This window comes from Cannabis sativa, chromosome 8, assembly GCF_029168945.1.
Source record: "Cannabis sativa cultivar Pink pepper isolate KNU-18-1 chromosome 8, ASM2916894v1, whole genome shotgun sequence".
In the NCBI taxonomy this organism is placed as follows: Eukaryota; Viridiplantae; Streptophyta; class Magnoliopsida; order Rosales; family Cannabaceae; genus Cannabis; species Cannabis sativa.
This window is the reverse complement of record NC_083608.1, coordinates 50,049,184-50,114,696: the sequence shown is the minus strand read 5'-3', so window position 1 is coordinate 50,114,696 and position 65,513 is coordinate 50,049,184. Positions and strand designations below refer to the sequence as shown.

The following is a 65,513-nucleotide window of genomic DNA, read 5'->3' as shown; positions in this document are numbered from 1 at the left end:
TCACAAATTATCAATACAATAAATAATTTTTTTGCATCAAGTATAAATTATCTATTTTATATTTTTGCAATTTTTTTTCTAATTTATATATTTTTTTATGAAAATAAATAATAATTTTACTATAAATTAATAATTTTAATAATATATTATATATAAACAAATTAATTCGTGTCAATTCCATGTTACACGTGTTACCTTTAACTCACCCCAAATAATAATAGTATCATTCAGGTTCGGCCCAATTCCAATCCACATTTCATAACTTTAACCATAATAATTCGTATCGAGTTCATTCTGTGTTGCGGTGTCATGAATTGCCACACTTACTTAAATCTCCCTAACAAGTCTGGCTATTCATTTACTTTCTTTTTTACAATTTTGTGGTTGACTGTGAAGATGGAGTGATTTGATGCAATTTAATTTTATTATAACAATATGTTCTAGATTATTTTTCCAAATAATTATTAAAGTGCTCTTGAAGGAAACCAAAAAACATTGGCATAATTTTGTGAGTATCTGTGTTGCGATATTTTTGCACACGCAAGTGTACGTATCGTTTAAAGTAGTAGACTCACTAGGAGTGAGGTCGATCCCACAGGGAGTGTAGTTAAGTACGTTAAAATTAAACTTTTACTTCTATTTGGTTAAATAAAAAATAAAGAAAGAATTAAGAATAAGAAACTAGTAAGAAACAATTACAAGAAAATTTAAAGTTAATAAAAACTAGGGTGTCGATTTCAATTGTTTCTATTGAATATGGTCTAATATGATTATTTCCCTAATATTAATTCCAATGCAATAGCAGGTTTACTAAGGTAATTTATAGTCTTCTCAGATATATAAACCTCAATTACATGCAAACTTTCTACTCTCGTGATAAATTTAACATGCAAATGTGCATTAAACACAGAAACCCTATAAGCTATCTAAACCATATAGGTACTCTCGTCCTATATCGAAATTCAGTTCTATTCTACTATAGCATATTTGACACTCACTTCTCAGATCTCGCATCAAAATCATAGACAGTTAATTGGTGATCAGGCAATTAAAAGTAATTAAGCACAAATAAAATAGAATACATAGAAATTAGGGGGAAAATTAATCATATTAAAACCATAAACAATGTTAAACAATATCCATCTAACCCTAATTAAAGTGTTTAGCTACACATGTTCATGAGAGCACAATCACACATATTAACTTTAAGAAAAGAGATAAAAATAGAGAAGAGAAGAATGCTGAAAACCCTCTGAAGAATGCCTCCAATATTGCAGTTGATCTCTCCACTTTCCATCTGTATTCTCTCTGTTTTTCTCTCTAAAATTGCTTGATGAAATCAACTCCCTTCTTCCCTTTATATAGGCATTGAAGGCCTAAAAATATGGAAAAAACGCAATATTTAAATTTCCACTCGAATTTAAATTTTTGGGAAACCTCAAACGAGATATTTTTTTTCTGCTGCGTCCACTGATAGTATTTGGACCATAACTCTCTCAATATTGCTCGGAATTGAACGATTCAAGATGTTCCGGAAAGATAAAAGAGAGATCTAGAACTTTCATGTTTTGACTTTTTCCAAAATCCAATCAGAAAACCGTCGAATTTAGGCTTGAAGTTTCGGCTTCCACAATTTTCTCTATTTTAAATATCATGATATTTTTTATCTTTTTCCCATCTTTTTCTCTGATATTTTTCTAATCTTCTTCTATTTTAAATCTGTAAAAATAAAAGATAACAAGCGTAAAAATGCTCCAAACACGATTAAAACTTAATTAAAAATATACTAAACTTAATCTAAAATTAATACTAAAAATAACCTAACAAATTCCCCCAAACTAAGCTTTTACTCGTCCTCGAGTAAAACACTAAATAAACATTAAACAAGTCAATCTCCAAAACATGAGTAATTTTCAAGTAGGTTCAATAATATGATTATGAAAAAATTCACTTATACATACAATCCAGAATTTCAGTTCAATTACACCCTTGACATATTTCAATTTATTTTCATTTAGCTCATCAAACCATAGAATGCAATTAACTAACAATTAAACCACTTTATGTATGCCAATTACAATCATCAATCCACTATCCATAAATTCCATATGCTTGCAATACTTACTATTCTCCACTAATATAGATTAATGCACAACCAAGAATCAGAAGGTTTTTCTAGGCTTGTAATGTTAGGCTTAGGGTAAAGGTAGTTGAAATGGTCATTTAGGCTTTACTATACCATAAGCTTCTCCAATCATGTCACCCACAATATTTTTCACACAATCCCAATACCCTTTTTTCTAATTACATGAGAGATATATTCTTCAACAAGGGTGCAACAACTTTATATTTATCTTTTTTTTTTCTAGATTTGACACTAGTTGTCAGATTTTTCTTTCTTTTCTCCTTTTTTTCAAGTTGTTGTCAATCAATTTTTTTTTTTTTTTTATATTCTCTCAATTTTCACACACATACAACAAACTTCCCATCCAAATTCCCCCAAACTAAAGATCTACTTATGGTATGATTAGGGTCAAATTGTGGATATTCATGGGTTTATCTTTTTATGCTCAATATGTGTAAAACAAAGAATAGGTTAAGGCTCAAAAAAAAGGTAACTAGGATAAAAATTACAAGGATGGCTTGAAAGGTACAATCGATCCAAAAAATTGCCTAAATCACTTTTCTAATCATGCATAATTTATTATTTCGCCTCAAATAGCAAGCAAGCAAGTTCTAGAATTTTCCAAACAACTTTCCACATTCCACAATCAACATGCATAAAACAATTCAATTACTAGCAAATTACCTAATATGATTCCATGCTCAAAATTGAAATTAGTCAAGAATGTAATATCACCAAGCACACGGATTTTTCGAAAATAAGTGAACTTTTCAAATCATGCTATCTACCTACTTTTAAATTGGCTCACATTAAGAAAATTGACTCAAAACAATAAAAACTAAAAACTAAAAATTAAAAGACATAAAACTTAAAAAAAAACTCAAAATAAAAATTAAGTCACTGCTCCCCCAAACTAAAGTGACACATTGTCCCCAATGTGACATTAAAGAAAAAGGAAAGGAAACTTACCTGGGTGCCACATCAATAAGCGGTTGACGCCCATAATAAGCGTCATGCAAGACAACTTGAAAATTGTTGTTGTACTTGCCTTCAAGCTTGGCAAGTGATGAGTTTGAATCAAAGTCAGTACCAACAACACAAGACTTTGGATGATGAGCTTGGGGAGAAGCCTTTCGTAGCTCGCAGAGGATGTAATATGGTGTTGATGAAATATATAGATTTATTGGTGGTTTATTAGTCAATATTATTGATGAAGTCGAATCAGTGATGCCATGTTCTTCCTCATCCCCCAATGTCACAGTATCTACTCTTTCATCTAACAAACCTTCTTCTTGTTGCTCACTCTCCACGTGGCTATTCATACCCTCACTTGTGATTTCATATTCAATGAGTTCCTCTTCACAAGGATCTTGATCTTCAATTGTAGGCTCATTATCTTCCTTGTACTCAACTAATGACCCTTCTTCATTGTAGCAATAACTCTCATAACTTTCATCATTGGAATTATTACATTCTGAATCATGAGCCATTGAATTATCACATAAGGATCTCACCATGTCAGTTAAGCGATTAATCTCTCCTGGAAGTGATTGCATAAGTGCTAGTAGTTGTTCATCTTTTTCAGATTGTTGAGATGAATTTGGGCAATAAGGTGGGTATTGGTGACTCCAACCCTGAAGTGATGGATCCCAATGCCAGTCGTAATCAAAATCTGCCATATTATTCAATAGATCGATTACGTCATAGCCTCTCATTAATAGAGGCGCTCCAGTGACCTCTGCTCCATAATTAACCCAGCTTTTTGTTTCATCATTAAGTCCATTATAAAATAGCCACGTAAAACACCCACTTGAGAAAGTGGGATAACATCTCTCTCCATACTCTTTAAATCTCCTCCAAGCAGAATAGAATGGCTCATTGTGTTGTTGGGCAAAATCCTCAAGGTATAGCATCTGGATTTACCTTGCAGGTCAAGCTCATCAATAAAACATTAGTAAAATAAAATAAAACTAAATTAGTACTAAAAAGATAAAAATTTGAAACAACAAAATTAATACTAAAACTAAAAAGAAAAACCAAATTAGAAAAAAATTTAATTTTTAATAATATTAACTATCACTCCCCGGCAACGGCGCCAAAAACTTGTTGCGATATTTTTGCACACGCAAGTGTACGTATCGTTTAAAGTAGTAGACTCACTAGGAGTGAGGTCGATCCCACAGGGAGTGTAGTTAAGTACGTTAAAATTAAACTTTTACTTCTATTTGGTTAAATAAAAAATAAAGAAAGAATTAAGAATAAGAAACTAGTAAGAAACAATTACAAGAAAATTTAAAGTTAATAAAAACTAGGGTGTCGATTTCAATTGTTTCTATTGAATATGGTCTAATATGATTATTTCCCTAATATTAATTCCAATGCAATAGCAGGTTTACTAAGGTAATTTATAGTCTTCTCAGATATATAAACCTCAATTACATGCAAACTTTCTACTCTCGTGATAAATTTAACATGCAAATGTGCATTAAACACAGAAACCCTATAAGCTATCTAAACCATATAGGTACTCTCGTCCTATATCGAAATTCAGTTCTATTCTACTATAGCATATTTGACACTCACTTCTCAGATCTCGCATCAAAATCATAGACAGTTAATTGGTGATCAGGCAATTAAAAGTAATTAAGCACAAATAAAATAGAATACATAGAAATTAGGGGGAAAATTAATCATATTAAAACCATAAACAATGTTAAACAATATCCATCTAACCCTAATTAAAGTGTTTAGCTACACATGTTCATGAGAGCACAATCACACATATTAACTTTAAGAAAAGAGATAAAAATAGAGAAGAGAAGAATGCTGAAAACCCTCTGAAGAATGCCTCCAATATTGCAGTTGATCTCTCCACTTTCCATCTGTATTCTCTCTGTTTTTCTCTCTAAAATTGCTTGATGAAATCAACTCCCTTCTTCCCTTTATATAGGCATTGAAGGCCTAAAAATATGGAAAAAACGCAATATTTAAATTTCCACTCGAATTTAAATTTTTGGGAAACCTCAAACGAGATATTTTTTTTCTGCTGCGTCCACTGATAGTATTTGGACCATAACTCTCTCAATATTGCTCGGAATTGAACGATTCAAGATGTTCCGGAAAGATAAAAGAGAGATCTAGAACTTTCATGTTTTGACTTTTTCCAAAATCCAATCAGAAAACCGTCGAATTTAGGCTTGAAGTTTCGGCTTCCACAATTTTCTCTATTTTAAATATCATGATATTTTTTATCTTTTTCCCATCTTTTTCTTTGATATTTTTCTAATCTTCTTCTATTTTAAATCTGTAAAAATAAAAGATAACAAGCGTAAAAATGCTCCAAACACGATTAAAACTTAATTAAAAATATACTAAACTTAATCTAAAATTAATACTAAAAATAACCTAACAATCTGTATGGATAATGGATCAAGATATATTATATTATACAATATAGTTTATATATATTATATGATTAATAATTTAATATCATGACAGCTCAATCAAATAATAATTTTTCAAACACAAAAAAAAAGACATCTTTAATTGATTGAGGCTTTTTTCTTTCCAACCCATAAATAATCCAATCTTAAAAGACACCACATTTTTCCAGCCACTCCTACCTAAATCAACTATCATTTTTAATTATTATTTGTTTAATTTAATAATAATAATAATTATAATATATATCCACATAATTATCGTGCAAGTTAATGATTAATATGAATTATAAGATATATATAATCCAGCATGCATTACATTTCTTCACGTTAAGGAAAAAATGAAAAGAAAAAAACTTGTTAATTAATGGCTGCAATTAAAGTTTTCCTTATTAATATAAATATATATTTTCTTCTCTTCTTATTGATTAATGTTTTTATTTAAAGAATGTTGTTTGGTAAAATCATGAATTTATACATTGGATTGATTATAATGTATTATAATATTATCTTTTTTTTTTTTATGGAATATACCCTAAAATTATTTCTAACACACAACTTGTGTATATGTTATGTTATCCATTCTTACAATAATTTTGACAATAATATGTTTTAATTCCATATAACAACAATTTCTTCATTTTTTTTTCTTATTTTCATAATGATTTTTACAAATTTTAAACTGGACAAAAGTTTCTTCATAATTATTTGGTTAATTGGATGAGAAGCTTCTAATTTTTGAGCTTCACTTTAAATATCGTTAATTATTTACAAAGTATTAATTTTAGATAATATTAGACACTAATAACTAATATTGTGTCACTTTAAATTAATATCCTTAATCATTTGTTATATGAGGATAAAAGAATTAAAATTAATATTATATTGTCAAAATTTAAACTATATTTATTTTAAATTTTTGTAAAAAAAAGGCATTGTTTCAAATTTTACTCTAAACCTCTCAATACTAATAGATATATGACATAAGTGATATCTTTTATCATTTTATTTTTTTAATGCATGACTAGCTAATTTGGGCACTATGTGTTAATTAAGAAAAATATTTAGAGACACTATAACTTAGCAATCGTTTTATTACTATTAATTAATGTAATTTAACATTAGATTCTATTTATTTTACTTTTGAGCTAAGCACCATACCAATACTCCTTACTTGCTTATAAATTATAAAGAATAAAACGAAAATTAATAATAAATTTTAAAAATTAATTTAAAGGTTTTTTTTTTCTTTTAAAATTTAAGTTGCTTTTTTTATTTTATTTTTTTTCTTTATTCTATATAACCCCCCTAGAATTTAGTCATTCACGTTATAAAAGCTGTACTGTAGTTATATAAAAGCTTTTGAGGAAAATAAGGAAAAGTTATGACTTTGCAGGTAAAGTTAGTGTTGAATTTAACCCAATCTCATAGTACACACAACTAATGTTATTTTTTTTTTTATTTACAAAAAAAATTATTACTTTAATACTAAAATAATTTAATGTTGTTAAACTTGAGATCTAATACACATTTAGAGAAGAATAATATACCCTCAGCATCTTATTACAATATTTTAGTAAAATTCTATCTTTGAAAATATATGCTAGAATTTTTTTTTCCAATTCCTTTTTAAGGTTGTGTTGGTTATAATTACAATATTATTTTTATAAATTTTTTAAATAATTTACAGCGTCAAAAATAGATTTGGAGTTTTTTAAATACACTTGGTAAATTGTAATAACAAGAAGTCTGTATTCGTTAATATAAACTATTAGAATTTTTTTTGAAATTTACATATAGATGATATTGAACGAATACTACTGTGAAAAAAAATATTTCAACATATGATTTCAGACGTAGAGGTTGACTAAGAGATTATAATAGTGGGTTGTAATTAACTGTGAAAGTCAGTAGTCCCGTGATCTGTAAGGGGAAATACTGGGTAAGTTGTACAATCCCACACCGCCTGGGAAAGGTCAAGTGGGATGATTTTGAGACTGTGTAGGCATGAGACTACACAGTTAAAAGGGTTAAAATAGATTGATTGGTACTACCTATATCAACAAGATGCATTTTACTTTTCGGTAGCCCACCACGAAAAAACTCCACAGTTAAGCGTACTTGACCTGTCCTAGAAAGTTTTTTCAGGAAGCATGCGAGTGAGGGCAAAACACTCGTGTATAAAAGCCATGAGTTTGTGGGTGTTAGGGCCTAATTGAGGTTTGAAGCGTGAATGCTATATTTACACTCCTCTTTAGGGAAATAAAATATACTAATGTAGGGTTTTTCTATAATGCAACCCTAAAAAATGTGTGTACGATGCATCCTATAACCCAATAATAACATTTTAGTAATTAGATAAATAATATTTTGGTGTGAGTAAATTTATAAGAAAAAAAAATTAGTCTAATTTTTTTAATAGTGTTATACAGTATAATTATTTAAGGACTTTGACAAAATAAAAAAATAAAAAAAAAAATCCAGCAGTCTATTAAGACATGGCTATTTTGCTTAATCTGTTAGTTTTATTTTTGTATTTTTTATTTTGACAAAAATATTTTATCTTCTCATTTAATCTAGCTGTTTATATACATACAATTTATATATATTTCAATTGATTTAAATATTAAAAGAATATGATTTCAGAAAAAAAAAATATATTAAAAGAATAATATAACAAATTTTTCTATCTGTAAAGTTTGATAATATAATATTATAAAATCAGATTATTTATTTATTTCTTTTTTTAGCCGATTTATTTTAATTGTTATTAAAGTTTTATTGTGTGATCAAGTTTAAATTGGAAAAAATCCAATTAATCCTCATTAAAATCAAAGAAAGGATTTTTCTATTTATAGTCTATGTTCACATAGTTTTTCAATGGGAAATTTGAATTTATATGCTTAAATAATTAAAAAATTTTATTATTATACCAAAAATTTACACTATAAAAAAACTATACTTTTTTTTTTTCAAAACCCCAAAAATACCCCCCTCACAAACATCATCTCTCTCTCTATCTCTCTCAGCCAACTCTCTCTCTCTCTCTCAACTCACAGTCGACGCCACCCGAACCCAAACCCCATCCCCATCGGACCCAAACGCCACCCACTCTCGGACCCAAACGCCACCCACGAAACCTTCGGCTGTGGGACTTTTCTTTTTCTTTTTTTTTTTTCTTCGCATTTCGTAGAGAGGAAGAAAGAGGTCCGATGGTCGGACCTCGGGGTCCGATGGGTTCGATTGGTCGACCCCAAGGTCCGACCAGCCGTGAATTTTTTTTTTTTTTTTTCTTTGCGATTAGAGAGAGAGAGGAAGAGAAAGGTCCGATGGTCGGACCTTGGGTCCGATGGGTCCGACCCCATCGGACCCCAAGGTCCGACCATAGGCTCAAACTTTTTTTTTTTTTTTTTTTTTTCGCGATCCGAGAGAGAGAGGAAGAGAAAGGTCCTGATGGTCGGACCTTGGGTCCGATGGGTCCGATTGGTCGGACCCCATCGGACCCCAAGGTCCGACCATAGGCTCAAACTTTTTTTTTTTTTTTTTTTTTTTTTCTGCGATCTGAGAGAGAGAGAGAGGAAGAAAGAGTGGGTTTCGTGGGTGGCGTTTGGGTCCGAGAGTGGGTGGCGTTTGGGTCCGATGGGGATGGGGTTTGGGTCCGTTGGGGTCGACTGTGAGTTGAGAGAGAGAGAGAGAGTTGGCTGAGAGAGATAGAGAGAGAGATGATGCAGAGAGAGAGAGAATTGTGAGGGGGTATTTTTGGGGTTTTGAAAAAAAAAGTATAGTTTTTTTATAGTGTAAATTTTTGGTATAATAATAAAATTTTTTAATTATTTAAGCATATTAATTCAAATTTCCCTTTTCAATTATAAAAGGTCCCCTACTGATTATATCAAATTGAATATTTATTTTGTGAAACTTTTAATATGGGCTTAGGTCACTTTTACCTGGCTAATATGAGTATGTGTGTTCATAAATACTCACATTGCTAGGATTACATAAAGCTTTTGAATAATTTTCTCTTCTTTAAAGTGATATTATATTTTTATTAATTATTTTGGTAACTAAACCAATTCAACAAAGAGAAGAATAAAATGCAAATTATCGAGAAAATTTATTTAAGTCTTACATTGAGAGAAAACAAGTATCGTTATCTTTGAAAAAAAAAATTAAGACATAAATAAATTGTTTAATATTTCCAAATTAATTTTTAATTTTTAAGACAAATAAATTGTTTCGGATTTTTTTTTTGTTATTTTGTTGAGAAAAACTTTTGCTAATTGTAGAATTAGAAATTTACTATATTGTTTTGTAAATAATTTAAATATTTTAGAAAATATACATATAATTTTAAAATATTTTAAAAAAACGTTTACACAAAATTCTTTTTATAAGAAAATAGAAGAATTACTAAACAATTTTTTTTAAAAAAAATTTAATTCGTGCTTTTGTTTCGTACTTACATATCATGTTTTTGTACTAATAAATTCGTACTTTCGTGTTATATTATGCTTAAACTTATATTTTTTGTATCATGTCTAGGCCCATATTTATTCGTATTGTGTTAAGTCTAAGTTTATATTTTTTCGTAACCTCTCTTGTAAAAAAAACCTAACTCAAATGTATAAAATCTTGAGTTTTTTTTTTCTGCACTATTGTTCTTTATTGATTTACTGGTTTTGTAGTTACAAAACAAAATATCTTAGTATCAAATTATTATTTTGCATTCAATTAAATAATTAATAATTATAAAATACGAAATTTGATATCTATAATTAAGAAAAATAATTGAATTAAAATATTCTCCTGAATATCGAAACAGATAAAATGAGTGAACTAAGTGGTGGAGAAATGTTAAAAGGTACTATAGTCGCTATTAGTCTAATCGGGTCCATATAATTTAATGTAATAATTTTTAGAGAATATCGCTAACCAACTATAAAATAACACGTTTAGAGCTCGTTTGGAACGCCGTATTAGATCGTATTGTATTGTATTATATTAAATTGGATTATATATCATATTTTTATATAATACTATATTAAATTTTTATTTTAGATATTTAGGTGTCCATAAAAGTTAATGACACGTATAGTTTTACATAAAAATATTGTATAAAATACAATTCAATATAATACAATACAATACAATACGACCTAATACGTCATTCCAAACGAGCCCTTAAAAATAATAGCAATACTCCTATGCCACCATGAGATTGTCCTATAAAAGGCCCCAAAAACAAAGAAACAGTTTTCTTACTGCTCTCGAACCAAACAGAGTTTTCTAGAGAAAAGAAAAGAGTCTTACACCCTCTCAAAATGAGTCTCTTCACAAAAGCCTTACCCTTCGGTTCTCCGGCCACGGTGACCGGACTGCTCGCATTTCTGTTCGCTGTTTTGTTCATGGCACCTCAAGTCTCCGCTAAGCGTTGGATTGTTGGAGGAAAGATGGGTTGGACTACAAATGTTAACTATACTATTTGGGCTCAGGACAAGCACTTCTACAATGGCGATTGGCTCTGTAATTTCTCTATCTCTTCTCTTTTATGGTCTTAGATTCATTTACCGAATCTGTAGTTTTCTTTACTTAAAATCTCTTGACCACTTGTTTTTTTTTTTGTTCTTCTTTGTTGGCTCTTTCTAAGCTTACTGCTGTAGTTGTTTACATTTAGATCTGAAAATGTGTTTTTTTCTGTGAAAAAATTGAGACTTTATTATCTGAAAATGTAAGATGTGTTCTTGATTTAGTGTTATTATTTGTTGATCTTTTAAATCCTTCTAGTAAACTAAGGATTAATTTAGTGTGGTTGTTATGAAGTTACATTGGTGAATTCAAGGATTCCATTGTTGTAGCTGAGATTTAAGCTCATTCTTTGTTTGGTAATCAAATTTGGTTTGCCCAGATCTAAAATGCTTGATACTCTCCCTCTCTCTCTCTCTCTCTCTCTCTCTCTCGTGTTAAAAGTAGGTCCAAAGGACATTTCTTTACCGTTGAACACTTTATTTCTTGAAATTTTTGAATTATTATTTTGTGAAAAAAAACATATAATTAAAGGGGTTAACTTTGAATTAATGTCTTTAATTCTGAAAAGTTTGAAAATTGAAAAGGGTCTACTAAAATTTGGTTGAGATTGTCTTATAATGAGAGAAAATTGATAGTGTATTTAGTCTAATTTGGTTTTCTAGTAGAGAACTAGTTTTGATTGGTCAACTCTTGTTGTTTCAATTCTACTTAGATGAATGTTTGAGTTGAGAATAATCTTAGTTTTACATAGTTGTGTATCAATTTCAGTTTCATACTTTTTGATAGAGCAGCTTCAGATTTCAATACAATGTCATGAAAAAGGGCTGTAGCCATTGTTTTGTGTTCCTCCATAATGGAAAGTGGAAACTTTTGTTGTCTATGAGCAAAGTTATAAACTTGACTTGCTCAAAATGTTGGTGATAGGATAGGGAGACATGTTATTATACATTGTATTCCTATCTTGTGACATTTCTCTCCTCAGTTTTTGTTTACGACAGGAACCAGAACGACGTTATAGAGGTGAACAAAACTAATTACGAAACGTGCAATGCCGAGCACCCTGTTCACAACTGGACTACAGGAGCTGGAAGGGATGTGACCCCATTGAATGTGACTCGACATTACTATTTCATAAGCAGCAAAGGGTCCTGTTATGGTGGCATGAAGGTAGCAATCCGAGTTGAAAACCTTCCTCCTCCACCTTCAGGTGCACCATTAAAAGAGAAGAATACCGCTACAAAATCTACACACCAGAGCCTATTCATTTTACCGGTTGTTTTCGCCATTGGAGCAGCATGGGACGCCTTTCTTCGTTTCGGCTTGTAGTTTCATTGTGGTTTTTTCCACTATTCATGAGTGACATTATTAGACTTGCTTAGATAACGAGGTGATGAAATCTCCTTGTGAAATTTATTTATTTTTAACAAAGTTTCTTTCTTTATTATGATTATTTTCTTGTGGGGGTGTTGGTGATGATTATATTTATGTTTACTCCTGTTGTTTGTTCTCCTCAATAGTTGACCCTTTAAACTAGGACCCTTGTTGGAGTTTAAGGGAGTTGGTGGAGCTTGAATTTTTGAAATGTCAAAGGTGTTGCATTGGTTTGATTATGAGTTTGATTTTGGTGGGGAAGAGGGGTATCAAAATGCATGAATTGCGCAATTGATTTCTTTTCACTTTGGATTGGATGAAGTAATGAATGTGTTGGCCATGTGGGTGTGTGCTGTATTCACCTAAAATCTTGAAACATGCACTGTATTTATATGTATATATATAGATTTATTTATTTAATATTGTATGTACTCATGTTTGGTCATTTTGGGGTCAATGACAAATGGAGATTGGTTGGCCGTTGGTTTTAGAGTATTCCATTCATTAACTATATTAAAATATGTTAAGTGAATTCATTTAAAGAGCACTTCCAAATGGTTGATGGGACAAAATCTCATCTTTTGTTGCCAAAAGAAAGGGTAGTCTGGTCCACTGATTTAAAACCCAGCCCATTAACAATAGTGAGGCCCAATGCCATGTCCATATGATCATGTTGAGACTTGAGACAAAATGATGAACCTCAACCTTAAAGTAGTTTATGTCTCCTAGCTAAAAAAATAAATAAAAAATTGGCATTGGGGTAAATTTGTTATATGTGGTTTTTATTTTAACCACAACAGGAAAAATATATTTTTTATTATATTATTATTTTTTAAAATAAAATAGAATTTTCTTATTATTATATTATTTTTAAAAATTTATAGTTTTTTTATTATTGAAAACAACTTTAAATTAATTTTTATGACAACAGTACTATAAAACTATATCATTTTCAGTGTTAAATTTCATTTTCTGATTAACATATACAATTTCACTAACACAAAATAAACCAATTTCAAATCTTTTATAAACATAAATAGTAATAAATAAATAAAAAGATGGGGTAGCTATTGAGCATTGCATATATGCCTAGTATGCAATGCACTAGAATTACCAGTGTAAACAACATATGTGATTTTATATAGTGTAGGTTGGAGATGCCCTAAAAGAATTTTGGACAAAATAGAAAGAGGAGATGATAGACTTTTTGGGCAAAATAGAAAATATAATTTTAGGGATTCTCAAGTTTTTATTGGCCACATGGTTTATGTGCGATTGTTTATTACGATTGTTATCGCTATAGATAGTCATTTCCTTATTTCCATTTATTTTAGGTTAAATAATAAACTTGTTATGTTCCAATTTTTATTGTAAGATCATGGACTGATAGTTATTAATAGATAGATTGTGTCAAATGTTTTTTCGATTTAAAAGCCTAGTATACATCACACTTCTTTAATACTTGATCGTTAGTCGCTTATTGAATTCTTAACTGAGATTATTGTTAGGATTAAACAGCTTAATATACCTAATTTTTATGATTTTACTTTTTGAACTAGATCTTCATGTAAAAAAAAAAAAAATAGTAAGTAGGAAGTAAGTAAAAAATGCTCCAATAATTTAATAAGAAGCTTTGGTGTTTTCTTTTTCCTTTCTTTGGTTATCCTTTTCTTTTGATTATGATTAAATTTGCTTTTTCTTGTTCTTTGCTCTCTTTTTAGTTTGGGAAGATAAGAATTATTACTTTATTGTTAGCTTTGATATTTCTGTTAGTATATGTTTGGAATGGTCATGTTATTAGAAATAATATCCTCTCTCTCTTTAATCTTTTCTTCTTTATTTGTTTATTTATTATTATTTTTTTTTTAAAAAAATGGACTTTAATCTTTATGTTAAAAAAGAATGAAATTGTTTCAGAATTCTGTATTCATCTTTGCCAATCACGTGGTTTGAATTCTCTTTTTACTTTTTTAGAAATTAAGCTTAATTAATATATGAGAATTGCTAATCGACACCTTAAAGTGTTAAATCATTATAAAAAGCGGTATATCTAATGCTATTAGTGTAATTTGATATCGAATTTTATATATTTCTATTTAATAAATAATATACAAAATTATTAATTACTTACAACGCGTTACATTAATATAGTATTGCACAATTTTCAAAAATACACATTTTTTATATTTTATTTACATTTTTACGACCTAAAATTTTTATTTATAAAAATATATTTTTCTTAACTAAAAGTATAAAAACAATGAGAATTTAATTTTACAATAACTATAAATTAACTATAAAACAAATAGATAAATAACCACATTACAACTATAATACTAATTAAATAACCAAAGTAGTATTTTTATAAATAAAAAAAAAAATCAAAACAAATAAAAATATTTCCATATTAATTTATTTTTATAATTTTTTTCAAAATTTTGATCTATTGTATAAAAATTTCTAATAGTAATTGAAATGATCTTAATATATATCAATTATTATAATATATAATACACACAAGAGGTGGGACCAACAAATCTACTAATTTTCCCTTAAAAAAGACAAAAAAAAAAAAAATCTATTAATTTTTTCCTTATATTAAACACGAATCATCTTGTGCCACGTAATACCAACGTGAAAAACCTTCTTCAGTTCCCACACATACAATGGGCACATTCCACCGTACACTATATATAAATCACCAACAAATCATCAATTCATGGCTTTACTTTAGTGATCATTATTTTGATTTTGAGTACTCCTCCACATTCTCATTAATGGAGAAGAAGAGAAAAGGGTCAGCCCCGAGAAAGGCGGCGGTGGCAGTGGCGGTGGTGGTGGCTTGGCTGGGCGCAATTAGCGGCGCCACAGCCAAAGCAGTACTACACAAAGTAGGAGGATCTAAAGGTTGGAATGAAAACGTTAACTACACTCAATGGTCCACCACAACTGCTCCTTTCTTCCTAGGCGATTGGCTTTGTAAGTAATTATTTCTATTATCAATATTCATTATTAATATTTATTTTTCTTTGTTCTTAAATAATTAATTAATTAATTATTAGGTAATTGTTGGTGAAATTTTTTTATATTTTAATTTTCTGATTTTTTTTTGCTATCTCCCTTAACTTTATTTTGTTTGTAAATTTAAAGTATCAATTAAATCTCACTGTTAAAATACTAATTGGATTGTCATTGTACACTGCGGGACAGAGGTAGAGTTTGAACTTTAGGGGAGACAAAAAGAAAAAAAATTAAGAGGGACCAAACTATACATTTTGAAGAAAATGAGGAAAAAAAGAATAATTTTTTATTTTTTAAGAATTTTGCGGGCCATGGCCACCCTTTATTCAAGGGTGGCTCCGTCTTGTGTACACTTACGTATACATGATATATTTTTATATGTTTCAAAATTTTATTGTCACGTGTGCACAATGATAATCCCAATTAGTATTTAATACTGTAAATTAACTTGCGTTACAAATTGGAAAAGAAAAATTAAGTTAAAGGGATATTACCAAAAAAAAAAAAAACAAATGGTTAAGTGTATAAAAATTCGAACATACATAGATTTTTAATTATTTAATTACAAAATTTTTAATAACAATAATTAATTATATTAATAGATTTTGTGTTCGACAAGAGATATTACAATGTACTGGAAGTGAATGAAACAAGTTACGAGAGTTGCAATGACAAAATATTTTTAAACAACGTGACACGTGGAGGTCGTGACGTGTTCCAACTCACTGAGTCTAAGCCTTATTACTTTATCTCTGGCGGAGGTTACTGCTTTCACGGTATGCGACTCACTATCTTTGTTGTCAAGGATGACGCAACAGGCGGCTCTGCTACTCTTCCGCCAGCCATCGCTAATGCTGATAATAATACTTTTGCACCGGTGGTGGCTGATGCTCCTGCCAAAAATTCATCCCCATCATCATTAATATTACATTTGGATTTATTAATTTATTTAGTTATTCTTTATTTAGTGTGCTAGAATAAAATGAGAGTATTGTTATTACACATTTTAAAGTGTCTAATATTATACTCAACTGACAAAGCGTGTTGTGAGTGGTTAATGATCTTTCATACTACTTATTAAATTAAAATGTGTGGGTTTCGATAATGAATTTTACCATACAATATATCACTTATAGTAGTACAAATTTGACACATTAATGTTTCCTTTAATAATTCTCATCTAATAAAACACAATCAAATAAGAAACTAAACGTATTATTATTATTATAACAAAATTTATTATTATACTATTGTTAGGCATATAGATGAGTGATGAATGTTTTTTTTTCTTAAAATTATTTTTAATGTTATTGATTATTGATATCCATATAGATAATATACAATTGAGGTAAGATATGGCATTTTTGTTTTAATTATTGTTTTAGTAATAATTGATCTTTAGTACTGTTTAAGAAATATATATCAGCATTTGATCTTGATCATAATATTGGCAACACCCAAAAAAAAAATCTACAAAAATCCTGAAAAAAGAACTATGAAATATTCTAGTTTTATATGGTTGATTTTATTCCTTTGATAATTTTGTTTTTAGTATTTTCCTTCTAGTTTAGTATTTCTAATTTTTTTCATTAAAATGTAGTTAAATATTTATATAAAATATTAAAAAATGAGAATAGTATCAACAACAATAAAGATAAGCTATAGTTTAGAAGTTAACTCCTCTTTAATTAGTCTTAATTTATTCCAGTCATGTAAATTGTTTATAGTTTTCTCTATGGAAATAAAGTGTAAGATTGAATAAGTCTTTGAAATAGTTCTTCATCCAACAAAGAACAACTTTTTGGAGAGATTTTGAGTCTAGATGATTAATTTTAGGCATATGTCGATTTGACTAAATGATCCTAATGTGGAAGGGGTACGATTTTGTACGTATCAAAATTTAAAAAACATAATTTAATACTTATGAAAGTTGGGGGTAGAATTTTATACATGAATATTTGACACATTAGTCAAATTGAGCAAAATTTAACAGAAATTCTTAAATTCAACAATCTCAATAATTTAAAATTTTTTTTTAACAATGTGAAAAAGTTCAAGAGCGCGATTTGATACATATGGAAATTTGGGAGACAAAAATCGTAATTAGCCTATAATTTTTAAACATTTTGTAATGTAATAAAAATCTTAATGTGCTTCTACAATGCACCCTTAAAAGGGATACACCAATGTATTCTTTATTTGTTTTGACATTTAGGAGAATTTTTTTAGTTCATTTTTTTTTTCATAGTCGTGTATATTATAACTATTTAAAATATCCTGCAAAATTTTAAAAAATTTAAAATTATTTACAATATAGAAAGCAGTGTTCAAACAACTTATTTAACACGCCTATAAAATAAAAGAGTCACGCGTGTAACAAATTTTTGAACACTATTTTTTGACATGTTAATTTTTTGAGTAATTTGTGGCATAAATACTTAAGTTTAACTCTCGATTGTAAATAAATATCTAAATTTAATTTTAACGGTAATTATACTTGAGCTATATTTCTAAAATTCTATAGGTACCTAGCTGTTAAATGTCAAGTAATTATCTGCGTGTCATTTTCTTATTCGTATATTTAAATTATTTTTTAAAAAAAAAATTCATAACTTGGACCAATCAGGAATTATCACGTTATAATTTACTTAACACTTAACAACTAAATACTTATAAAATTTCAGAAATATAACTTAAGTACTTATTTGCAATCAGGAGTTAAACCTAACCTAAGTATTTATGCCGCAAATTACTTTAATTTTTTTTTTCAAATTTTTCAAAATTTTGCAAGATATCTTAAACAACAAAAAAAAAAATTACAAGACCATGAAAAATAAAATTAAACTAAAAAAATCTCTCAAATACATTGTAGAATTTTCATTTTTTTAGCCATGATAAAACGACGACGTATTTATTTTTATTTTAAAAATAAAAATCCGTTACACAACGTCATCAATCATCCAACATCAACGGTTATTATTCCACCAATAATAACAGTCCAAACTCCAAAAGCTAACTACAAAAAAAGACTCACTTATTTAATTACGAAAATACCCTCGTTGGACCTTTCTTCACTTCGTCTCTTTCTCCTCTTCTGCAATTGTGTTAACCTACCCACCACCACCCCCAAAATCTTCGTGTGTAATAGAGAAGGAGAAAGCTATGGCGGTGTCTGGAGATTTGAGGGTCTCTGCAACAATCTCTTCTTATCCTTTCAAGCACCACAATTTCGGAAACTCTCTTATTCCCCCTTCTAAGGTTTTGCTTTCTTCTCCTTTTTTCATTTGGATTTACAGCTTCTATTCTCCAAGTTCTTACGCATTTTATTAAAATGGGCTTCTTATTTTGGCATTAATTTCTTCCACCATAATTGGGTATTTTTCAAATTTTGTTTAAAATTTGTGTGGTGTAGTATATGATTTGCTTGATTGTTTCCCGGTAAAAATCCTGACTTTACTGATACAGTATCATCTAATGCAAATCTAAAATCGAAAGGGAAATAAGTGAAATTGTAGAACATGGGTTGAACTTTCTTAAAATGGGTTACTCATTTGTAGAGAAATAGAAAATTTTGTGTGCATTTGCTTTCCCAATTGCTGTTTGTTTCTTCTTAAAATCCCAATCTTTTTTTTTTTATTATTATTATTTTATACAATAATAATAATTATATATGGAAAATTATACTTTAATGCAATAAATTTTACATTTTGAGAAAATGGGTACTAGTTGAATCCCACAATCTCAAGTCCAAATTATTGACTGTTTGAAAAAATTTGCATGTCAATAAAGTTAGGAACAAAAATTCTAATTTAATTAGCTTGTTTTAAATTTTGAGGAATAATGCAATAAATTTTACATTTTGAGAAAAAGGGTTTTATTTTTCATTGTAAAATTGGAGAAAATTCATTGAATCTAACAATTTGTTTAGGGAGAATTTTTTAGGAACTGAAAAGTTCAGAGCATGATTTGGTACATGACAAAATTCGAGTGCAATAATCTTAATTAGCCTTGCTTTTGTATGTAGAACTGTCCCAATTATGTGGTTTTTTTTTCCCTCCAACGTTGGGAATGTTTGAATGTTTACCATATTATGCAGGTAGCATTTAAAGGTTTAAATGGTGGATTATCCACTAATTCCAAAGTCCTTTTCAAATGGCCATGTTTAGATCTTGAAGGGAACAATTTAAAGTGCAATTATCACCAGTCATTTGGTGTTTCCAGAAACAATAATCTTTCACCTGAACCTGCAACACAAGAAACCGAAAATCTTATCCTCAATGCTGTGAATATGAACTTTCTTGAGCGTTTGAATTTGGCATGGAGGATCTTGTTCCCATCACCAACTACAAAAAGGAAAAGCGTTGCAAACATTGCTAAGCAACGGTTGAAGATGATACTCTTCTCAGATCGATGCGCTGTAAGCGATGAGGCGAAGCAGAAGATTGTTAGCAACATTGTGGGAGCACTGTCTGATTTTGTGGAAATAGATTCACAAGATAAAGTTCAGCTTAGTGTCTCAACAGATACTGATTTGGGCACTGTGTACTCAGTTACAGTCCCGGTTAAGCGTGTTAAACCCGAGTATCAAGCTGTGGATGAGTATGAGAATGGGACCATAACAAATGTTGATTACAAAGACAATGGAGAAGCATCTGGTTCTGTTGATGTTACCTTTGATTTCTTCATTCCTGATGAAAATTCTAGTAGGTATTAAGAGTCAAATCTCTCTTATTATTACTTGTTTGTTGTGTTAGTAGGTGAATGAATTTCATTGTATGCCAAGCCAAAAAAGAAGAAACTTCCTGAGATGTCATTGTTTGTTTAGCTTCCTGAGTTTTGAGACTAGCTTTTTGTAAATATAAATTTTCCTTGTTATTTTTATTGAGAATATATTTCTGAAAAATTCTACAATACACCATTAAAAGAGGTGTAGTGTCCCTTATATATTTTGGTATATGGGAGAATTTTTTAGTTTAATTTTTTTTTTGGTCTTCTATATTATTATTATTATTTACGATATTTTATAAAATTTTGATAAATTCAAAAAAAAAAATTAACATGTTGAAAATAAGATTTAAACAGTTTATTTAACATGCGTATAAAATAAAAGCGTCTCGTGTATAATAGACTGTTTGAATCTTATTTTTGAATCTCTCAAAATTTTACATGATGTCTTAAATAATTACAATGTACACGATCATGAAAAAAAATAGACTGAAAAATTCTCACATACTAAAACAAAAATTTGTTGTCCCAAAAATGTGTTTTGGTGGGACAAAGAAAGTATATTAATTTGGAGATAGTAGATTTTCTTTTGTTTATTGACAAATTCCTTGTAGAGGTGCATTAGAAAAAGCATTGTATTTTTTTGTGGTTTAATGTAGCACCAAAACTAGAAGAACAATTTTATTGATACAAAAAAATTGGGGATAGATTTTGAGATATTTGTAAAGTATTGCTAACTTAGTAAGTAATTAAAAGTTACTGCAAAAGTAGGTATTATATAATACCTAATAATATATGTATATATATATATATTGTTTTTTTTTTTCCTTCTTTACAACCCTCGAACCTTTGGCCTCAAGGCAAAGTGTCAAAGACTCTACCGTCAAGGAGGGTTGAGGGTTGTGTCAAATGAGAAGCTAAAATATTTTATTAACCTTATCATTGAATCACCTCCCAAAAATTGATAAAAATCCAAATGCAACATTGGTTAATACTAAAAGGAATGGTATTAAGCATGCCCATGAAGTATTTTTGGAGTTTGTCCTTAAAGTTTCAACATTTTAATAAAAGGGTGGTCCTAAGCTAGGGACCTTGGTATTGGTAGGAAGATTATTATGGAGGAATGATATGGAGAAAAATGGTGGTTTTCAACCCAATTTGATTACTTATTCTTGTTTCATCAGATTTTACTATGAGGGCAATGATTTTCAAAAAGTCTTGATGAAATGAAGGTCAAAGGTTGTACTTCAACTGTTGTCACTTGCACCATTGTGATTTCTATTTACTATGATCATTCACAAGAGAAGGAAGCTCTGAAGTTTGTTGCAAACGGGCCTAAGGACTTTGCCCCTTTTTAGGTAAAAAACACAATGTTCAAACCCTTTATTGAATAATAATTTGTTATAGCTTTGCAGGTCTCACACCTTTATATTCAAGATTTAACTTGATGGAAAAACTGTTCATTGATTAAGATAATTAGATGGGAATCACATCATCTGTTAAACATTGTCTTTGCTAGAAATAAAATGAAAATTACAACAAGAGAAAGTACTAATAATCAAAGAACAAATGTTGGAAGACATCATTCACATCTTCAATTTCTAAGTACTAATTCCGGATAATCGATTCAATATATAGTAAAAAACTTATGAAGGATGACAGCTTATATTTTCTTTCCACAAAAAGCATGTAAAAAGTTGAGGCCAGTGATTAACTTAGCTAGTCTCTATCCCTATCAAATACAATATTACAATTTCTGGAAAAAGAAGGTTTGAATTCACAACAATAGCTCAATGTCACGAAAACTAATGGAACTGTCGAAACAATATCTGCTGCCAATCATCCAAAATCTGACTAAAAACAAATAAGCAGAAAAACTCACAAAGATGGTGCAATGCGTCTGAAAACAGCTTGGAAAGTCTGCCCCCCATTTCTAGCAACCTTCTGTCCTTCCTCGGTTGCTGAACTCAAGAGTTTTATGACCGGGTCAACTTTAAGCTCTTGGTTTGTGAGAGCTTCAAACAAAGGGTGATTCTCTAAGCAAGCCTTCATCCAGTCTCCGAGTTCTTCCACATCTGTGATAGTGTATATGATCCCGCCAACTTGTAAAACATAAGCATACTCGTCTAGCAAGTGTGGACTGATCACCCTTCGGCGATGATTCTTCTCTTTGAAGTGAGGATCAGGAAATAGAAAAAACATCTTTGAAAGCTGCCCTTTCTCAAAGTAATTTGGAATGTATTTCATGGAATTTGTCCGAACCACTGATACATTTTGGTATTGACCTGGATTTGTACCTCTTAGAGCTAATATCCTTTCTTTGACATACTCTGTCACCTTATCTCTTAGCTCCATTCCAATCATCAATGTCTCAGGGAAAAGAGTTGAAAGGCTGATTAGAAGGCCTCCAAAACCGCAACCAATATCTGCAAACTGGATTTTCTTAGACCCTTCACTCCGTTCTGATGAAGGAAATAATTGGGGATAGTGAGTGGAGTAGTCAACATTCGCCGGGGAGATAGGAATGGGAAAGTGAGAGTCACTTAGAGGGTTGCTGTGGGCTCTAGCTCGGTAAAATCGCTTTCGGGGCAAGCCGGTTGACTTGCTAAGAGTTGGGTTTGTTTCATTGTCCAGCATAATTTGTTACCTTTTACAACTGCAGAGTTGAAACGATTTAGAATTGTCAGTTCCTTTTACTCTTATTAAAAACTTCATGTGAAAAGGAATTGAAAGAAAAACAAGTAAAGGAATTGTAAATGAGTTAGAAGTGCTTCAAATTTCAATGTCATGATGAAAACCCAGCAATTTTTGTATGCCTATCAACACATAACTCATCTATCTGAGAAGTCTTTCAAGTGGGCAATGTTGAATTCATCATATGAGTAAATAAATATATGACTTTGCCTCTTCTAAGAGGAATTACTACAAGCAGTTGGAGAGCAAAGGCAAAGCTATGAACTTTGAAGTGCCCAAACAGTAATTTGTCTATATTGTTTCAATATACACGAAAAGAACTGTGAATTTATAACTATTTGGGAACAAATAGATGATCATATTCTTCTATATACTATGGAGAAATCGATTCTACAAAAAAATTTGCCTTAAATTTCTTTACAAGGATTTCATTGCGAGTTCTAAATCTGTAAAATGTGCAATAAAAACAAATATGGAAATGGAAGATGATGATGAGTAACCTGCGATAGAGAAGGAACGGTGGTGAAGTGCGTTGGCCGGAGGATCCAATTGGGGAGCGGCGGCGGCGGAGATAGAAGAAGTAAATATGAGAATCTATCACTCCCATATGAAATAGGGCTCTAATTTGATTATTTATTTATTTATGAATATTTAGATTTTTTTTTTCCAAAACTTTTACCAACTCTTGATTGAATTTGAAAATTCTCCTCAACTATTAAGATTATTAAATTTAAAATTTTTTGTTCTATTTTACCAAAAAAAAAATCTAACGTGCATGAAATAAAAGTTCAAGAGCACAATTTAGTACATGTTAAAGTTTAAAGGATACGATTCGATAAAAATTAAAGTTCAGGGGCACGATTTAGTACATAACAATTATCGCGTTAGTATAATTGAACGAAATTTGACTGAAATCTTTAAATTTAACAATCTTAATAGTTCGGAAAAAATTTAAAATATGATTGAGTATATCTTAAAATTCAATAAGTAAATATTCTAATTAGTTTTTATTAGTGTCTCCTTAAAATAAGGTGAATATTCCATACCAATTTAATAATATACATCATTTTTCTGTTTTTCAATATTTCTGGCCAATCTTTAAATTTTGTTGTACCGTTTTCACTTCAAGTACTCTGATAGAATCTATCTAAATTTGAAAACACATCAAGTGTAAACTCACATAAAATGAACTTAAACAAACTAAATTTTTCATCCAAAGTGAGTCAAAAACTATTATCATTTACTCAAAACAAAAAATGGAGCAATTGATACTAGGGGTTTATATTTTTGAGGGCTACTAAAAATCTAAAAATAAATAAATAAAATTCGTTTATGAAAATGTCAAATGTTTTGTAGTTTGTACAAGTGAGTTCAAATTTCCCATTTTTGTTACTTATTTCGTAAATAATATTTATAAAGTATAAACCTATATTTACTATATTTGAGTACCTATTAAACATTCGGCCTATTAGCTCAGCTGGTTAGAGCGTCGTGCTAATAACGCGAAGGTCGCAGGTTCGAGACCTGCATGGGCCATTTATTATTATTATTATTATTTTTTTTTTTCATGTTTTCATAAATACCCTAAAAGGTCAAAAAAAATTGCAAAAATTCAGTTTTTATAATTTCAAATATTTTTTACGGTCTATAAATTTTCGATTCAATTTTTCAAAATTGGAAACAGAATTGTTTTTTTTGAAAGCAGAAAATAGAAAAATTTAAATGAAAAAATATATATTAACAAAATATGAGCAGTCGATAATCAAATGGCCTATTAGCTCAGTTGGTTAGAGCGTCGTGCTAATAACGCGAAGGTCGCAGGTTCGAAACCTGCATAGGCCATTTTTGCTTATTTTTTTCTGGATATTTTCATAAATATTTAAAATTCAGTATTTACATTTTTTTTTTTGTGTGTTAATGAGAAATTGAAAGCCATTTGAGAAGATAAAATAGCCATCGTCCTCATTATCATATAACTCATAATCCAATTCCAAGCTCTTCTCCAATGGCTTCCATTTGGTGCCACTCACTAACACTCCTCCCCATTCACAAATCATCATCATCATCATTATCAAATCCCACCTTAGTTTTTCCATCCCTCGCCAAAATTTCTAAACCCAACTCATTTTCTCGACCTCTTATCAAGTTATGCAGCTCCGGTAACGGTGCCACGAATCCAACGACGTCCTCTTCCACTGTCCCAGACGAAGAAGAAGCTCAGAATTTACCCACCGAGTTGTCCATGAGTATAGATAATCTTCTCAGCTTCTTCAATATCAATTTGGGTCATTGGAATGGTTCTTTCTTTGTAAGCATCACTCTTTCTTTTTATTACCAAAGTCAAAATAAGTAATTACATTTTATTTCAAAATGAATGCAAGCTTTGTCTGAATTTAAATTCTTAATTTGTTGGTTGGTGAAATTGTAACCATTTACAACTAATAATTTTAGGGTGCAATTATTATATAGTAATTATGCTATTTTAAAATACATGGTATGTTTAGATATAACGTGATAATTACTCATGAATTAATTCTTAGTTAGTGTAATTATACTTAATTCTCATTAAGTACGAAGCAATAGTAGGAAGAAGTGGATAGTGTAATTGAGACCTCTCAATTATCTCTAATTACACAATTAAAGTATAATTATGTGGCTAAATAAACACGTAAAACTGTGTAATTACCTTCAATTACACTCAATTCCAATTTCCTCTTGGCTTTCCAAATGCAGGCTTAGTAGTTTTTTAGTAATTACGTAGTGTAATTACATCCAATTTCCATTGACGAGTGGTAATTTACACCTTTAATTACTTTCAATTGCATCATTACAATGTGATTAAATAGTCATACAAATACATAAAACTGTATAATTATCTTCAATTACATCCAATTCCAATTCCCTCCTGGCTTTTCAAATGCTCTCTAAATGATGAGTTTGTATTGTTTATCTACGATTTGGTCTAGTCTTATTCTGTTTGGCAGCCTAGAAAAGAAAAAGAAAATCCAACTTGGGTTATCCTAGTTTTGGGTTAAGGCATTGTGGTTTATAGTTTTGGTTTGAATGGTCTGAAAGGTTCTGAATATTTTGCTAAATGCCCCTTTAGTACCATGACTGCATTTTCTTTAAATTACATATTTTCACTCTGGTCCTTGTGTTGAATGTGATAAAGTTCTGTTTTTTATTTGTTCTTTTTCAGCAATTTGATGCTGGGGGAAAACTACTGCATAAATTGGATACTAAGCTTGCAGTTAGCTCTTATGGGGAGGATGACCTCGCCAGCCTTATTCAAACGTAAGATTATAAAGGAGAAACCATAAGTATTAGTTATTGTGTATTTCATATAATGAGCTTACTATTGTCACATTATCTATAGATTATACATTAAACTACCCCCATCAACAGTCTCTGGGTCTGAGGATGATGATGATGAGCTGGAATGGGCAGAATACAAGATCAAAGAAACTAATATGTTTACTGTGGATAAATATCAACAGGTGGGGTTTTCCAACACTTTAGAGATGTAGATTTCACTTTATAATTGGGTGAATTTCCATGGAGATACATAGCTTATAGCTTTGTTTTGTTTGTGTGGTCTCTTGTTTTCTGTTGAATATCCATTGTAATTAGCCTGCAGATTGGCTACTTTCCCAATGAGAAAGCATTTTCTCTGAGGTACCAAACTGCTGGAATGCTAGAAACCGTGCTTCGACAAGGGGTTCTAGGGGAAGATGATATTGGCGAAGAATCACCTAGGTAAGTGGTTCATAGCTAGCTAGAAGAATGTTCTCAAGCAGCATTGGCTTCTTTCCATTTCACACTTTTATTGAATGATTTCTTGACATGTAGAAATCTAAAGCTTCCTTCCCGTCGCCCTTCCATAGTATGTGAAAGTTGCTTGTATTCATTGGAGAAAGACATGAGAGCAAGAGCATTCCATATCATGGACCCGAAAGGTGTTGTTGAAATGCTTCTTATTTTCCTTGAGGAAAGAGGCGAAGGGTTGCTCGATCATCCTTCAATTAGTCATACTACGGCGGTAAAGTCACATGCTGCAACTAATTAGCTATGATTCTGATTGTGTTGTTAGAATAATCTTTCCTGGTTTTCTCTTTTTCGGTTTCAGGACAACACAGACAGGGTTTCACCATTTCTTGGTAGGTGGAAAGGTCATTCCTTAACAAAGCGAAGTGGCGTTTATGGAGCCACAATTGCTGAAGCTGACACAGTAGCATCACTTGAAATGGATGACAAGGGTAAACTTATTCAGGTAATCACTCCAAACAAATTAGAACATTTGTCTAATAACATTTTCGGGTTTAATTTCCTTTTTCTAATCTTATCTTACACTAAACAATTTTCAGAATATGGCTTCAACATCTGCTGGGGGCGATGTAACCACATCGGTGCCATGGACCGGTGTCATGCTTAACAATATGGTTATCTTCGAGGGAGGTTACCAAATCACGCTGTTGCCCGGTGGAATGTACATGGGGAGCCCTTGTGATGTGTCGAGGAGCGTTGCAGAGTCCAAGTCATTCCATTTGGAGTTCTGTTGGCTCGAATCGCCTGGTAAGAGACAGAGGTTAGTTCGAACTTACGATGTTGAAGGCTTGGCAGTTTCATCTACTTACTTTTATGAGACCAAAATTTGACATTTTATAAGAACAGAAAATAGACTCAATTTGGTTTTGTACTTGTGTAATCATTGGAAGAAGTTGCTTGCTTATGATGATCATTGCCAATTTTCATAGATGGTTAAATAGTTACAATTTCTTGTTAAATGGACTACATTGCAAATTTGTGATGAACTCAGGGAGTCGACTGCTGATAAAACTACTTGAAGGACCATTTGATGTTCCCATAAATTTGAAGAACAACCATGCTAAAATTAATTTTGATCATTGATTTTTAAAATTATAATTTTCCAATATCACTTTGTCTCATTGTAATTCGCTAATAATCTCTTGCTCAACTAGCTATCTCTCTCGAGTCATCTTGTGTTTGGTGGTCGGGTCTATCTAGTCGTCTTGAGTAGTCGCCTCGAGTCATTAAAAAACATAAAAAAAAAATTGTAATCAAGGTATGATAAAGCATGTGATGTTAGCCCTAAGGAAAAGAAAAAAGAATGGACTTATTATATAAAAGAACATTGTTATAAGATATTAGTAGTGTTTAAGAAGTGACATTTTACGATTGGTTAGCGATAATTTATAAAATTATTACTTTATATTTTACGGAACCCGATAATTAATTATAATAATAGTCAGGCTCGGCCCTGGGCATAGGCGGGCTAGGCCTGTGCCTAGGGCCCACCTAGCCCAGGTGTTCAAATTTTTTTTTTCTCTTTTAAAATTATACATTTTTTTACTGATTTTTAAAAATACCATATTTTTTCTAACATAAGGTTCCAAAAATAAAATTTTCTCCCATGTCTCACTTTGTTTTAGGGCAGGCCTGACAATAGTGATATGATATGCTAAATAATGGTGAGATATTTTTTAGCATTTCTTTATATAAAATTATAAATCACTTCTAGAAGACCATAGGCAAAAGTGAGCTATAGACGTTAGACTACTTATTAAGAGTCCATAGGCACCAACTTTAGGAAGGAAAAAAAAGTTCATAGGCATCAAGACTTTTATTTTGCCTACTTTTTTTAATGGAACAGGGGTAGCAGATATTTTATTAATTATTATTATTTATTTATTATTAATAGGAGAAAAGTTTAAAAAAAAACAATTTGTTTGATACAAACTAAGCTAATTAGGATTTTTTTTCTCCAAATTTCGACATGTATTAAATTATATCTTTCGAACTTTTAAGTCGTTAAAAATTCTTTCTGAACTATTCTTCTTGTTAGATTGAAGAGTTTTTGTCGTTAAAAACTAAGAAATGTTTTTATTTTTATTATTTTATATTTATAACTATAAAATTAAATAATAGACTTTATAATAATAAAATATTATTATTAAAAAAGTATTAATTAAATATTAATTGTTGGTAGAGGATCATGTCATGAAAATCGTAGAAAATTCAATAAGACTTTTACATAATTTTTTTAAAAAAAGAAATAAAAAAATATTCGAGAGGGTTTATGTAGAAGTAGAGATACATAACTCGATTAATAAATCATTAGTGGTTGAAAAATAATTAATTATGTAATATTTTTTAGATGTCAAAGAATGTTGATGTGTCGATTAATGAGAAACATATTGTCGAAAATGCAATTAGTTAGAAGAGAGTCTTTTTTCCAAAACAATTAACATAAAAGTGGAATATATATATGAAAAACTTTATGGTGCAATCTCTAAAAATGGTCTACCAATATCCTTTTCTATTTGTTTTGACATTTGAAATAATCTTTAGTTAAATGTTTTTTTTATGATCGTTTACGTTATAATTATTTAGAACATTTTATATAACTTTGATAAATTTAAAAAAATTTAGCATGTCAAAAATAAAGTTCAAACAGTCTATTTTACATGTGTATAAAATAAAAAAGTCTCGCGTGTAACAGATTGTTTGAATCTTGTTTTCAACGTGTTAAATTTTTCTGAAAATTATTTATAAAATGTCTTAAATAATTATAATGTAAACGATCATAAAAAAAATTAGACTTTTTTTTTTTTTTCAAATACTAAAACAAATAGGTAATACTAAATAGTTAGGTAATTGGAATAGTATGGCTGCACTTTCTTTTATACCAGATAATATCTTATATAATAACCGAGAGGTTTAATTTTTACTTTATTTATTTATATACCCTTTTATTAAAAAAGAAAAAGAAAAGATATATGGGTAATTGTACTAAGTAATTGTATGTGATTATGAATATTTGTGAGGAGAAAACAAGAAGTGGAAGGCCAAGTTGTCAAGTTGATTTTGTATTTATTTTTGGAAAGAGCAAGTTGGTCTTGTTAGGTACTCAAATATATAGAAAATATAATGTGTCACTTAATTATTGTTAAATAAACATTTATATTTATATGTAGATATATATACGTGCCCTCAAGTTCAACCACCAAAATAAAGTGAAGCACACAAACTACTTTACAATCTTTTTATTGTCCTTTTTCAAAATTAGAAAATAAGGGCAGTTATATATTATATTATTTTACAATAATTACAAAATAATGTTATTTTCAAATTGTTATATGATCATAAAAATGAGTTGTAAATTCTTGAAATGAATGATCACAAAACTTACAACTCTCATTTCTATTACAACTCTCAAATTGTTATATGATCATAAAAATGAGTTGTAAATTGTTATATTTTTAATATCTATCTTTTAAATGTGATTAAAAGATAGATATTAAAAATATAGATGTTGGGACTTAATTCATTCATTTATAGAAAAAGTTTAGAATGTATGGAGTTGAAAAAACTAAATGTAGAAAATTGAAGGCAGACTACTCATATAGGTCTATCAACATTTAATTTAATATTTAAAATTTTTTAAATAGTTTACACTATTAGAAACAAAATTTTTGATATTTCAGTATACCATGTGCATTTAATAAACTTCAAACTTATTATCAATACAGTAAAATATTCGAAAAATTTATAAAAATGATATTGTAACTATAATGAACACTACCATAAAAAAATATTCTAATATGTATTTTTAAATAGAAAAATTAATTAAAAAATTATAATATATAAGAAGTTGACAAGAACATATCTCAATCATAAATACATTCATTTACTCAAGACTCAAGTTAGTAATATAATTATAAATTGTTTTGTTGTTAGATAATAGATAGATATATATGATGTGGAAAGGGTGGACTTTTGATTATGCAGATGTGGCCAACATATTAATTAATGGTCGTTGTTGTCTTTTAATCACTGCCAAAATGTACTACTTTATTATAAAAAAATATTGTTATTAGATATCGGTGGTATTTAATACTTTTTATAAGTAGTGTCTTACAATTAATTACCGATATTTAAAGTTATTTTTGTAAGTTATAGAAAACTCAATATTTAATTATAATGATAGCAGTATGATACTGAAAAAAATATTAAGCATTAATAATACTTTTTATAGTATTTCTCTTATTATAATTAACTATTGTTTTCTCATTTGTTTTCTTTAATGTAGTAATGACTACGAGGACTATTACATAGAACCTAATGTCGATCTCTTTATTATTATTCTTGTTAATATTACTGCATCTAAAATATAAATAATCTAAGTAAAAATATATGACAATGAGCAATGTAGTTATTTAGAATTTTTTACAATTTTTTTTGTAATTTTTTGAATAATTTACAATATTAAAAAGACTATTTTAAATTTGTACCTTCTGAACTTTGACATATACTAAATTATGTCTCCGTAACTTTTTAAGTGGTTAAAAAATTTTCTCGAACTATTAAAATAATTAAATTTAAAAAATTTTATTTAATTTTATTTAAAAAAGTGAAAAGAATAAAAATTTCAAGAGTACAATTTTATTAAGATTAATGCATATTGTTAACTTTTTTTTTTCTTTCTAATTTACTAACTTTTAGTAATTACAACTAACCTTTGGCAATTATATTGACTTTGGCCCAAATGTGCTAAAAACGAACTGACTATTATGTAATTAGAAATTTTTAGGAGTTTAGAAGAAGTGATAATTTCTAATTAATAGTGTGTCATATATACAAGTGTTAAACTAATCAATAAATTTAAATGCATAACAATCCTAACACGTATGCCAAATAATATGGATTGTTACAATATGAATAGAACAACATTAATTGTGCATATGCAAATCTCCAATAACATATTGATCTTCATATCTACAAAAATAAAAGAGAAAGGATTAGTGGAAATGTGGAAAACTTTCTAAGTTTTCACTTTTCACTGGTTCTTTTTATTATGTTTATGAAATAATAAATATAAATAATTTGGGAATTCATACTCTATATTTATATATGAGATATTTTATTAAAGTTTATATGATAATTAATTATTATAATATTTTACAATCAATTAATTAAACTAATAAAAATTTAAATTGATAACTAAAATAATATTAACCATAATTAATTTTTAAGGGTCTTTTTCATTTTTACTTCAAAACAGTTTTTTTTTACATTTTTATAGAATTTTACATAGAAACTCCTATTGTAACTAGCATTGCAATCTAAATCGCAACAAAAAATCGTATGAAAATCTTTTTTGCAACTAGCGCTGCAACCATTTTGAAAACCCAAACGTAAATTTGAAAGAAAAAAAAGTTAAAAAAATAGTATATAGAGTAATTACTTTCTTTTTTAATGTTTTTATTAAAATTTATATATTGATCAACCAACCAAACAACTTAAATCGCAATTAAAATCGTAAATTAAAAAAAAAATTAACAATATGCAGTAATTCCCTTAAATATCTACTTAATTAATTAATATTGACTATAAAGAAATTAGAATTAAACTAATATTCTAATAATTAATATTTATGTAACATCTAAATATATATTGGTTGAATCTTTTATGGGTTGAAGAAAAATCGTGTTGTTGTGATGCAACATGAGATCATAACAACTATTATAATAATGGGGCAAATGGCAACCACTTACTTATTTTTTTTTATTATTATTGTTATTATTTTTTTAATAACTTAGGTTTTATTCTATTCATTGGTTTATATATATTGGGATAAAAAAAAGTATTTAGTTGACATTATATTATATTCCCATCACCCTCATTTCATTAACATATTAATACTTAAGATTGATGTTGTAAAGTTTTAAATGTTATAAATTTATATATCAAAGTCAAAAACATATAGAATAATAGTAAAAACAAAATTAATGTCAACCATCTTATGCAATGCCTTACTGCAAACACACACAAATATCATAATTTTATGATAATTTATAAATATCTTTTAAATTTTAAAATACATTTTTGATATTTTTTCTTACTAAGTAGAGATGACAATTTTACTTAAAAACTCATTTATTACCCTACTCGACCCTATCCAATTATATATACTATGTATTTAGTTTATATTTGAAAAATATTAATACGTAAAAAAATTTATTTTTATATTAATTATTATAAAAATATAAATTCTATAATTATTTACCACCTCAAATATTCTATACAAGTCAAAGAGAAAAATGAACAACAATAAACTTACTAAACCGTTTACAATATAAATAATTTCAATAACTTATTTATTAAAGGATTAATATTATTTTTTACTCTATATTTCGATGAATTATCAATTAATTTGAGCTCTAAATTTTTTATTTAAACCTTGTGTTTTGTAAAATATTCAATTAGGATCTTAAGGTTAAAATATTTTTAAATATAACCAAAATACCTTCAGCTATAATAAAGTTAGTATTATTTTAAACATTACATTTTAGATATAATGATCCTATATTTTTAAACATTCTATTTTGTAACAAAATACATTATTTTTTAAAAAATATATTTTTTAAGAATTAAAAAAATATTATTGTTTTAATTATGAGTATTAAATTGTTACCTTTTTTTTATTTGTTCATTCAGTTATAAATTGGAGAGTAGTTTGGTTATATTTGAAATTATTTTTATAAAACACTTATTTTAGTTTCAATTTTTTTATTATTATTTTTTTCGTGTTTAATTTTATGTTAATTTTAGAATATTAATTATAATTTTTATAAAATTAAAGAGTACAAAATAAATTATTAAAAATATAGAGTTCAAACAGTTAATTTGTATATATTTTAGGAAAATTTTCACTAACTCCTTTTGTGAATTTTCTGATAAATTTATTATAATTTAACCCTCTAAGGTTTCAAGAGTTTATTGTATATGTGCTTCTTTTATTTTATACTCACTTTAAATAAATAATTTAAACCTTATTTTTGATACTATAAATTATTTTAAAAATCTCAAAAATTTACAAAATACCTTAAATAACTATTATATACACTATTATATATATAAAAAATAATTAAAATTGTAACTAATTTAAATATTAAAAAAATAAATACCATTTCGAATCAAGTGCTTAAAAAAAGTTACTGATTAAACTTTTTATTTTGTTAAATAATAAATTTGACTCTGTATTTTTTGAAATTTTACCCTTAGAGTTTATTTTTTTGTCTAAATAAAACTTGGTAATAACTCAATTTAAATGAATTATGATAACACTGATTATAATTAATATATCTATTCATGTTAAAGTTAGTTATATCAAAAAAAAAATTATTAAAAATCGCTCGTAATACTATTTTATAATTTTATATTATTTTAAAAAATACAAAATTTAATTTTTAACTTTTATAAAATAGATGATCTAAACTAAATATGTGAAGATGCACCCTAGAAAACTCCCAATAGTTTAAAGACAAACATCTTCCAATCCATCATTTAGTCTCTCATCGTATCTGTTAGTATCACAAGTTGTTTTTATGCGAAGTGATTCATTCAGCGGCTGTTATGGTGCCACGTGTCCAACATCTATAGCTTTATCACCTACCTAATTAATTAATTAATTAATTAATTGAATAGAGGACAAAACCTAAGAAGAAATTAAAACAAAAAGAGCCCATTAACGTAAAACTTGGGCTTTTGAGCACAAGTAAACGGGCCTTGTTGTTAATGTAATAATTAAAGAGACAGAGAGAGTTGGGCCCCATCTTAAAGTTCAACGGCCTGACGTATCACAATCCACGTCAGCATAGGGCTCCCAATCCATGTTAATAAAATTACATTAATACCCATAACCACTTGCCACTTGATGTTTTATAAATAATTAAGGGTTTTCACAATAATTTTTAGGGAAATTTGTGTCAAAAAAAAATAGTTCACTTTATATTACACTTAAATATTTATGTAATTTTTTTAGGAACAAAAATAATTATATAATTCATTTCGTTACAATTAAATTGTTGTATAAATTTTTAGTGGCAAAAATTTGTATAGTCATTTTATTTATAATATTAGTTCCTTTGTTATTATCAACTAAGGACTAATGTTATATTAAATGTAATAATTGTGATTTTTTGAAGTCAAATATAAATTATATAAGGATTTTACTAATAAAATATTTTCATAGGAATTTAAGTACCAGCAAAAAATTTACATAACCATTTAAATGTAACAAAGTAAATTATACATGAATTTTTGTTGCAAATATCTCTAATTTTTAAACGTATTTTTAGTCACAATACTTATTGTGACTAAAACTACATTAGTGATAACTTGTATCTAAATAATATATTTTAGTTATAGGTAAATTTTTTATTGTAATGAAAAATCACATTTAAATCACAAAAAATTTATATTGTAATTAAAAAATTGTCACATAAAGTATTTTTCTTTTTGTAGTGGTGTGAGAACTATAAATTTTAAAATATTTTTTAATTAAAACAAATAGATTATTTAACCAATTAAAAAAAAAAGTTATGGTGTAACTTACTCCTTTATTATTATATTGTAAATTAGGAAAAATTAGATATATTTAATACTTAATTTAGTTAAATGGGAAGCAAGTAGTTTAATATTAGATAGGGTAATAGATAGAGTAGGAGAAGAAATTGTGACATGTTTGGTAGTGGACAACACCCTCTTTGTCTTTTAAATCAATTACACCTTGCCGGTCTTCGAGGGTAACAAAGTCAATTCAATCGAATCTTCATTGAATTTTTGGGCTCTTTTTTATGTGACATATTTCTAAATATTTATCTTTTTTATATAGATTAGACAAGAGGTGTATTTGATAGTGAAATTTTTAAAACTATCATTTTTAACATTTTATTTATAATTTTACGACTTAAAATTTTTATTTATAAAAATATTTTTAAAGTTTTAAAATTATAAAAATATATTATTCTCAACAAAAAGCAAAAAAGTAACTTAAAAATAACGAAAAATCAACCTCATGATAGCTATCAATAAACTATAAAATAACTTCATGACAATTATAAAACAAAACGCAAAAAAATTAAAAAAATATTTTATTATTTTTACTGAAGAGTATTTTTGTAAATAATAAAGTTCAAAATGTAAAAATGATATTTTTTTTCTATATTAATGTATTGTAATTTTTTTCTTCAATTTTTTTTAATAAATTATTTCTATTTAAAATTTTATGGAACACTCTTATCTATACTTTGGCATTTCAGTGAATTTTTTAGTCATATACGTTGTAGTTATTAAAGACATTTTGCAAAAATTTTAAAAAATTCGAAAAATTTTAACACACAAAAAATAAAGTTCAAACAGTCTGTTGCACATGCGACTCTTTAATTTTATACGTGTGTAAAATAAACTATTTAAAAATTATTTTCTATATTGTAAATTATTTCAAATTTTTCAAAATTTTACATTATATATTAAATAACTATAAAGTACACACAACTATACAATAAAAAATTGCTTAAAACGTTTCTCTTAATGTCAAAATAGTAAAATATATGTTTTTTTTTGGAGGTAATAGTAAAATAGTAAAATATATGTTAGTGGACTTTTTTAGGGTGCATTGTAGAAGAGCATTGCTATAAACTACTGTCTAACACTATTTATAAGTAGCATTTTTTGATTGGTTAACACTATTTATAAGTAGCATTTTTTGATTGGTTAACGATATTTCATAGAAATTACTTTGTTAAAGTATATGAAACAAGTGTTTTAGGCATTAGTGTATTATAACATTTTTCATTGCAGAAGCACTTTTTATTATTTGTATAAAAATATTATTATTAGACACTATCAGTAGTACTTAACACTTTTTAGAAGTGATGTTTAACGATTAGTTAGTGATATTCTAAAATTATTCTATTAAATTATATGAGATCTGATACTTAATTGTACCAACACTACTAGTCCCCTTTAATATTTCACTTTGTATATTAAAAAATACTATTGGTTTAAATAAAAATCAGATCTCGTATTATTTAATATAATAATATTTAGAAAGTATCCAATGACATAAACACATTTTTAGAAGTGTTAAGCACTAATAATAGCCATAACAATACTCACGTATATTTTATTACAATTTAATCCGAACTCCCCAAGAAATAAGCCGCCAATACCGACACAAATACATAAAAAAAAATATTTAATTGATTAATATTTAAGACAAAAATAAAATAAAACAAATATTAAAAAAATGGTCATTTTCTAATAATTGCTTAGGGGACTTTCAACTTGAGTTTCAGGATAGCACGAAACCATAAACAAGCTCAGCCATTTCTTAGAGAGAGAAAGAAAACACCCAAGGTAGTTGTGTGAGCACGTTTTGGAAGAGAGAGAAGTGTTTTCAGACAAAAGGGTTGATATCTTAGCAAGAAAGGAAGCTTTTTTCGTCTTCTTCATTGTCTTATGTCATTAAGCTTCAAAGTTATATATATCAATGGCAAAGAACCAAGACCCAGAAAGACTTTCCTTTTCAGCATCAACAGTACCACCGCCGGCGCGTCCTAGTCTAACACTCCCCCCTAGACCTTCAATGGAAACCTTTTTCAGCGAAGGAGCTGGAGCTAGTCCAGGACCGTTGACCCTTGTCTCTAGATTCTTTGATAATACTAACCCAGATTCAGATTACCGTTCTTTTACTCAGTTACTTGCTGGTGCCATTGCCTCTCCTTTAGCTAGACCCAGTTTTAATTTTGAGAATTCGTTTGATAATTATGGGAAAGGTGGAGATGGGAGGGACAAGGATTCTTCTGGGTTTAAGCAGAGTAGGCCTATGAATTTGGCTGTTGGTGCTAATTCTCCATTGTTTATGGTACCATCTGGGTTGAGCCCTTCTGGGTTGTTGAACTCACCTGGGTTCTTTTCCCCTCAGGTATATTTATATATATAAGCTCTTGAATCCAATTTGGTCTTTCTTGAATTTTGAGTTTTGGGTTGGTACTTAAAATTATGTGTTGTTTGTTTTGTGGCTTAAAAGGGTATTGTTACTATTAACCCCATCTTTATATTTTGGGATTTTTATTAGACTGAAAAAAATATGGTCTTTGAGTTGAAATTTGCACAAGGGGTTGTTCAAGTTTCCATTTTGATGATTCATTTTTTTTTGTCTCCATACTTAGACACATTGGTAGTTATGTAGTTCATTTGCTTTGTGTTTTCATACTAAAGAGTTGTGTAACACGTTCAACCAGGTAATTATCCAGTAATCATGTAGTTTGAGGTAATTGAGAGGCCTTAACTATGCTCTCCAATTGGGTGTAATTACACTATGTAATTATTAACTCATTTGCTAAACATGAAAATAAGAATTCGTATGTTGTTACTACTTGACATTCAAACACACATTCCATTTTAAAATAAAGTGTAATTAATCTAATTTGTAATTAGACAGTTACTTCCATACGCACCCTAAGGGATTGTTCAATTTTCCATTTTGATGATTCATTCTTTTTCTATCCATAGTTAGAGACACAAGTAGTTATGTAGTTCATTTGCTTTGTTTGTGTTTTCAAGAGTCCATTTGGAATGTCACACCAGCAAGCCTTGGCACAAGTTACTGCTCAAGCTGCATTTGCTGCTCAGTCTCAGTTTCCTATGCAACTTGAATATAAACCTTCTATAGTATCAACAGCAGCCTCTACTGGGACACACACACAGTCAATTGAGCCATCATATATAAAATCTGAAGTGTCTCAACAGCAACAGCAACAGCAGGCTGTGCCTTCAACTTCCGAGCAGATGGAATCATCGGGGCCTTCTCATTCTGATAAGAAGTACCATGCTCCTCCTCCTCCTCCTGCTACTGCTGTTAATGATAAGCCTGGAGATGATGGATTCAACTGGAGAAAATATGGACAGAAACAGGTTAAGGGTAGTGAATTTCCTCGAAGTTACTACAAGTGTACATACTCGAATTGCCCTGTTAAGAAGAAGGTTGAGAGGTCTCAAGATGGTCAGATAACTGAGATTATATACAAAGGGATGCATAGCCACGAAATGCCTCAATCTTCCAATAAGCGCGTCAAAGATAGTAGTAGTAGTGATGCAAATGGACATGGGAATGTTCACGTCAAGTCGGAAATGAATTCACAGAACAGGAATGGTGGTGGAAATTTGCAGAGGTCAAATGAAACTGGACAATCCCAACTGGGGTACGAAAGGGATCGTGAATCTGCACAAGGCGTTCTTGTACAGGTACCGGGCTCAAGTGATAGCGAAGAAGTGGTTGATGCCGATGTCAGAGAAGATGAGGGGAATGCTGATGAGCCAAATGCAAAGAGAAGGTAATAAAGTAAAATAAACATCATAATACTTGTTGTACACTTTTTCGTATCATATGTTTCTTAGTATGGTATGAAATTCAATTGGGAGTACAGGAACATAGAAGTTGGAACATCTGAAGTGTCCTTGTCACACAAAACAGTCACAGAACCAAAAATCATTGTTCAAACACGAAGTGAAGTTGACCTTTTAGACGATGGCTACAGATGGCGCAAGTATGGACAGAAAGTAGTCAAGGGCAATCCTCATCCAAGGTAGGAACTTTTTTCATGCATTTGTGTACTTTTATTATATCCGGATAGTTCTAATGATTGTCTTATAAATATTTCAGACTGCTTAGACTAAAAACGTTTCTTTTTTCACCGTGATAGTATTGTTAAAAGATCTTATTTTGATTCAGTTTACTAGTTTTAAGATTTTCTGTGTGCCCATATAATTTCCTTTAGAGCTTTTCACATAGGTAGACTAGATCCCGAATCATCAAATTATTAGGTGTAGTTGGATCTCTGGTCAAAATGTTTCCAATTGGTAAGTTCTGTCAACTATTAAAACATAAAAAGTATTGTTTGAATAAATAGAGGAATCATAAAAGAGATATGAAGTAAAAATAGTGAAAAATATCCTATTTTCTTACTTTACTTCCCATTGTTTAGCCAATTACACCAAAGAGATGGTATGTTTTCTTTCTTCTTAGCAAGATATTGCCTCAGAATAACAGCTGAAGTAATGAATTCATCTTTGGTTTGTTAAAAAAACATTACTTTAGATACATGGTTTCAACAACAGTGAAGGTGGTCTTTAATGGAATTTCATTCAATTTGAAGTCTTTTGAAACCTTGTGGCTAATGTGGATTTTGCTTTCTTTTCCTTTCAAAACAGTTTCACCTAAAATAAATTTCAAAAGGTTTCTTTATTGGTTACGCATTTAATAGGCCAGTGCTCTGTATGTACCTACCTTATCTAAATCTTTAGTGTTGAGTGTCATCAATAATGACCCCATTTCATATGGTGGGTTCCTTCCCAGAAAGTTGTTTACCGAGTAAATTGCTTTGCTTTGCGCTGTAGTGTTGCTCGTTGGCATGATTTTTGTGATGCTTGTCTGTTTGTTTCTTTACATATTGAGTAATTTACGGTGTAAATACTTAAATTTAATTTCCGGTTACAGATAAATGCTATTATATTTTTGGAACTTCCGTAAATATCCGACCGTTAAATGCCAAGTCAATGACCACGTGGTAGTCTCTGACTGGTGCAGTTCATTAAATTTTGTTTTTCATTTAAAAATTAATAATTTGGATCAATAAAAAAATAACACGTAGATATTGACTTGACACTTAACGATTAGGTACCTATAGAAGTTATAGAAATATAACTTAAGTATTTATCTGTAACCGGGAATTAAACTTAATTATTCATGCTGCAAATTACCCTTCCTCGATACATTTCCTCTCTTTTCCTCAATAAAAAAACTTTTCATTTTCAGGAGCTATTACAAATGCACTAGTGCAGGCTGCAACGTTCGCAAACATGTCGAAAGAGCTTCAACCGACCCGAAAGCTGTCATTACTACATACGAAGGAAAACATAACCACGATGTTCCGGCAGCTAGGAATAGTAGCCACAGTACAGCTAACAATAATAATCCACATAGTTAAAAAAACCAGTCAACAAGGATGAAAAACAAGTCCTTTTGCAGCAACTGAAAGATGAGAAAGAGCAAAAGTTACCTCTTTTAAGTTGAATAGTCGATTTCGATCAACTAACATGGGGCAACAAAATGAAGAAATTTAGGGGAAAAAATGAGATCATTTTGACAGGTTTTTACAAGGGGTAACAGTTGCTGATTTGTATGTTTCCTTTGTTTTCTTTACTTGTTTATGCACAGGCACAATACCTTACTTGAGGTCTTGTACATTATTAATATACATTATGAAATGTTGTTTATATATATAATTTATATTTATTATTATTATTACCTACTAGAATGGGAGATGGGGTTGTTTACTTTGCTGTTCTTAAGGCCTAGTTTGGCAGTTGAAATCAAATCAAAATTTTCTGTACCCCTTTTGAATGATAAACACCTATTACAGTTCTAATCATTTCAATTATTAATTATCATTTCTTTCTTTCTTTGTTGTGTAATTATTAATAGTTTATTATTTTGTTTATTAAAATCACAGAAAAGGAAATTAGAATATTTTATTTTGTTTGCATAGAAAAAAATTAATCAAAATGCATTTACTTGATTATATTGTTATTTATAAAAAATATAATTATTTTTTATTTATAAATTTTTGAAGAAGATAATTATCTTTGTTATTATTAATTAATAAAAAATTCAACCAATTTAAATAAATTAGGAAAAGAATGTCACACCTTATGAAATTAGGAGTAGAACTTTTCCTTTTATTTTCTCTTTAACTTAGTTATGTGAGTCCAATAATTTATCCCATTATTAAAGTTAAAGTAAACAAATATGAAAATCAATACGATTCTAATTTCTTTTTAAGTAAACATGAATGTACATATATATCAGGAAAAAAATGGCAATGGCAAATTGACAACCATAAAATATTATTAATCCTATATTTTTTTGGGGATGAATTATAATATATACTACTTTTTTTAAATTTATAGTTTGAGTGATTCCGGTAATTTTTAAGTGGGTTATTATATGGACTTTGATTGCAATTTAGATTACTTCGTTTGTTGCTATATGAGTTTGTGAGAAAATTACGACTAACAATGTAGAATCAAATTTTAAACAATCAAACAATTAACAATGATAAGATTAACAAATCATAAACAATACTTAGATAAAAAATAAAGACAAACAAAGTAGGTACAACCAGAAAATAACAAAGGTAAAAAATAACAAAAAACAACACCAAGATATATACTGGTTCAAATCTGATAGATCGATGTGATTTATGGCTCTACTCCAGTTCTGGAACACCACCAAATCTTCTTTATTGATTGAGCAAGAACATGTACAATACAGTCAAGAAGAATTCTCTGTTGAGTTCTCTCAAAGTATTTCAACTCTCACACTCTTACCCAAGAATCTTCTTTATCTACAAAAAATTCTTCTTGCAAAATCCAAATTCAATCTCTCTTTTATCTCTCTCTCTCTCTCTCTCTCTCTCTCTCTCTCTCTCTCTCTCTCTCTCTCTCTCTCTCTCTCTCTCTCTCTCTCTCTCTCTCTCTCTCTCTCTCTCTCTCTCTCTCTCTAAACCGAATGAAGTTTGTCCTCCTCAAATGCTTAAGTGAGTGGTATTTATAGCCTTAGGATCAAGATCCTAAAATTGGTGGCTGCAATAGACGAAGTTGTTAAATTAGTTAAACAATAACTAACTTAACAAACTTTCCTACGAGCGAGATCTCCACGTCAATATGAGTCTTAGTATATTTGGGATCACAGACCAAATGCACTCGTTGAAAAAGCTTCCAGATAGGATAGAACCAGGTGAAGTCGACTCAAAACTGCTTTCCAGGGAGAATAACTAGTTGTCCAGTACTCTTTTTCGGAAGAGGGCTAGCTATCATAAAGGCTCAACTCAGAGTGGACATGATAGTCATCCGGGAATTTCCTTCTGGACTCAACTATCATTCCACAAGACTCCTTCCAGGATGGACAAGTTAGCTTTCCTGGAACAACATTCGGGAGATACCTAACTTTCCAAGAATAACTTTTAAAGACCTTTTCGTTTGGAGGCACTATATCATAATGCTGCTATGTGGATTTCTGTAATAATATATATAAAAATTATTTTAAAGTGTAATTTTTTATTTTTATTTTTTATTTTACATAATTTTATGAAACATATTAGTTAAGGACTATAATAATTTTATGAATCAAATGGAAAGGAATAGGATAAAGCTAAATTTTACATCTTTATTGTGGTTATCGAAAAAGGAAGAGAACAATAAAAAACAATAATTTGCTTAAGAAACTTTGTCCAAAAAAAAAAAAATAATAATAATAGAAAAAAAAACTTTAAAGGCAAACTATCAACATTGGTAAAATAGGAGCTCCCTAATTAGTCATCAAAATCCACATATTAAACCTAATAATTTTGCTTTCACAATTATCAAGTTTTGGATTTCACATTTCCAATGATGATCTCTTACATTGCTTTCTCTTTAAAAAGAAAAGAGAAAAAAAATCATTCATATCTCGACTTAAAAGAAGAAAAAATATAATAATTCAAAGGCAACTAACCAAAACTAATTATAGTTTTTTCAACAAATAAAACTTCAAACATTCCTTTAGGTTAGGACTAAATAAAGTTACCAGCAAAAGCAAAATCTAATATTGGTCTATAAAAAAAATAATGAAGTAGTTATGAGATTGCTTGGCTAAAACTATTAAGTTACAACTTTTTAAAATAAATAAAGTGTGATCGGTTAAATTTTTTAAAAATAATTAAAAAAAATTAAAAAAAAAAACAGAAAACATTATAATGTTGTTGTTTATTTTCGAAAATAATTTTTATTTTTTTGTCTAATATCATATTATTTATATTTTGGTTCACATACTTTGACCCAACTTCGGATCTAGACTTAGACTTGGACCTCGTACCTGATCCTATAACTGGACCCCGCATCCGGTCGTAACCTCAAATTCAGACTCTGTCCCATGACACAGACTTGAACCTAAACCTAAACCCTGACCACAAACTCGATTTGCGTCCGGGGTTCAAAGTCTGAGGTGGGGTGGGTGGGTTCATGTTACGGTATGGTGCAGACTATTAAAGTTTTTTTTAGTAAAAATAAAGGAGAATCACCCCATGTACTATTTTTTAACTTTTTTTTTTCAATTCTACAATTTGGGTTGCTTCGGTGGTTTCTTCGGTAGTTCTTATGTGGGTTGCTATATAGATTTGAGTTACGATTTAAGTTGCTCCATTAATTGTTGGGTTGTTATGTACATTTTCGTAAAAATACAAAAAAAAAAAAAAAGTTTTGCAGTCTAAAAATAAAAAAATCTCTAACTCTTGAAAATACAATTCTAAAAATTGAAAACACACCCCAAAAGAATTATTTCACAAATATACAAAAATAACAAAAAAATTACAAAAAAAATATAATTTTATAGAATTCTAAATATTTTTATTTTTTTTTTTAATTTTAAGAATAGTAAAAAATATATAAAATGAAAAACTCTTTAAAAGTAAAATTATATTTTTTGTACAAAAAAAAAGTAGTGCCTTATTAATTATGGGAAATTTGAATTTATATGCTTAAATAATTAAAAAATTTTATTATTATACCAAAAATTTACACTATAAAAAAACTATACTTTTTTTTTCAAAACCCCAAAAATACCCCCTCACAATTCTCTCTCTCTCTCTGCATCATCTCTCTCTCTCTATCTCTCTCAGCCAACTCTCTCTCTCTCTCTCAACTCACAGTCGACCCCAACGCCACCCGAACCCAAACCCCATCCCCATCGGACCCAAACGCCACCCACTCTCGGACCCAAACGCCACCCACGAAACCCACTCTTTCTTCCTCTCTCTCTCTCAAATCGCAGAAAAAAAAAAAAAAAAAGTTTCGTAGCCTATGGTCGGACCTTGGGGTCCGATGGGGTCCGACCAATCGCACCCATCGGACCCAAGGTCCGACCATCGACCTTTCTCTTCCTCTCTCTCTCAAATCGCGTAAAGAAAAAAAAAATTCACGGCTGGTCGGACCTTGGGGTCCGATGGGGTCCGACCAATCGGACCCATCGGACCCCAAGGTCCGATGGTCGGACCTTTCTCTTCCTCTCTCTCTCAAATCGCAAAAAGAAAAAAAAAAAGAAAAAAAAGTTTCAGAGCCGATGGTCGGACCTTGGGGTCCGATGGGGTCCGACCAATCGGACCCATCGGACCTCTTTCTTCCTCTCTCTGAAATCTGAAGGAAAAAAAAAAGAAAAGTCCCACAGCCGAAGGTTTCGTGGGTGGCGTTTGGGTCCGAGAGTGGGTGGCGTTTGGGTCCGATGGGGATGGGGTTTGGGTTCGGGTGGCGTTGGGGTCGACTGTGAGTTGAGAGAGAGAGAGAGAGTTGGCTGAGAGAGATAGAGAGAGAGAGATGGTGTTTGTGAGGGGGGTATTTTTGGGGTTTTGAAAAAAAAAAAGTATAGTTTTTTTATAGTGTAAATTTTTGGTATAATAATAAAATTTTTTAATTATTTAAGCATATAAATTCAAATTTCCCTTAATTATCCCAATTTTAAAAGCTAAAAATGGCCCAGCGTTCAACATATCCAATTAGAATTCAGTGACACTTAATTTTACCTAGAAATATTACTAAAAAAGGACAGCTTATTATTATTATTATTATTATTATTATGAAAATAAATCTAAAAAAATAGTTAGTTTCAGTTATAACTGTATTTCAATTATTCGTACTAAATTATAAAATCCCAACCGTCAAAAAAAACTGAGGTACGTAATCCAACGGCCACGATGTCAACAACTACAACTGTATATATACATAAAGATACAAAACATAGAGAGGTAGAAGAAGAAGTTGCAGTGGAGCTGTTAAGCAGTTAGGTCTGCAACCAACACCACCATTGTAGACTCAGCTAATTTTCTTTTTCATTTTCTCGAACAACAGACCTAACTAACGGCAAAATAATGACAGAACAGAACCCATAAACGGTTACATTTCACCTTTTCCCTTTTTTTTTTGGTGTGTCATTCCAACTTTTCTAAAACCCTAAAAATAAAATAAAGCTCAGACATGGAAAGAAGAAGAAGAAAGAAGAAGAAGAAGAAGGACTCTTTTGGACCCACCATTGTTTTATCCTCACAAATCTCTTCCTTTGCTTTCGGACCCCTTTTTTTTTTCTTACCTCTCTCCGCAGATTTCGCCAAATTTCACGACCCATACCAAAAAAGATTTTTTTTTTTTTTTTTTTTTACCAAAAATATGATTTTCCTTTCGATTTCTCTCTCCCCTGAGAAAATCCAATATGGGTCGAGCTTAATGTAGGGGGGAGAGTGGGAAATTGTTTGATTTTTTGGTCCAATTCCCAATCCAGGTCGATCTTTGGATTTAAGTTTTCTCTCCCCGAATTCTTTTCTTCTTTTAGGATCGACTCTGGTTTAGGGATTTGGCATTTGATTATTTCATGAATTGATATTGTTTTTGTTTTTAGTATAATGGGTTGTATAAGCTCTAAGCAACCGGATCCAACGCCGTCGCCGGCGATGGACGGTGAGAATTCGGCGAAATTGGATTATGAGAATCGGAAGGAGGAGAAATCGGATGATCGTGGATGGGAGTTGCGGAAATCGAGGAAGGAAGGGTCTCATGGTAGGAATTCTTTTAGCTTCAAAATGGGGTTTTCTCATCGTTACGTTGATGCCGAACTCATCTCTGCTGGTTGGCCGCCGTGGCTCAGTACCGCCGCCGGAGAAGCCATTCATGGTTGGATCCCTCTTAGGGCTGATTCTTTTGAGAAGTTGGAGAAGGTAAGGAAAGAAATGATTTTTATTTATTGAAGGAGAAAACATAATATAATAAAGTTTAAAACTAGAAGAGTCAAAACCTATTAAATGATATATATATTAAATGAATTTTTTGTTTTAAGATTAATTTGAATTTTTGTTTCTAAATGTATTAAATTTTGCTTTCGAACTTTTAAGGTTAATTCTCGAGATTGTTCGATTTAAGTATTTCCGTTCAATTTAGCTAATATAGTGATTATCCATCTAACAAATTGCATTCTCCAAACTTTGATATCTACCATATTGTGTCATTTGAATTTTGATATATATCAAATCATGCCTCCTAAATTTCCATACACGTTATATAAAATTAGTCAAAAGTGTTTGAATCTAACATAATTTGATACATATTAAAATTCAGAACTTAAAAATTTTAATTAACTTTTAATATTATTTGCATTAATTATGAAAGTAAATTTGGGGAAAAGGCATATTTTTTACACTAGAAATTGCTATTAAATTTGAGGCCAAACCAAACCCAATCTAATCCTATATTATTTTTATTGATTTTAATTTTGTTGGGTAACTTGTGAATTGTTGAAATTCATTATAGATTTGTAATGATTAATATAATTGTATTATTCATCTGGGAATGCAATGTAGATTGGACAAGGTACATACAGTAGTGTGTTCAGAGCTCGAGAAGTAGAAACTGGGAAAATGGTTGCACTAAAGAAAGTCCGGTTTGACAATTTTCAACCAGAAAGCATTAGGTTTATGGCAAGAGAAATATTAATCTTAAGAAGACTTGACCATCCAAACATCATGAAATTGGAGGGTCTCATTACTTCTGGATCATCAACTAGCATATACCTTGTGTTTGAATACATGGAACATGATCTTGCTGGTCTAGTCTCTTCTCCTGAGATTAAATTCTCTGAAGCTCAGGTTAGTTTTTTGTCTGTCTTCTTTAGTTATCTACTTTGTTATTTTTTCTTTGAATTATTCATATTTTCGCCTATTGAACTTTTTACACTACCGAATTGTGCTCCTTCTGTAATATGGTCAGAGTGAGTGAGGTGGTGGTTTGGCTTAGAGGTGCTGAAGTTGATAATGGGGAATAAAAGCATTGCTAAGTCGAAGAATAAGGGCTCCCAAAGAACTAAAGAATCGACATTTTATTTTATGATCACTCATTTTATGATAAAATTGAGTAGAGTGTGACGAAAGGGGACACAACTTTGTAGTGTAAAAAGTTCAGGGGTGAAATTGTTAATTATTCATTTTCTTTTAAATCTGTGATGTGATGGAGAGATCTGCATTTGTATAGGTAAAATGTTATATGAGGCAGCTATTATCTGCAATTGAGCATTGCCATTTAAGAGGTATAATGCATAGAGATATTAAGGTGTCCAATATTTTGGTGAACAATGAAGGGATTTTAAAACTAGGAGATTTTGGTTTGGCAAACATTGTCAATGCAAAGAACAAACACTCACTAACCAGCCGGGTTGTTACCTTATGGTATCGCCCTCCCGAACTCTTGATGGGGTCGACGAGTTATGGAGTATCTGTGGATCTCTGGAGTGTTGGTTGTGTATTTGCAGAGCTTTTTCTAAGGAGACCTATTCTTAAAGGAAGAACTGAGGTACTCAAATTGTTATGTATTTTGATGCTTTTCATAGATGTGTATGGAATTTCAAGTTTGTCATTTTTGTGGGGGTCACAAATTACAGGTTGAACAATTGCATAAAATTTTCAAACTCTGTGGTTCTCCCCCCGAAGAATACTGGAAAAAATCTAAGCTTCCACACGCGACCATGTTCAAACCTCAACATCCTTATGACAGATCCTTAAGGGAGAGATGTAAAGAATTCCCATCTACTGCTGTGGACTTGATTGAAACCTTTCTTTCGGTTGATCCTCAAGATCGCGGGACTGCCTCTTCTGCACTTATTTCTCAGGTATCTCTAATATGGAGAGCATACTTTAATGGCACAAGCTCATTATTATGTCATCTTCCTCTATTGTCTCAACTAATGTGCTTTGTCTTTCCTATTCACAGTACTTCAGAACACAACCGTACGCCTGTGATCCATCAACCCTGCCAAAATATCCACCAAACAAGGAAATTGATGCTAAAAATCGCGAGGATGTCCTAAGGTAATTCTTTCTGTAAAACCATTTTAGTGTCATGAGATTCTCTGGCATAAGAAAGAGGACAATTCGAACGAAAAAAAATTTACTTTTGTTTTCCAATTGCCAGAAGAAAGCCCGGAGTTAGACAGTCAGGAGCAACAAGGAAACCGAGGAGAGCTCGTAAAGCCTATCAACAACAGAATGGAGTCAATAAATTTGCACCAAAAGAGGTCTCTATTACACACAATTGTATAAACTAATCAGCTTTAAGCTAATGTAGAATTGGCCTAAAAACTGTTTGATTTGTTTTTTATGAGCAGGAGACCCAAGAAAACGCTCAAACTGGGCGCAGAAATAATGATGATGGGCCAGTTGTTAAAGAAAAAGGAGGTCATCTGCGTAGAGAGTTGTTCAAACCATCATTCGATACAGTATCAGAGAATTACCAGTACCATGATTCGGGTACTAACCAAAGCGGTGGAGACACTACTTTCTCAGGGCCAGTTCCAGTCTCAGCATCAAGTGGCTTTGCATGGGCTGCAGCAGGAACAAGGCGAAAAGACGATGTCACATCAGCAGTATCAGACGGTTCAAAGAGCCAATTCAGTGCATTAGACCCCTCATTCGCAAAATCCACCTATGTGTTACCAAAGCAAGGAACTCAAGACTTTGCGCGAATAGTAAATCCCAAGGGTGTTCGAAAGCAGCAGCAGCAGCAGCGGAGTCTAAGCCATCAAACAGAGTTTTTCGATACACCTGATTTATATCAATCCCAAGATCATGTTTACCAAAAGATTGCTTCAGCAAATCATGTGGTGAGTAAGAAAAACAAACTCAATTGTAGTTATTGTGCTTAGTATTTCTGGTTTGAATATGAACCTGTATGTTGAATCCATGTATAGGATTACAATCATGGGGGAGACCATATCGAGTTTTCGGGGCCTCTACTGATGCAACCACATAGAATGGATGATCATTTACATAAGAATGAGAATCAAATACGGCAAGCTGCTCGAAAAACAAGGTTTGAAAGAGGTAAAAATAGATAGGAAAAACTGAATTTGGCTAGTTGAAGACAATGTCCATTGTTTGTTTATTTGTTTATGTGTTTATTTTCATTTGTTTTTGTTTGCAGAGAAATGAGATGCAGAGATTAATATCATAAACCAGATTTGGTCCTTGTACGTACGTAGTAGCATCCAACCAAAAGCCATTATTATTTGATGTAAATATTTTGTGTAATTGATAGACAAATATTTTGGGGACCAATCTATTTACTCTCAAAAAGCTTTTGATTTTTTTAGCTCAATTTTAAAAAAGAGAAGAAAAACAAAAAAAAAAGAATACCATCAATCAAAATTAGTTACATTTTGCTTAATATATATATATATATATATATATATATATATAAATATATAAAGAAGGAATACTTATTATTAGATTTGTGAGTAGAAGTTATTTTTATACTTTTCAATTTTATTATTTTATTAAAAAGTTCACTATACTTCAATTTGTTATGGTATATCACACACGATCATGTTGAGCTTTAAATTTAATGAACCAAATTATGTCATTTTTTAAAATATAATTTTCATTAAGACAATAATATCATCATTTTATTTATTTGAAATTGTTTTTAAGTTTTTAAAAAAAAATTGATTATTTTAAAAATAGAGTTGACTTGTAATTACTTCTAGTTTTTCTAATAAATATATAGGAAAAAATATCTTTCAATATTTTGTATTCAAATAAATAAATAGAAAGTATAATATTGTTAAAATTCATTTTTCACAAAACTAACCTATTAATAAAAGTTTAAATTATTGAAACCAACATTTAAGAAAAAATACGTGGTCATAAATATAATTTAGTGACTTCACACTTCTTCTCAAAAAATTTAATAGAATAATAAAAAAATAATAAAAATTAAACAAAATATACCAACTCAATTATACAGAAAAATAAATTATAACTATACTTAAATACTATGTTAATATATGTTCATATCAAGTATCTTGTTATGATTTTAGTTTTGTTATATTCCTGTTGTAAGGTTAGTTTGGTTGTGTTTTGCAAGACTAATTATTCTTAACCAAAAAAAATTACAATCACTCCTAATAAACTTATTTACTTTTAGGGAGCTTAATTGTTATAAAAAGTTTTTTGTGGGGGTTATTTTGTTATTTTGGTGTATAATTAATAAATTATAATAAAAAATATTTAATTTTTTAAGTGAATTTCTTTTATTGGAAGGATTTGTATAAATTTGGCCCATCCTGTTCCTGTCTACATGCTTTGTTTTTAGAGCAAATTACACTCTATACTCTTTTTATATTGTCCTCTTTTATTTTTACCATCTTTTTTAAAGTCTATCATTTTTAGCTCTTTTTTTAAACATTGTACCAATTTTGCCCTAATAATCTCGACATTCCAAGATACTCAACCGTATCTTAGTGAATCTAGCGGCCAAATCGTTGCATTCATTCCTCTGTGTTACTGAGTATAAAATATAAAAATCATAAAATTTCATATATAACATAAATAATACTTAAAATTCAATAAAATCTTTGTAATTATTTTCTTAAGGCTTATCTCTGACATTAAGTCCTAATTTTCTACTAAGAAGCATATAATGATAAATATAATTGAATCTCTTAATTATATGTTAAATCTCATAATTAAACTATGTGTTCATTTCAACCACCATCCCCTACAACTACCCACCACTATTGCTGAAATAACTACACACCATCACTACCGTCGAAACCACAACTTCCCACCACATCTTTTTTAGATTCAAAATACTTACAACTACCGCCACCTCTAACCTGATTCAAACACAACCCTACAACTCATATCCAAGAATAATCAAACAAACATAAACACCTACTACGATCTCAAATTTAAATCCCATAAAAATAAACAAACTCTAATCAAATCCACAAGAAAAAAAAATCAAATCGAACAACTAAATATATATATAAGAAAAAGTAAAATAAAGAGGTGAGACAGTGGAGAAGCTTGCTCACTGAAGGGACAAGAACCGAGATCCTGAGTCTTCCCCTCTACATCAACGACACTCCGAAAGCTGATCGCGAGTTATTGTGCACCAGAGCCAAAATGCCTGAAAAGAAATTCATGGGACACTGAGATCTTAGAAAAAAGATAAACAACGCTCCAAAGCCCAAACTCTCGCTTGAGAAGGGCCACCGTAACTCGCCATCTCTAAAAATGAAAGGGAGATAGCTCAGAGAGATCCATCTTCGTCACCTCCCACCAGTCCATGAGATCGGAGCTACCCACGACCACCGACCTCGGACTTGAGACACCTCAAAAGAGACGTCCATCCACTTTGGTCGACAACCACTCACCTGAAAACTCAGGCATGAAAGAGCTGACCTCAAGAAAAAATAGGCCAGATGTTCATCGCCACCGCTCACAACAACTACCCAAACGGAGGACCCTCTGCCTTCAACCTACTACAACGTGGAGTCTAGACCCTAGGCGCCACCGCCCACCAGCCAGATCTAGCCGGCGGTACCCAAGTACTAAAAACCCTAAAACGGTCAAAGAAGAAAAAGAAAAAAAAGCAAACTCAGTTAAATTTTGAGATTTAATACCATTCCATAATAGCAATCAATTTTAATATTATTAAAAGTGTTTAAATTTAGATTTCTTTAAATATATTAAAGTAGAAAATAAATGTTAGGCAAAAATAGTAAACTCTGTTTGCAAACTATTATTACAGCAAAGTAAATGAAAATGCCTTGATTAATATGTCCGTGGAATACCACACCACTTCTTACTTAAGAAGTTAACGCTCGGCCAAGGACTTTAATTGTTCAAACTCATCTTACTATATTTTATATATACTCATCTTTCATAACAAAATTTCAAGCCATATACAATGTGGGACACTTTTGTTATTTAAGGCCAAAATTCATCAATTTTTTTTTTTTTTTTGAAAAAGAACGAAAGTTCAAATTAAACCGAGAAAAGGTTCATGGGATCCACAGGGGGAAATCCCTCCCCTTGACAATTCAGATGTTCCTTGGAGGAACTTCTAGCTTCTTTTGCTAAAGCATCAACAAAAGTAATAAGATCTCGGGAAATAAAAACACAAGAACAATTAACTAAAGTGTTTTTCAAAGCAGCAACAGAATCAAATAAAGATCTAAATCTCCAATTCGGGCAAGAGTTCTTCAGAAGAGAGTTCACAACAATTTGAGAGTCAGTGAAGATGCTCACTCCTTCCCAATTCTTTTCCTTAGTCCAGAGTAAAGCTAATTTAATAGCTTCAAGTTCAGCAGCAATAGCACAGTCCTGTTTTCCTGAGGTTGTTTTGATAAACCATTGATTAGTGATACAATCAATGGCCACCAGAGCACCCCCAAAAACACCATCTTTAAAAGAACCATCCGTCACAATCATCTTCGAGGTTACTCCAGGAGATATCTGGCGAGAGATGGAGACAGCTCCCATCTCAGGGTGATTCTTCTTGATATCCCGCATCTCAAGAAAACGTTTGCAGGCATCAGAAATCATAGTCCCGATCGAAATCAGCACCTGGGAACCATGATACAATCTATTCCGCCACAGCCACACAGTTTCGAGAATTGAGGCAAACCAAACCAGAAAGTAATGTCTAGATGAAGTGTCCATATTGATCAATGCTGAATAACAGAAATCAAATAAAGAGTTACCCGGAATTATCTCAGTTTTGATAGGTAATGGGCCACCAAATCAGATAGCTCTTGCCAGCGCACATCGCACAAAAATATGGAGAGGGCTTTCAGAATCAGACCCACAGAACGGGCAAACACAAGAGTTACTGCCCCCATATTTATCCGCTGAAGGAAGTGCCCCAGCTATCGCACGCCACAGCATCATACTTTGCCTGGGGTGTATCTTACTATCCCATAACCACTTCCATAACTCTTTTTTCTCGGCAAACCGAGTCCTTTGACTGCATAAATATGCCCCCTTGACCGAGAACATACCACTATCCGAATTCTTCCAAATGAGCATGTCTTTCTCAGCAAAAGAGTTGATTTGGATGGTACTAATCAGACTCCCCAATTCATAACCAAACAGAAATTCAAGAAACCTACGGTTCCAAGTTCTGTTGTTTCTGAACATCAAATCCGCCACACACCGAAGAGAAGGAGCTTTAGGGCGAATCATCTCCATAGTTTCACGAAATTCCTCATATTCCATCCAAGGAATCCAAGGTTGCCACCACAGGTTGGTGTCTTCCCCAGTAGCAATAATAGTGCAGGAACCATCACAAATTATTTTCCGAGCCTCTAGTATTCCCCTCCAAACTGGGCTATCAGTAGGGCGTGCCAGGGCACTCCAAAATTCATCAATTACCTTATATATATATTACAAGTTGCCAATCATTTTTTAAATTAACATTTCAGTTTCTATTTATTTTTTGACATTTTTAGTGTAAATTAAGGTCTAAAATGTAATTTGTGATAGAGATAGACTTTGAGAAAGATATTATTTTTAAAAAACTGAAATTATTTATATATATAAAAAGAAATTTAGAGCATAAATAAATAAAAAAAATATATACAAAATCAATTTATCTAACTAGTCAATTTAAAGAAATATATATTATTTCTGCAATATATACATATAAATTATAAAAAATTTCTTTTATATTCCAGATAACCACTCACAAATAAAGATTCATTTTTTACAATCTACATTTTTCAAGTTATATGAAGTTTCAAAACTATTACTTTTAATGTAAAACCCTTAATTATTATTCACTCTAAATTTTTCTAAAATATATAAATAAAAAAAAATGAAATGATCTTCATTCTCATTTCTCGGGTTTAATTATCTATTCAAATTTTATCATACTTTATTCCCCAAATGACAAAATTAATGACCTTTTCATTATAGCAACAACAATAACAAATGCATTGATTCATCCAAACTCAAAATTTTAAAATTAAAAATGAAATTATATTTCAGACATTTTGCTCCAAATTTTTCATGCCAACATTTAAGACACCATGTAATATAAGTGGTACAAAGACAACAAGATATCAATGTCACAACTTATCTAAGTTTATATATAAAAAAAGAGATTTTTTTTTATTATTATTTTGTTTGTTTGTGATTTACATAAAATAGAATGGTGGTTAGGAAGAAATTGAATGTGAAAAAGAAGTAGAAAAAAGCTTGCCCAATCAACTCAATTTCATTCATGATCATCATCATCATCATCATCAAGGGTCACTAAAGTTGGTATTTGGCCTTGATCAACAAAATCAATCTTACTCAATCTCACACAACACAGCACTTTCTCAGGCAATTCTTCTGGTTTCTGTGCCTGTTTCACAATAAGTAAAAAAAACATTACTCTTCATGTAATGTACTAATATAGAGTTAATTTGTTTGTTTGTTTGTGTGTATAGAATAAAGTTAAGTTACCTGAATAGTTAAACCCAAATCAAGTATTCCATTCTTCAAACGTTCTCTAAAAGATTCAAGTCCTTTCCTAGCAATGTAGCTGAATCGGTGAATGTCTAGATCAATCTCAAAGTAATTAGGACCCTGCAATATGAAACAACCAATAAAACTCACAATCTCAAACAATGTATGAGGCCTCTTGGGATGAAGGGGCCTTCGGGCAATAACCGCTACCCTACTCGAAACGGCCCTAACTAGGCCGTCTCAAGATAATTAGAGATTTTGAGCCAAAAAATTTAATGTAGTTACATTATTTAATAAATAATAATAAAAATATGAAAATAAATTTGGAACATTTTTGTTAAAGGATTTTGTTGTCTTGGGTGGGGACGTTGGCGATATAGACTCTTGTTGCTCTACTCTTGAGCTAAGTAACAAGAGAACAAAGTAAAAAAGAAAAGAATTTACCTTGTAAAAGTTGTGCTGAGGACGCGAAAGGACGGGTTTTTCATTGTAAGCGTTTATAAGCTTCCTTTCGGTAGAACTTAACTGAAGATCCTCAGGATTAACAACTCCAGCCATGATCTTAAGCCTTTCTCTAAATGGAACAATGGAGTCTTTTGCAAATCCTTTGACCTTTTCCATCTCATCTTCAATCAATTTCTGTACATGGCAAATAATTTAGTCCATTTCAATGTGAAAAGAGGAATGAATACAAACAAGGAATGTTGTTGTTGTTGGGGTTAGAAAAAGTTACCTTAATGTTATCTTGACATTGGGGTGAGACATCTTTCTCAAAAGTATCTGATACTTTAAAATATAGTACAAGGTTCACTCCTTCTCCATCACTATCTCCAAGAAACATTGCAGCTGGATAAGTAGGCAACTGCAATAATGCAAACATACTATTAAACACTCTCCTCAATTTCTCTATTCTATTTTTCAAAATATCATCAAAACTCTATTTTTTCTATTAAACTCTATCCTTTAAAATACATCACTAAAATCCAATTTTCTCTATTTTACCTCAAATTTTTACACTAGACCACTCTCGTTAACTACATCACCAAAATTCTATTTTCTCTATTTTATCTCAAACTTTTACATTATACCATACATCACTAAATAAAATATAATTACAACAATGAATAATATTTTATAAATGTAGAGCATAAATAGTAATTTTTAAAGAAGCTTTAAAACGAAGAAAGAATTTATAACATTTGATGAAAAGAATATTTTTAGTTCAGTTCTTTAAATATATTAAAAAATCTCTATTTTAAAACATCTAATGTGAGTGCTCGGTTGAATAACAACAGCAATTCAAGCCATGAGGAAAGCTTAAGAAATACCTGGATATTGACAATGAGGAGTGGAGGTACTTTTCCTTCTGCTTTCAGATTTGGGAGCTCAATGTGTTGAGCAATATGATTAATCTTCTTAGGACTAACAAACAGATCAACACCTATTGGTGTGTATGGACAACAATTTGAAGCAGGAGATTTCTTCTTATCTCTGCAAAAGTAAATAGATACATTAGCAAAGACATTACTATAATCCTAATTCAATTATAAATCTAAAAATCAAAACAAACAAGTGCATTACTTAAAGAAATTTTCTCCTCGAAGTTTAAATGATGAAGGTGGAATCTCTGTCCAATATCCTGAACTAGGAGGCTTGTTATCTCCTTTGCTACAACATGGAATAATATGTCCTGCTCTAGGATGATACAAATACCTTTTTGATTGGCCTGTATTTACATAGTCATAATTTACATTAGTAATCTGATTTTTCCTTAAAAAACAGAAACAAAATAAAATATTGTTAATACAATGCACCCCCTAAAAAGAGTGCACCGATGCACCTCTATTGGTATTTGAGAAATTTTTTTAATTTAATTTCTTTTTATGTCGTTTATGTTGTAATTATTTAAGATATAGTGCAAAATTTTAAGATATTTAAAAAAAATTAACACGCCAAAAATAGGGTTCAAACAATCTTTTGCAAGCGAGACTCTTTTATTTTATATGAAATAAATTATTTAAACCCTCGTGTTAAATTTTTCTGAATTTCTCAAAATGTTGCAGGATGTCATAAATATTAGACTAAAAAAATCCTCCCAAATGCCAAAACAGATAAGGAGTGCATCGGTGGACCATTTTAGGGGTGGATGCATTGTAGAATTTTTCAATCAAATTTTGAACAAACCGTGTTTTGCAAAAGTTATTGTTTGGATCCTCTATTTTGTTAATGACAAATTAGACCTTATATTTTAAAAAAAAAAAATACAAAATAATACCCTAAATTCAATTTTCAACAGATTTTAGCTTAAACATATACAAAATATATAAATAGTCTTGTCATAACAAAAAATTAGCACAAAGTACTATACTATACTACAGTAATTTTTATAAAACACAAGATCTAAAATAGTATTTATCCAGAAACAAGATGGTATGTTGTGCTAATAATACTTACTATGCTCAATGGTCTCTTCTCTTTCACATGACCTCCTTTTGAAAGAAAGCCTAAAAACAGCTGAAGGTCTTTTTTGAGACTGAGGACACATACTTGGTTGGTGTAGAAGTTTATCATTGAAACTTACAGTAGGTAACAAGTGTTTCAAACCAGCTGATTTCCTATTTTTCTCATCCGAATCGCGCTTATCGTCTTTAAAGCTTTTAAAACTCCCAATAGCGCGGTCTATCATCTTCTTCCTCTTGCTACATACCACTTCATCAGCCTTTCCTAAGTAAGAAAAATCATACACCATAGTACAACAATATTCAATATGGAAATCCATTTGATTTTGTAACACATAAAATCAAGTTAATCTAATCTAGCTTACCTCCTCCATCTACTTTCACAAAGCTTTGAAATTCTTCATATTTGCCTTTGTTGTCAACAAAACAAGCTGATCTTTCATACTGAAGGACTTGCCCAGTTGGAATGTTCCCCATACCATTGCCTACCAATGGAAAACCATCTGAAAATAAAACAAAATTACAATAAACAGAATCAGGTGATGCGATTACGAAATAAGTTGAGAAATATCTCTTTTTTTTATCTATTAATTAATAAAAAATACGCTTATATTATATTTTATTAAAAAATATAAAAATAAAAGTAAAAATTAAAACAAATAAAGTAAATATAGAAAAACTTATTTATATTTCATTTAATTTTTCAAATAAATAAAAGGAGTAATCTTTAAATTTAGTTACCTCCATGTACACTGCTAAACTCATCATCAGAATCAGAATCCAAAATACTGACCGAATCAAACCAAGCTTCCTCATGAGAAATCACTGAAAATACCAAAATCATATTAAATTTATAGTTTCTAATAAGAATCAATATCGTTACAATTCCATTTAATCTATGTTTGACAATGTTGTTCGATAAGAAATGAAGATAAAATACCATTAGCATCACACTGACTTCGGTGCCATTGCAACTGAGTAAGATGAAAAGTAGCATTTGCAACCTCAGATCTTCTACAAGTAGTTGTCTCACCATTATCAAAATCCATCCTAACAAATTCACTAACAGCATAATCTCTTACATTATTATTATTATTATGATCATTATTAGCAATTTTCTTTGAAGAGATATCTGAGACAACAGCACTGCTGATCTTTCCATGCCGGCGTTTAATCAGACGGTGACGGCGGCGCGATCTTGTTGGTCTGATTTTATGAGATGGTGTTGAAACACAGCCTCCCATTTACCCCTTTTTCTCTGTCAAAAATCAATAAATTTTGAGAAAGAAAAAAAAGAGTAGTCTTTGAAGTTTGAAGAGAAAAAGGTAATGTCTTTAATTAATGGGAACAATTAAAAAGAAGACAAAAATGAATTGGATATATGTGCCTAACCAATACCATACATATATATATATATATATATATATATATAAAGCACAGAAGAAAAAGATAAAAAGAATCATACATTAAAAATAATAAAAATTGTGGATTCCTATAAGTATAAACCAAAAAAGTCCCATTATTCTATTTTCTTTTTATTCTTTCTAAAATAATTAAAAGAGAAAAAGGGGTTACCTGGTTGTTAAGAGAAAATAGATCTGGTAATGGAAAATGGGGGTTTCTTATCTTATCTCTCTTCTTCTTCTGCAAAAACCAGAAGAAGAAGAAGAAGGAATGAGAAAGAGAGAGAAGGGTGTTTAAAGATTAGAGCTTTAAGAAAAAAGAGAGAGTATTATTACGTGGGTCCGACAATGTCGGATCCGGGTACAATGGCAGAGCCTGTGTTTGATGGTTTTTTATGCCCCTTAAAACTCCTCCTTCCTAAGATAGTTACACCAAAAATGTTAACCAGTTTTTTTTTTTCTAATTTATTTGAATTTTAGAAAAGAAAAGACCATTTTCTATGATTTGGTTGGTTGGTTGATTTCCGAGATTTGGGTGGCCAGACAATTTGAACAATATATATAACATGAGGAAGAAGATGAAGAAAGAAGAAGAAAGTTGAGTTTTACACTTCTATTAATTATTAATTATTAATTATTAATTATTAATTATTAATTACTACTGGGTTAATATTATTTTAAATTGTCTATTTTTTCAAATTATAAAATAATTCTATATTTTTTAAAAAAGTATAAATATAACCCAAGTTCAACTTTTAATATATGTTTTTGGGAAATTCTATAATGCACTCCTTAAAAGAAATACACTGATACATTTCTATCTGTTTTAGTATCTGAAATAATTTTTTAGTCAAATTTTTTCTCATGGTCATGTAAATTATACTTATATAAGTCATCCGCCAAAATTTTAAAAAATTCGAAAAAGTTTAACACGCCAAAAATTGCGTGACTATTTTATTTTATTTTATACGCGTGTAAAATAGACTGTTTGAATATTGTTTTCTATATTGTAAATTATTTCGAATTTCTTAAAATTTTGTAGGATATCTTAAATAGCTATAACGTACAAGAATATGAAAAAAATTAAACTAAATGTTTTTTTTACATGCCGAAACAAGGAGAGGGTCCATCAATACATCTATTTTAAAGGGTGCATAATCACCCTATTTATTTTAGTATAATTAATTTCAAATTTTTAATACAACAACAAACATAATTAATTTTATCATAATACCTATAAAAATTTTGCAAAAAGTTAATTAAAAGTATTATTTAATATATATCTAGAAAATATAAAATTAAATATGTTATTTATCAAAAAACAAAGGGGTCAAAGTAGAATTTAACTATTATTATTTTCATCATTTTTTTTAAATTGATATTGCCTATTTTTCTATATTTTCCTTTTTTGAAAAAAGAAATTATGGGTGGACAATTTACCTTACAAACGTGTTGTGGGATTTATTACCCACCTGCGAATCTGATTAATTTTAGATTTTATTTTGATATCTAAACTAGATTAGATTTCCTAATTAACATAAACTAAAATTAGAATAGTCAAAGTAATATTAATAGTAATAATATAAATTAGAGGAAATATTTATTTTGTTTTGGTATAAAAAATATCTCTTTTTAATAGGTGTAATATTCTTATCTAAATTCAGCATCATATTCTTATTTAGATTGAGTTGAGTTATTGTGTCTTAACTGATTTAGTAAATTAATAAGTTACTATATATCCAAAGTCTTGTTGTGTACCACATTATTTATCTTTCACTTCAACCTTAAACATTTTTTTTTGCTTGGAAAAACTTAAAGAACTTCATTAATTGAATAATGATTCACCTTCTAAAAGTAAAAAAAAAAAAAAAAAAACAAAACAAAACCGAACAAACATTATTAACGATCTTAAAAGTTCAAGAAGTATAATTTAATATATGTCAAAATTCGAGAGACAAAAATTTTAAATAACCTATTTGTTTTGTATACAAATTATCACGATAAATAATTTTAAATTTTTCTATTTTTCTCAATCTAAATAGAATGAATCCATTATTATTTTATCTAAAGATTATCTTTATTTATGGTTACTACGGCACATGCTTTTCAACCAAACTTTTACTCCAAACTTCAATATTTCGAAAGCTTAAACTCCCTTCTATTAAAAACATATTTTCAATTAATTTTTTTTCATACTTGTTTTGGATTATGTATAAAATTTTAAAATTTTTTAAATAATTTATGATTTTAAAAATAAAGTTTAAATAATTATTTACTATGTTTATAAAAAAAACTGTTAATGTATACAATAAGGTGCCGTTTGATAACACTTTTGTTTTTTAATTTTTTAATCAAAAAATGAAAGTAAAATTTTTGTTTTTAAAAAATTTATTTTTGAAAAATAAAAATGCGTTCTGTAACTACTTTTGTTTTTCAATTTTAAAAACAGAAAACAAAAGTGTGTTCTATAAAGTTAATTTTTATTTTTATTTTTTGATTTTATTTAAGTCGGGTCTAGGTCCGGGGTCGGATTCGGGTTCAAGTCAAAAGTCGGGTTCAGCGCCAGGGCCGTGGGGAGGGGATTTAGGTCCGGGTCTGGTTGTAATCTAAAAGATTGATTAAGAAAAAAAAACTGTTTAAAAAAATATTGAAAGTGATTTTTGTTGTTTTTAAAATTTTGATTCTAATTATAAAATTGAAAAGTAAAAACAGTTTTATATAACATGTTTTTGAAAAATATTTTCACTTTTCTACTTTTAAAAACAAAAAACTGATTAAAAAAGTGTTACCAAACGCCACCTAAAATAATTAAATTTTATATATAATTAGTGTACAGTCATTAAAAAAATATACTGGTGATAACACAATTACACTAAATTAACACAATTTTAACTTACTATAAATAAACGATATCAAATCTTTACTATTAGTAACAAATACATTTAATAACAAATCTTGATAATAATTAGTTTTGAGTACTATCATATCATTTTTTAATAAATGTGGTAACAATACTAAATCTTTGTTAATATTACAGTACTGATTAAAGTATTATTACTATATAAAATCATTTTAAAAAAAAATAATATCCAAATAAATATTAAATTTATGTGCGATAAAATTTCAAGATTTGGTAATTAAATGTAATTATTATGAAGATTTGTTTTTTTTTTAATAAAAAAATGTATGTTGAATAATAAAATTTCATTTTCTAATTAATTAATAGATATTTTCTGAAGGAGGAAATTTGTGTTTTTTTTTTTACTAATTATTTTTAGTTAATTTGAATTACTTTTTGTTGACTTAGTGATTAGAGTCATTCATGATTAGTAATGCAATTCATAATTGGGGTAGAATTTTCTTAAACTAAGATAACTCATCGTCTAACCGAATGACATATTTTGTCAAACCATAAATTTTTATCAAAAGTCACATGGAACAAAACTATCCTAAAAATTTAGATGATAAAGTTATAATATTCTCAAACACCACCCTATCAGCTCATTAAAAAAATACCTTCTTTTACTGATAGCTATTACCGAAAAAAGTGAATCTAAATAAATCTCTTTAATTTAAATTACTTTATTGTCTAAATTTTTGGGAGCAGTTTTGTCTCATGTTATTTGTTGATTTTAGCCGTTTATGGTTTGACAAAGTATGTCATTCGGTTAGACGATGAGCTATCCAAATTCGGAGATTCCTGTGTGGTTTGCGAATGTCATCTTGATTAACGATAATTTCTAAAAATTATTATATTTAAATTATATAGGACCCAATATTTAATTATATCAATAACAATTATTACTTATATAATTTCTTAATTTTTATCATTAATTACCATTGATGATGATTAGAGTACTTTTCACACATTAAAGCCCTAATTTTTTGTTAGTTAGTGCGTGACATTAAGTTTCACCCAAACTTTTGTTTTTTGTCAACTAAACTTGTGTACTCTCTTACTAATGATTATTAATTATAAAAATAAACATATTATTTAATGATTAACTAACTGATTAAGTAAGAACTAAGAAGTTTCATTTTCTTAGTCAAATTAGTTTATTTAGAGATTATTATAGTCGTGTTTAAAATTAATAAATTAATACATTAATTCTTTTTTAAAATAAATAACACCATTTATAATATATTTTGTAGTTGCTTTGACTTCTAAAACTTAATTAAAAAATGTCCACTTATTGGGGTTTTTTTTGTTAATCCCAATCACGTATTATCTAAAATGCATTTATTTAACATTTTTCACGAGAAAAATTATTAATCAATACAAGAATTAGATTAAGAAAATACGTATAAATATAAATAATATATATAAATATATTCAAATTTTGACTTGCCTTCCACGCCATTTATTGTTGTCCAAATCATGATAAATAGTAGTAGTAATGTTAAATAAAATGAAGAGTATTGTTTGAGCTTTGAATATTAATTTGGGGTTTAATTACAAGTTGAAAAATAATAACACAATTTTATCACTTACTAAATGAATGTGGGTCATTCATCAAAATAAAATAATAATAATAATAATAAAAGTGGGTCACATGTAGTTAACACATGCATTAATTTTATACGATATATATATTATAAAAATTATATAAATATATAAGATAAATATAAATTATTGGACATGACCAAAACCCTATATATATGTAGCATAGGCAAGAGCCACCTAAAACTATTTGGATGTGTTGTGCTTAACAATGACAATTAATGATGTACAGCTTATTACAGCTGCTTAGTACAATTATTATTTATATTTTCAAATCTATATACAATTATTATTAGGGTTCTTTCAACTAATAAAAATTATGAAATGAAGGGCTCTTAATTAATGAAGGACAAAAAAACAGCTAATAGTTAATATCTTTCGTAGTAATAATAAAAAATTTATAATTTTATTTTTGTGTATAGATATATACTTCAATTATCCACATTTGCATGCCTCAAATATAGCTAAGAGAGATATATACATCTAAAATATAAAGTATAAAGGTCAATATTACAGCCCTAAAATGATTATGTTAGTAGATTATTTCATTTGGCAATTAAAAAATGTTTTAGTTTAATTTTTTAAATGATTATAGTTGTTGAACTTATTTAAGAAAATTATTTATAAATTTTTAAAAACTTAAAAGATTTTATTGCACACATTAAATGTGACTTTTTTTTATAAGTGTAGTAAATATTTTTTTAGTATTTTAAATTTTTTAAAATTTTTCTAATAATCTAAAAAAAATAAATTAAAATATTTTGTTGAATATTCCAAACTGCAGATAAGTCTGCTTAAATTAACAACCTTTTACAAGCTCTTTCTTAGGTGTGTGTACTAGCCGAATTTGGTATAGTACTTTTTGATTTTGATAGATACGTAATACTTATCATAATAATAATAATAATAATAATAATAATAATAATAATAATAATAATAATAATAATAATAAAGTGTTAATTACATGATGATCTTTCAGTAATTAGTTATATATATCACGTGAGTCTTATGATGGTGAATCTAGTCAACACTACTAACAAATAAAGTACTGTTACATATATATGTGGCATCATTTCAAGGTTTTTATTCCATCATTTATCACCAAACATCGATAAAGAAACTTTACACTTACTTTCATACATATACTTTTCCAAATTAAATATGTATTATTTATGTTTTTATGTATTTCAATTTTTTCTACTTAAAAAATTTATATTTTTTTTTATTTATTCTTTTTTTTTTATTTCTATAAAATTATATTTTCATAGATACTCTTTGAGTAAATGGTGTCATAAATACTTAAAGTTTTATATTTATAAGTGGCATAAACTTAATTTTTATTTTTAGCGACATAAGTACTTAATGTTTATAAATTAAAACTGTAATTTTTCTTTAATTTTGTCAGTACACACTCTGTTATTGTCTTAAACATGACATATATAAGGCCTAAATTCTTAATCATTGGCTCTAGATAAAAATATATAGTATCAGTTACTTCCAAATGTTCTTTTAATAAATTCAAAACAGAGTCAGTCTTTAGTAACGAAGCTGGAAGAAAATTATAGTTTTACATACATTGAGTACTTATGACGCTAAAAATAAATATTAGATTTATGCCGCTTACAAACATAAAATTTTAGGTACTTATACCGCTATTTACTCATACTTTTTTATTAAAAAAAAATTATCCCTACTGGAATATCCGAATATGGCTCCACAACGTAAATAATTTCTTTTTTTTTTTAAATGCGAAAATAAATAAAAAAATTTACCAAATGTTTTAGGAGGTATGCTACATAAATTTTCATATGTTTTTACTTTATAGTTTTACAAATCTCTCTTATTTTTTTTTTTTTGTTAAAGGGGATTCGATTGTATTCATTTTCCATGGTTGAAAGTAAAAAAATGAAAAAGAAGTAATTATAAGTGGAGTTTGATGAGTTGTACCTCACTAATTTTGTTCTTGTTTTTATTTTTTGAAATTAGATTTATATGAATTTCACACGTGGAAAGT

At 29.4% G+C, this 65,513-nt stretch overlaps 9 protein-coding genes and 2 non-coding genes across 13 annotated transcripts; 8 read left to right on the top strand and 3 right to left on the bottom strand.

The window, feature by feature from the left end:
* Window positions 1–10,767: 10,767 nt before the first annotated feature.
* LOC115700943 (early nodulin-like protein 17) lies at window positions 10,768–12,699 on the top strand. The gene is made up of 2 exons (XM_030628622.2): window positions 10,768–11,088; window positions 12,074–12,699. The coding sequence occupies exons 1-2, from the start codon at window positions 10,887–10,889 to the stop codon at window positions 12,415–12,417; spliced, it is 546 nt and encodes a 181-aa protein (XP_030484482.1). The 5' UTR covers window positions 10,768–10,886; the 3' UTR covers window positions 12,418–12,699.
* A 2,489-nt stretch (window positions 12,700–15,188) lies between these two features.
* On the top strand, window positions 15,189–16,619 carry LOC115701354 (early nodulin-like protein 20). Its single transcript, XM_030629132.2, has 2 exons — window positions 15,189–15,441; window positions 16,086–16,619. The coding sequence occupies exons 1-2, from the start codon at window positions 15,240–15,242 to the stop codon at window positions 16,457–16,459; spliced, it is 576 nt and encodes a 191-aa protein (XP_030484992.2). The 5' UTR covers window positions 15,189–15,239; the 3' UTR covers window positions 16,460–16,619.
* A 1,887-nt stretch (window positions 16,620–18,506) lies between these two features.
* LOC115701157 (cell division topological specificity factor homolog, chloroplastic) lies at window positions 18,507–20,386 on the top strand. The gene is made up of 2 exons (XM_030628866.2): window positions 18,507–18,741; window positions 19,580–20,386. Exons 1-2 carry the CDS (start codon window positions 18,646–18,648, stop codon window positions 20,195–20,197), a joined length of 714 nt encoding a protein of 237 aa, XP_030484726.1. The 5' UTR covers window positions 18,507–18,645; the 3' UTR covers window positions 20,198–20,386.
* Window positions 20,387–21,020: 634 nt separating this feature from the next.
* On the bottom strand, window positions 21,021–23,550 carry LOC115701289 (tRNA (guanine-N(7)-)-methyltransferase). Its single transcript, XM_030629040.2, has 2 exons — window positions 23,403–23,550; window positions 21,021–22,864 (listed from the first exon to the last, which is right to left on the bottom strand). The coding sequence occupies exon 2, from the start codon at window positions 22,843–22,845 to the stop codon at window positions 22,087–22,089; it is 759 nt and encodes a 252-aa protein (XP_030484900.2). The 5' UTR covers window positions 22,846–22,864; window positions 23,403–23,550; the 3' UTR covers window positions 21,021–22,086.
* An 814-nt stretch (window positions 23,551–24,364) lies between these two features.
* Window positions 24,365–24,438, top strand: TRNAI-AAU (transfer RNA isoleucine (anticodon AAU)). The gene has a single exon. It is a non-coding gene; the product is annotated as a tRNA-Ile (tRNA).
* A 232-nt stretch (window positions 24,439–24,670) lies between these two features.
* TRNAI-AAU (transfer RNA isoleucine (anticodon AAU)) lies at window positions 24,671–24,744 on the top strand. Its single transcript has one exon. It is a non-coding gene; the product is annotated as a tRNA-Ile (tRNA).
* A 60-nt stretch (window positions 24,745–24,804) lies between these two features.
* LOC115701459 (uncharacterized) lies at window positions 24,805–27,665 on the top strand. Of its 2 annotated transcripts, none has more exons than XM_030629265.2 (7): window positions 24,805–25,210; window positions 26,102–26,196; window positions 26,279–26,399; window positions 26,540–26,658; window positions 26,752–26,941; window positions 27,029–27,172; window positions 27,267–27,665. In XM_030629265.2, the coding sequence occupies exons 1-7, from the start codon at window positions 24,908–24,910 to the stop codon at window positions 27,555–27,557; spliced, it is 1,263 nt and encodes a 420-aa protein (XP_030485125.2). In that variant the 5' UTR covers window positions 24,805–24,907; the 3' UTR covers window positions 27,558–27,665. The 2 variants fall into 2 exon arrangements, with proteins under 2 accessions (XP_030485125.2, XP_030485126.2); XM_030629266.2 differs by having other exon boundaries at window positions 24,806–25,210; window positions 26,533–26,658.
* Window positions 27,666–37,044: 9,379 nt separating this feature from the next.
* Window positions 37,045–41,228, top strand: LOC115699582 (probable WRKY transcription factor 3). The gene is made up of 4 exons (XM_030627069.2): window positions 37,045–37,693; window positions 38,335–39,104; window positions 39,198–39,356; window positions 40,586–41,228. The coding sequence occupies exons 1-4, from the start codon at window positions 37,259–37,261 to the stop codon at window positions 40,755–40,757; spliced, it is 1,536 nt and encodes a 511-aa protein (XP_030482929.2). The 5' UTR covers window positions 37,045–37,258; the 3' UTR covers window positions 40,758–41,228.
* Window positions 41,229–45,598: 4,370 nt separating this feature from the next.
* LOC115699581 (cyclin-dependent kinase C-2 C) lies at window positions 45,599–50,049 on the top strand. 2 transcript variants are annotated; one of them, XM_030627067.2, is made up of 9 exons: window positions 45,599–46,568; window positions 47,208–47,492; window positions 47,875–48,192; window positions 48,281–48,508; window positions 48,610–48,707; window positions 48,811–48,913; window positions 49,004–49,498; window positions 49,586–49,718; window positions 49,819–50,049. In XM_030627067.2, exons 1-9 carry the CDS (start codon window positions 46,257–46,259, stop codon window positions 49,824–49,826), a joined length of 1,980 nt encoding a protein of 659 aa, XP_030482927.2. In that variant the 5' UTR covers window positions 45,599–46,256; the 3' UTR covers window positions 49,827–50,049. The 2 variants fall into 2 exon arrangements, with proteins under 2 accessions (XP_030482927.2, XP_060958215.1); XM_061102232.1 differs by lacking the exon at window positions 49,819–50,049 and having other exon boundaries at window positions 49,586–49,747.
* Window positions 50,050–52,667: 2,618 nt separating this feature from the next.
* LOC133030663 (uncharacterized) lies at window positions 52,668–53,873 on the bottom strand. The gene is made up of 2 exons (XM_061103476.1): window positions 53,450–53,873; window positions 52,668–53,356 (listed from the first exon to the last, which is right to left on the bottom strand). The coding sequence occupies exons 1-2, from the start codon at window positions 53,871–53,873 to the stop codon at window positions 52,668–52,670; spliced, it is 1,113 nt and encodes a 370-aa protein (XP_060959459.1).
* Window positions 53,874–54,777: 904 nt separating this feature from the next.
* Window positions 54,778–59,556, bottom strand: LOC115700446 (uncharacterized). The gene is made up of 11 exons (XM_030627984.2): window positions 59,171–59,556; window positions 58,536–58,853; window positions 58,337–58,420; window positions 57,961–58,098; window positions 57,591–57,860; window positions 56,718–56,862; window positions 56,465–56,627; window positions 55,870–55,998; window positions 55,581–55,775; window positions 55,134–55,256; window positions 54,778–55,032 (listed from the first exon to the last, which is right to left on the bottom strand). The coding sequence occupies exons 2-11, from the start codon at window positions 58,837–58,839 to the stop codon at window positions 54,901–54,903; spliced, it is 1,683 nt and encodes a 560-aa protein (XP_030483844.2). The 5' UTR covers window positions 58,840–58,853; window positions 59,171–59,556; the 3' UTR covers window positions 54,778–54,900.
* Window positions 59,557–65,513: the final 5,957 nt, after the last annotated feature.

What these genes read in the sequence shown, in the direction of transcription:
- LOC115701459 (XM_030629265.2), top strand. Translation starts at nt 24,908, where the DNA reads ATGGCTTCCATTTGGTGCCACTCACTAACACTCCTCCCCATTCACAAA. An exon ending in ATTGGAATGGTTCTTTCTTT is followed by an intron (nt 25,211 to 26,101) that starts GTAAGCATCACT and finishes GTTCTTTTTCAG; the next exon opens with CAATTTGATGCTGGGGGAAA. An exon ending in ATTGGCGAAGAATCACCTAG is followed by an intron (nt 26,659 to 26,751) that starts GTAAGTGGTTCA and finishes CTTGACATGTAG; the next exon opens with AAATCTAAAGCTTCCTTCCC.
- LOC115701289 (XM_030629040.2), bottom strand. Translation starts at nt 22,845, where the DNA reads ATGCTGGACAATGAAACAAACCCAACTCTTAGCAAGTCAACCGGCTTG.
- LOC115700943 (XM_030628622.2), top strand. Translation starts at nt 10,887, where the DNA reads ATGAGTCTCTTCACAAAAGCCTTACCCTTCGGTTCTCCGGCCACGGTG. An exon ending in CTACAATGGCGATTGGCTCT is followed by an intron (nt 11,089 to 12,073) that starts GTAATTTCTCTA and finishes TTCTCTCCTCAG; the next exon opens with TTTTTGTTTACGACAGGAAC.
- LOC115699581 (XM_061102232.1), top strand. Translation starts at nt 46,257, where the DNA reads ATGGGTTGTATAAGCTCTAAGCAACCGGATCCAACGCCGTCGCCGGCG. An exon ending in CTTTTGAGAAGTTGGAGAAG is followed by an intron (nt 46,569 to 47,207) that starts GTAAGGAAAGAA and finishes AATGCAATGTAG; the next exon opens with ATTGGACAAGGTACATACAG. An exon ending in CTTCTGCACTTATTTCTCAG is followed by an intron (nt 48,509 to 48,609) that starts GTATCTCTAATA and finishes TCCTATTCACAG; the next exon opens with TACTTCAGAACACAACCGTA.
- LOC133030663 (XM_061103476.1), bottom strand. Translation starts at nt 53,873, where the DNA reads ATGGAGATGATTCGCCCTAAAGCTCCTTCTCTTCGGTGTGTGGCGGAT. An exon ending in TCTCCATATTTTTGTGCGAT is followed by an intron (nt 53,357 to 53,449) that starts GTGCGCTGGCAA and finishes TCTGTTATTCAG; the next exon opens with CATTGATCAATATGGACACT.
- LOC115701354 (XM_030629132.2), top strand. Translation starts at nt 15,240, where the DNA reads ATGGAGAAGAAGAGAAAAGGGTCAGCCCCGAGAAAGGCGGCGGTGGCA. An exon ending in CTTCCTAGGCGATTGGCTTT is followed by an intron (nt 15,442 to 16,085) that starts GTAAGTAATTAT and finishes TTATATTAATAG; the next exon opens with ATTTTGTGTTCGACAAGAGA.
- LOC115701157 (XM_030628866.2), top strand. Translation starts at nt 18,646, where the DNA reads ATGGCGGTGTCTGGAGATTTGAGGGTCTCTGCAACAATCTCTTCTTAT. An exon ending in CTCTTATTCCCCCTTCTAAG is followed by an intron (nt 18,742 to 19,579) that starts GTTTTGCTTTCT and finishes CATATTATGCAG; the next exon opens with GTAGCATTTAAAGGTTTAAA.
- LOC115700446 (XM_030627984.2), bottom strand. Translation starts at nt 58,839, where the DNA reads ATGGGAGGCTGTGTTTCAACACCATCTCATAAAATCAGACCAACAAGA. An exon ending in AAGTCAGTGTGATGCTAATG is followed by an intron (nt 58,421 to 58,535) that starts GTATTTTATCTT and finishes TGGTATTTTCAG; the next exon opens with TGATTTCTCATGAGGAAGCT. An exon ending in CTCAGCACAACTTTTACAAG is followed by an intron (nt 55,257 to 55,580) that starts GTAAATTCTTTT and finishes TTCATATTGCAG; the next exon opens with GGTCCTAATTACTTTGAGAT.
- LOC115699582 (XM_030627069.2), top strand. Translation starts at nt 37,259, where the DNA reads ATGGCAAAGAACCAAGACCCAGAAAGACTTTCCTTTTCAGCATCAACA. An exon ending in CTGGGTTCTTTTCCCCTCAG is followed by an intron (nt 37,694 to 38,334) that starts GTATATTTATAT and finishes TGTGTTTTCAAG; the next exon opens with AGTCCATTTGGAATGTCACA. An exon ending in GAGCCAAATGCAAAGAGAAG is followed by an intron (nt 39,105 to 39,197) that starts GTAATAAAGTAA and finishes TTGGGAGTACAG; the next exon opens with GAACATAGAAGTTGGAACAT.